Source organism: Nelumbo lutea, chromosome 3 (assembly GCF_056320005.1).
Source record: "Nelumbo lutea isolate HS-2025 chromosome 3, American lotus-T2T, whole genome shotgun sequence".
In the NCBI taxonomy this organism is placed as follows: domain Eukaryota; kingdom Viridiplantae; phylum Streptophyta; class Magnoliopsida; order Proteales; family Nelumbonaceae; genus Nelumbo; species Nelumbo lutea.
In genome coordinates, this window is record NC_142686.1 from 94641828 (window position 1) to 94713916 (window position 72089).

The 72089-nt window shown below is 36.8% G+C and overlaps 2 protein-coding genes across 4 annotated transcripts in view; both read right to left on the reverse strand.

Annotated features, from left to right (window-relative positions):
• Positions 1-18996: 18996 nt before the first annotated feature.
• On the reverse strand, positions 18997-41440 carry LOC148866970 (protein REDUCED WALL ACETYLATION 1-like). Of its 3 annotated transcripts, none has more exons than XM_088979821.1 (17): positions 40910-41440; positions 40760-40798; positions 31412-31503; positions 29860-29997; positions 29715-29771; positions 29543-29615; positions 23481-23639; positions 21686-21835; positions 21334-21589; positions 21119-21240; positions 20905-20991; positions 20624-20712; positions 20457-20519; positions 20297-20353; positions 20012-20108; positions 19742-19900; positions 18997-19428 (listed from the first exon to the last, which is right to left on the reverse strand). In XM_088979821.1, exons 2-17 carry the CDS (start codon positions 40790-40792, stop codon positions 19423-19425), a joined length of 1638 nt encoding a protein of 545 aa, XP_088835947.1. In that variant the 5' UTR covers positions 40793-40798; positions 40910-41440; the 3' UTR covers positions 18997-19422. The 3 variants fall into 3 exon arrangements, with proteins under 3 accessions (XP_088835947.1, XP_088835946.1, XP_088835945.1); XM_088979820.1 differs by having other exon boundaries at positions 19703-19900; positions 40910-41181; XM_088979819.1 differs by lacking the exon at positions 18997-19428 and having other exon boundaries at positions 19534-19900; positions 40910-41181.
• Positions 41441-71744: 30304 nt separating this feature from the next.
• LOC148866971 (WRKY transcription factor 28-like) overlaps positions 71745-72089 on the reverse strand; it is a 2011-nt gene continuing 1666 nt past the window's right edge. The window contains exon 3 of the mRNA XM_088980071.1: positions 71745-72089. This exon is cut by the window's right edge and continues 207 nt beyond it. Coding sequence (XP_088836197.1) covers positions 71918-72089 — 172 coding nt within the window. The 3' untranslated portion in view covers positions 71745-71917.

The window sequence follows — 72089 nt, forward strand, 5'->3', positions numbered from 1 at the left end:
TTGGGTGTGCGAGTTCAAATTTTGAATTTCGCAGCCAAGTGTCGAGGTGGTTGAAGGGTGCACAAATCCAAAATTTGAATTTGTCACCTAGCGTTGAATAGGTGCATGAATTCAAATTTCACACTTGTCGCCTAATGTTGAATGGCATGCTCTCTTTCTGGGTCATCGGATGGGATGCATCTTTGCTGTAGATGTAAGGGCGCTTTCTCTATAAATAGGGGGCCCCCAACAGATCCCCATTGCACTGTTTGGAGTCTTCTAAAGAATTGCTTGATCGAGATCTCAAGTAGCTTGCAGAGGAGTATGGTTTTTTCATGAGGTCGGTCTTCTCTTAGTTTTCGATGAGTTATTACTTTTCGCATTATGTCTAGTGACGCGGAGAGGGAGTATCCCTAGGCCACTAGGGATGAGGTGGGGACCTCGGCTCAAGAGCGACGAGAATCCCATAGAAGGATCTTGACCCCTCAACAACCTAAGACCAAGTCAGAGTTTGAACCTACCAAACTGAATGGGGAGGAATTGATTGCATTGGCGGTGATCTTCCAGATCCCCGAGTCTTATGGTTTCATTTTTCCCAGAGAGAATCAACGTCCTTGGAACCATGGGCAAACTGCAATATGCGTTTTCAAAGAGGTGCTTATCGGCAGGCTTCGTTTCCCACTACATCCCTTCATCTACAAGGTGTGATCACACTACAACATCTATTTAGGGCAGCTCCACCCAAACTCAATTAAGACATTGGTAGGGACGATATCCATCTGTTTTCACCTTGGCTTCTAGCTCAACTTCGATATCTTCCACGAGCTCTACCAAATAAAGAAAATGCACAGGGAGTCTTACTGTTTTTATCTGAGCTATTAACCTAGCTACAAACTATTGAGTGGCTTCCCTTTAAAAGTGGCAAACTAGAAATCGAGGTACTTCTTCCTATCCCAGGAGGATGGCTGGCCCATGGATACCACTTGGAGGAGTGAGGTGAGGAGGATCCCTGACGTTTAGTTCGACAACAAGCTAGTGGACCAGGTTTTGTTCCTCGTAGCGTGGCACTCCTTAGCTGACAAGTTCTTGGCTGAACCGATGCTCATTGGGGCTGGACTGAGTCCTGAGGATAGGTCGCCCGTATGGTACTTTACTATGTTGATATCTTTAAATTTTCCGATCTGACTAGATTGCTTTCTTTTTTGGCAGGTATGTCGAACACTACATCCATTTTGGATGTAATGAGGAGGGCTCCTAGGAAGAAGAGGAGGGTGGTTGGGTCTACTCATGCTTTAGAAACGGAGCAAGAAGCTGTGGAGAGGCTGCTGGATAAGGAGCCCAACGTGGTGGACATCGACGACAATCAGATCGGTTTGACATCTGTCGACCCCGTGAGCATGCCTAACCAATTCGCTCCAAGCCCGACCTACACATTCCCTGATGTCGCTTATGAGGGGTCTAGTTCATGCAGCCAAGTTTACCTCCTGAACTGGGATGTCACCGCACTGATAGGATCCAAGAACCTCGCATCACCTTCAAGGTGAGCACCAACATACTTCTTCCTGAGGGCAAGAGGGACTTCAGCCAGTGGAGTGTTGCCGACCTTGGTAGCTCGATATTTAGGGATGCACTGTCGGTAAGTACTTTTCCTTCAATACATGGTCTTCACATATGCTCACCTCACTAATTATTTCTTCTTTTTTGGCGAGCTGTATGACTTGGTCTTTATACGATTGCACCATCACTACGGAGCGTAGCAATACATAGATGACGACCAAGATCGAGTCTCTTTATTCGCAATTGGAAAGTGCTCGACTGGAAGCTCAGGAAGATCGTCGATGGTTCCTTGATGCGTCATCCAACCTCACTCATCAACTAGAGGAGGCAAGAAGTGACATTGCTGAGAAGGCTCGGGAGCTCAAAGAAAGGTAGACTAAGCATGCTGAGAACATCTAGCGAGCGAAGTAGCTCGATGCCAAGGAGTTCTAGAGGTCGCCTGAGTTTGAGCGCTCAAAGACGGAGGCTGCACTGCCTTATCTTAAGAGGGGATATCACTTGTGTTGTTGCTATCTCTGACAACTGCATCCGAACTTTAATTCCGGGCACATCTTGGCTAGGTCAGTTCCAAACGATGTGAGCACCCGCATGAATGCCAAGTCAGACACTTTGAACAACATGGAGGATGGTGAGACAAGGACGAAGAGGGCATTGGAGACATTGATGACTAAACTGTCTCTTTTCTTGGATCCCCCCCCCCTTATGGATTGTACCCTGAGCCTTCGATCTCAGCTTTCTATTGAGTGAACTGCCCTTCTTTTTTCTCTTTCTCTTGTTTTTGTGGTGATGTACCTTTTCCCCCTTTTTAATGAAATCACTCTTTTGCATATTCTGTGTCACCCTTTGTACCTTTTATTTTTTGTTTTTAGAAAATAGGCAAAGTGTAGAAAATAAGTTGAGGTGACGAGGTGCACCAACTGCATAGATGCCAAAGTGAATAGACTTGCATTTTTGGCTAAGTCAAAACGCTGCCAAACTATGTATCTCATCGGCTAAGTCAAAACGCTGCTAGTCCTCCCTCTTCATCTCTCTTCCTTTCTTTATTTTCTATTCAGAACCTAAGAGATATTTGTAGTCTTGTACGACTACTTGGTATCAGAGCAAGATCTAGGGCTTCTCATGTGGTTTTGATCCAATCGACCACATAAGAATTGCCTAGGGATGGAAAAATAGAAAGATCAGTTCTTCGGAAAATTCTTGAAGGTTATCTACAACAACAGTCCGAAGATTGGATCGGTCCTTGATAACAAAGAAGAATCAGAGAAAGAAAGAGGATCAAGATCAGTTCTTGATCAAGACTGGAGGTGGCTATCAGAATTTTGGAGGAATTTTGGTTCAAGATCAACCTTTCAAGACTAGAAGAGACGATCAGAATTTCAGAAATTCTTTGATAAAAAAATAGAGTGTTTCAGAATTCCCTGGTGAGATTTCACTCTCTTAAGATCGATAGCAAGAATAACTTGATCTAAGAGGTACGATTAGAAAATTTTCTCCTTTCTATATTTTTTTTGGGGTTTAAGAGAAAAACCCTTGAGATTCAGAACTGTTATTATTTCAGGGAGGTAATCAGATTTATCTCCCTTGATTTAAAGTTATTCTTTTCTATCTGGAAGACCCAGTAGAGTTGTTTCAACATGACTATTACAGTTGAAGCAGTTTTTTTTTTTTTTTACTATTATCAGTCTCAAGACCTAGTTGGCTGACTGTCACAGTAATTAGAGAGGTTTCTTTTACTGAATCAAAATTCTCCATCTAGTCCCACTACTAGTTACAGACCCAGTAGGCCGACTGGTATAGTAATTAGGAAGTGCCCTTTAATTAACGTCTAAGAATGGAGTTTAAGAGCCAAGGAGAGGGTGTTTTTGGGACTGGTTCAGGTGGCATGATTGAAAACACCTTTTAGATTACACCTATAAAGTTTGATGGTTCAAACTACTTAGAATGGGCCCAATCAACCATGATGACCATTGGGGGAAGAGAAAAGCTAAACTATTTGTTGGGAGATGTGAAGGAACCAACTAAGGAGGATCCCACTTATGCTAAGTGGATTCAAGAAAGTTATTTGGTGATGACAAGGTTGTGCAATTCCATGCAGCTACATATCAACCATAATTACTTATGGGCAAAAATAGCTAAAGAAATATGGGATGTTGTGAAAGAAACCTACTCTCAGACTCTTAATGTTGCTAATGCTTATGAGCTGAAATGTGAGGTTAAAAATCTCAGACAAGGAGAGAAACAGGTCTCTGTTAATTTTTCAACCCTAAAATCTCAGTGGCATGAGATTGATCACCTTGAGACAATTAATGGGAGAATAAAAAAGATGCACAGACTTATAGAAGTCAAGTTGAAACTAACAGTATTTGAGTTCCTGGTTGGCCTAAATTTTGAGTATGATATTGTAAGATAGCAGCTATTGACAAGAGAAAGTGTGATTCTATCTCAAGCCTATTCCCTAGTATACAATGAAGAAATTAGGAGAAAGGTTATGTTACAACAACAACCTTTCAAATCTGCCCTGGTAGTAGTTAAACCTAGCCTGAGGGAGAAAAGGAAAGGGATATGAAGAAAAAGGCTAAAAAGTACCTAGTTTGTAAACATTGCAAGAAACTAAAATACATCAAAGACACTTGTTGGAAGCTGCATCCACATCTAGTTCCAGCAAAACTCAGAAACAAAAAAGGGGAATGTCAATATGGTTATCAACATTGATAGTGCAGCCTCAACGGCCTCAAGAGGCACTCCTCTAGACACCATAGCTGCTGTTTGAGTTGCTCTAACACAATTGGAAAGTGAAGTCAGTAGCTTAGTATCATCTCCTCGGCCATCATCAGTTCCTTCAACCTCATCCTTTGCTCAATCAAATAATTGGGCCTCAACTTATCATGCTTTAGCTCCAGGTAATATAGAACATTCTTGGATAATAGATTCAAGAGCATTTGACCATATGACTGGCTTGTCATCACTTTTCTCTACCTATCATTTATCTTTTGGTAGAGACAAAGTATCCATTGCTGATGGATCCCTTGTTCCTCTTTCTGTTAAAGGAGACATCAAGTTGTCTGATGCAATTTCCCTATCCTCCGTCCTACATGTTCCTAAGCTTAATATTGACTTGCTCTCAACTAGTAGCACTACAAAAAAAACAAAATTGTTCAGTAACTTTTTTGCCTGATCAATGTGTTTTTCAGAATCTGGAAACAAGGAAGGTGATTGGGATTGGCCGTGAGACAAATGGAATATACCAACTTGGAGGAAGTGCTCATCAAGAGGATAGTGAAACTAAGAAATCCTTTGTTTCTCAGTTTGTTGATCAGGTGATGTTTTGGCATAATAGGATAGGCCATTTATCTTTATAGGCTTTGAAAAGTTTGTTTCCTAGTATATTTGAATCTGTTTAGATGACAAGTTTGAAATGTAAAAGTTGTGAGATTGGAAAGCATTGCAGAACTACCTATTCTGTATGTAATAACAGAAGTAATATTTCTTTTGAAATTGTGCATACTGATGTTTGGGGACCCTATCATACCACTACCATGGGCGGGTACAGATATTTCCTATTATTTGTTGATGATTATACTTGGTTCTCTTGGGTTTACCTTATGTGTTCTCAAGATGAGGTTCCAACATTAACTTGGATCTTTCATCAAATGATTTTAACCCAATTTGGGATCAAAATTAAAATTTGTAGATCCAACAATGCAAAAAAATATTTTTCAAACCCATTAGCCTCTTACATGCTTGATCATGGGATTATCCATTAGAGTACTTGCTGAAGGGATGAGAGATCTATCATATGGATGGCCGAACCCTGTAGGAAGGATGGACAAAATTTCAAAAATTTATCTCTCCCATGTTGGAATCACATTCCCTATTTTAGAAAACTACATTTTCAATGATCAATCTTGAAACCAAACCTGACCAGATCTGAAATCAAAAGGAAAGAGAGGGATATACCTGATACAGAGTAATAGTAACCCCCAACAAAGGTGTTTACACTCATGGAGAAGACCAAAGACTGATTTCGCCGAAGATGACACGGTGTAAGGTGAAGCAGAGTTAGGAAGATGACTCTTCAGCAAGAACCGAATTCTTTTGCAAGAATATGATGGAGGGCTGGTGAGCACGACTTCAGATTGCCTCTTCTAGCAAAAGGCAATATCAAGAACCATTCTTGATTACAACCATCGATGGAAATCGAACTCGGTATGGGCAGAAAGAGTAGGAAAGAAAAGAGTAGAAGACAAGAGCAGTGAAATTGTAATGTCTTCCCTCTGTGATTTGTGAACTTTGAACTCTGTTATGTTGTTATGCCTTTGGAAGTTCACCCCGCTCTTCTATTTATAGCCTTAAAGAGAGGATCTCCTAATCTCATTAAGAGTTTTCTAATCCAAATCTTTTATTTGGATCTGGACTCTTTTTAAGAGATAAAGACAATTCCTTATCTTATCTGCAGATAAAGATCAACCTTCCTAATCAAATTAGGAGTTCCTTTGATCCAAATCTTTATTTTGATCTGGTCTCTTCAAGTGGATAAGGATGATCCCTTATCTTATCTGCTGATTCAAATATCAGATTCGCCCCTATTTAATTAATTTTATTAAGCCAGTTCGAATTGGGCTTTAGGCGCATTAAGTCTATGTGCTCACTTATCCTCTTAATCTGCTGCCCAGTTGGTTCTCCTTGTATGGCATGGGACCCAAACATTGATCTACACATCAGCCACATGGGTTCAGCCCAGCCCCTGTTACAAGGCTTGGCTGAATTCACTGTAGGAGACAATGAACCATTGAGTCCATCACCATGGGCTCTTAATGGGCCCTACATTTACACTAAATGGTCATTGGGTACAATCACCTTATGAAAACCCAAGGACTATGGGAAGATGCAAGATTATCCCATCAGGTATTACCCTCAATGGTTTTACACTTAACCTCTCAGCCCATAATGATCAAACACTGCCTGACAAGAGATAACCTCTCCCTTGGCTGCAAGGTACAGTGCTGCACTCTCTACTCACATGGATCCCGGGAATTAAAACCTTTTGCAAACATTTTGAAACCATAATATATATATATATATAAATATATTTTGCAAAACAAATTTCAACGGTTGAAATCGACTGCCAGCAATTTTAGGTTTCCATTAGAGAGAGTGCACCCCCAATATTTCACTTTGTCCGACAAATGGGCTGATCTTATCACTATGATCACCCACTCAGATGAATTCTCGGACTATCCCAACATACCCAGGTTTTGACCCCCTCTAAGGATTTCACTGATTGACATATCAAAGATAGCCCAATCCGGCACCTAGTGTAGTATCATGATCGAGTCTAGGGGTCAAGTGCAACATTCCAGTTTTGCCCATCTATCTCCAAGGTCTAAGGCAATACTGGAATTCTAGTCCGGTTCAGAGTTTCAAGAAACCCACACTACATGTACCTCAGGTCTCACCCTAGCAGCTGAGACAAGCCACCCCAACCAACTTGGTAGCACATCAATGTCAGCCTTGGCAAGATAAATCTCTTTAGATTTATCCAATGGTTATGAAGATTCTAAACTAACACGAGTTTCATATGTGTCCAATGTAAGGGTATTACACAGAAACACATCATAATAACATGAATCAAATATGTACTTTATTCATTTACATTAAATGCCATAATGTACACCATGTTGATTGGAGCTAAGGGCATACACTGTCTAACACCTACCCATATACACCACAACAGAATGGGGTTGCTGAAAGAAAGAATAGACACATATTGGAGGTAGCCAGAGGCATTATGTTTACCTCAAATGTGCTTGTACGTTTTTAGGGGATGCCATTCTTACAACAGTTTATCTTATCAATCGAATTCCCTCATGGGTTCTTGACATGAAAACTCCATTCACCCTTTTATACCCTAATAAATAATTGTTTATCATTCCCCTCAAAACCTTTGGGTGCACTTGCTTCATTCAAATCCTTGGCCTTCATCGTTCCAAATTTGATGCTAAGGCCTCCAAATGCATTTTCCTTGGATATGCCCAAACTGAAAAAGGGATATTGTTGTTATGAACCGACTTCTGGAAAAAGATTTATCTCAATGGATGTCACATTCTTTGAGGATAAACCCTATTATCCAAGGGTTTTTCCTAGGAGAAGAATAGTGAAGCCAGGAGTAGCTCATCGGAAGTTCCTTTTTCCAATTCCATTAAGTGAAGAAGGATGTAATGGGGAAGGATGTCAAAGGTGCAAGGATGTGAAAGTCTATCATAGACGATGGAGACATGTCGATTTTGGACATTAGCAGTGCAAGCCAATCTCAATTCCCTTTATAAATCTAGATCATAGTACCACAATATCCTTAGTTCCTTCTATAGGTCCAGATTCAGGTACCACAGTAGCCCCGATTCCTTCTACAGATCCAGAGCCAGGTACCATAGATACTACAGATGAGAGACATTCAACCATGGAGCCTTTTCCTTCATTCAATGACCTTGATTTCCCCATAGCTGTTTGTAAAGGCAAACGTCGTTGCACCACAACTGACTGCATTTCTCAGCTCCTATCCTATAATCATTTGTCTCCCTCCTACAAGTCTTTTCTCGCATCTATTGCTGATATTCCTATTCCTAAAACAATATAGGAAGCATTGGAAGTACCGAAATGGAAAGATGCAATAAAAGTAGAAATGGATGCCCTCATCAAAAACAATACCTGAGAGATAGTTGATCAACCTAAAGGAAAGAAACCAATTGGATTAGATGGGTATTCATTGTGAAACATAATCCTAATGGTTATGTTAAAAGGTATAAGGCTCAATTAGTTGCAAAAGGATTTACTCAGACATATGGTATTGACTACTTAGAAACTTTTGCACCAGTAGCAGAGATGACCACTATCAAAGTACTATATTATCTCTTGCAACTAGTTACTCTTGGCTATTGTATCAGATGAATGTTAAAAACATTTTTCTCAATGGAGACTTGCAAGAAGAATTTTACATGCAGTTGCCTCCAGGATTTTATGGTACGGAGATAGGAAATGCTTGTCGGTTGAACAAAGCTCTATATGGACTAAAACAGTCCCCCAGAGCATGGTTTGATAGATCCAAATGAGCCCTTGATAGGTTTGGATATGTGCAGGCTTAGTCAGACCACACTTTGTTTATTAAGAGAGTGGGTTCCTACGTAACCTTGCTTGTCGTGTATGTGAATGATATTGTGGTAACCGGGAATGATACGAGTGAGATTGAGTCTCTTTAGCAACTCCTTCATCAAGAGTTTGAGGTAGAAGATCTAGGGGAACTACGATACTTTTTGGGCATTGAGGTAGCTAGATCCAAGCATGGGATTTTTGTTTCTTAACGAAAGTATGTTCTTGATCTATTAGAAGAAACATGAAAGTTGAGAGTTAAGCCTACGGACACACTTATTGAACAAAACCACAGGATTAGTGCAGAGGGTGGAGAGCCTATTGAAGATAAAGCTATGTTTCAATGGTTAGTTGGAAAGCTTCTCTATCTTTGCCTCACACGACCTGCCATTAGTTATGCAGTCAGTGTAGTTAGTCAGTATATGCACTCTCCTAGAACTATTCACCTCCTTACGGTTGAAAGGATATTAACATATTTGAAGAGGTCCTTAGGCAGAGGCATTTTGTTCAAGAAAAATAACCACATGAAGATAGAAGTCTACACAGATGCTGATTGGGCTGAGTGTGTTGATGACCGAAGATCTACCTTTGGATATTGTGCCTTTGTAGGTGGTAATATGGTCTCCTAGAAGAGTAAGAAACAAAGTGTTGTTTCTCGTTCAAGTGCTGAAGCTGAATATAGGTCCATGGCAAATGGTGTGGCTGAGATTCTATGGTTGAGATCATTACTTGAGGAATTGGGTATTGTTTATGAGAAGCCCTTAATGTTGTACTGTGATAATCAGACTGCCATCAATATAGTCCATAATCTAGTACAACACAACAGAACTAAGCATATCGAAGTGGACTGACATTTTATCAGAGAAAGGGTTACATCTCAAGAAGTATGCCTTCCCTACATCACCTCCGACATGCAGTTTGCAGACCTACTCACCAAGGTTGTTCCAAGAAAGAAGTTAGAAGAAGATCTATGCATGTTGGGAATGACAAATACCTACTACCCAACTTGAGGGGGAGTGTAGGAAATTGTGGACCCCACATTAAGTGTATTAGTGTGACACTCTGAGATGTACTTAGATTTAAATTGATTAGGATTAGCTTTCCTAGTAGGATTAGTTTTATTCTATCTTATATAGGATTAGTTTTATTTTTAACTTATCTTTTATTGCCATATCAGCATTAAAGATCTTTTACAATTAGGAAACTATGTATATAAATTAAGGAGTGGGGTGGTTGTTTTAAACACTCCAACCACTCTCTTCTTTCTAAAACCTCTCCACCAATTCTCCCTCTTCATCTCTCTTCCTTTCTTTATTTTCTGTTCAAAACTTAAGAGATATTTGTAGTCTTGAATGACTACTAGATGCAAGCAACGCAAGTAGGGGAGCATGAATGATCTATGGTACAACTACTCGCCAATGATTACATAGCGAGCTGACTGCCGCTCTACCCAACAAGCGGATCTATCCAGCTCGGCTCTACCACCAATATGGGGGCTACCTCTTCTGCCGCCTTCTCGATGCTTGGGCATGGTAGGTCTTTGATGTAGATAAACCTGTTCATGGGCCGGCCCGGCCCCCGGACGGGCTTGAACATGTATATGGGCCCGCGGGCTTAACCTCAGGCGAAAAAGCCTAACTCACAATAAATTCAAATCGGGCTCGGGATTTGCCAAAATAGCCCGGTCTGGCCTGACCTATAATTAAACCTAAAAACCCTAGTCGAATACCCCTCTTTTTTTCACCTCTTTCCCTTATTTTTCCAGTCGAACTCTTCTTATCTACATCCTTTTTCCCTTCTTTATATTCTTTTTTTAATGTAAATAAATTTTGAATTTATATTCTTTTTTTAATATAAATAAATTCTAATTTATATTGATTATTGAATAGGGAAAAATTCTAATTTTTTTTATTAGGTCGGGCTTTGGGCTTTTTATTAGGGCCGGGCTCGGGCCTAAGTTGTAGGCCCGTTGGTCGGGCTGGGCTCGGGCTCCGACCTAACATATTTCCATTAATGAAGAGTAAAAGCTCGGCCTGAGCCTGGTTTGGCCCATGAACAGGTCTAGATGTAGATAGTCCTCTGAGTTGGATCCATCCCACCATCCAACTTGGAGAGTGTGTCGGCCTCGACGTTCTCGGACCTTGGGATCTGCTGGATGTACCAAGAGTTTGGACAAAAGCTCTCTAACCTTGGCCAAGTAGGCAAACATGGTAGGCTCCTAGGTCTCATTTTGTTCGTTCATTATTTCACCACTACTTGTGAATCACTGCACAAGATGATGTGCTTTGCGCCAACATCTTTTTCTAGGGAGAAGTCCACAATGAGCGTCTTGTACTCATCATCGTTGTTCGATGCTCAAAACGTGAATCGAAGATTGTATTGCAGATTCACTCTATTAGGTCTATAGAGGATCAGTCCAACTCCACTTTTGCACTAGTTGGATGAGCCATCCACATGGAGGATCTAGGGCTCCTCGTTCCACGTCGGGTCGGGTGCCACGCTGGTAGTAGCCTTCGAGGTGGTCACAAGCTCTACAACCTTAGGGGTCAGCATGTTGAACATGCATTTGGCAACAAATTTAGCCAATACCTATGCCTTGATTGCTAGGCGTGGCTCAAACAGAGTATCGTATTCGCTGAGCTTGATTGCCCATTTCTTCAATCCCCCTAAGACCTTGGGCTTCTGAAGAACTTGCCTCAGATGTTGATCGGTTAAGACAATAATGGTATGGGGTTTGAAGTAAGGGTGCAGCTTTCGAGCTGTCAACTTCAAGGCAAAAGCCAACTTTTCTACGTTAGGATGTCGGGTCTCAACGGTGCACAGGACCTTACTTATGTAATTAACCGATCGCAGCACTTTGTTCATCTCTCGTACTAAGACCGAGTTGACTACTTCGCCACTCACAGAGATGTAGAGTTTTAGCTCATCTCTAGTTCTTGCCTAGTTAACAAAGGCAGAGAGCTAAGGTATTTTTTTAGCTTGTCAAACGTGACTTGACACTCTTCGGTCCACTTGAAGTCTTTGTTTTTCTTTATGGCTTTGAAGAACGGAAGGCACCACCCAGCCGACTTAGACATAAACTAGTTCAGGCAGCTATCTGACCTGTCAGCCTTTGTACTTCTTTTATTGACTTAGGAGGTCACATGTCTAGGGCGGCTTGGATTTTTTTCAGGTTGGTTTCAATGCCTTGTCGGTTCACTATGTACCCAAGGAACTTGCCCAACGTGACACCGAAGACACACTTATTTAGATTGAGTTTTAGATTAAATTTTCTAAGTACGTTAAAGACATTGGTCAGGTCAGCAATTAGAGTTTTAGAAGATTTAATCTTTGCGACCACGTTTTCTACGTACACTTCAACTTTGTCGTTAATCAAAGGGGAGAAAATTTTGTTTATGAGGCGTTGGTAGGTTGTCCCAGTGTTCTTTATGCCAAAGGGCATGACCTTGTAATAGTAGAAAGCTATCTCGGTAACGAAGGCCATTTCTTTTTGGTCGGCAGGATCCATCTGGATCTAGTTATAACTAGAGTAGGAGTCCATGAGGCTCAACAATTTGAACCCCAAGGTTGTATCTACCTGGTGGTCTATCCTAGGAATTGAGGAATCTATACTTTAGGCATGCCCTATTGAGGTTGGTGAGGTCAATGCACATGTGCCACTTGCTGTTGGCCTTCTTCATGAGTTTTGGGTTCACACCCAAGTTGGATATTCGACCTCCCTCACGAAGTCTTCTACAAGGAGCTTTCCGACCTCCTCATCTACTATTCTCCACCTCTCTTGGGTGAAGTTCCCATTCCTCTATTTTACTAGTTTAACTAAGGGTTCTACATTCAACCTATGGGTTATCACAGAGGGGTCTATGCGGGGCATGCCGGTAGTCGACCATGCAAAAATCTAAATTATTAATTAAAAAAATATCAATTCAGAGCGTAGTGGTTCCTTGAGGAGTGCGCTGATCTGCAATATCTTTGAGGGGCCAATATCTGAGGCTGGCACCAAGACAGTGTCTTCCATTGGGTGAGCTCTTTTCTAGCTGTTCTTCGAAGGTGGTTTTAGGTCCATCTTTGTTTGCTTCCCTTTGTTTCTTAATGTTGCAACATATTGTGATTTGAGCCGGCCACCTCATACTACTCCTATTCCTTTGTTGGTGGGGAACTTCATCGTGAAGTGGTATGCTGTTACCACTACCCTAAGGGCGCGTAGGATTGGTCGGCCCAAAATGGCATTGTAAGGCGACACCATTTCCAACACCAGGAAGTCATACTAAAACCTCATCTTGTTTGGCATGGTCCCTACTATCACGGACAGGTTGATCCGCCCAAGATCTCCAATTGCTTCGCTACCAAAATGAACCATAGGTACATCAGCTCGGATCAGGTCTTTCCTTTGCAGTCCCATTTGCCCAAAGGAACAGAATGTTCATCGAGTTGCCAAAATCGACTAGTATCCTTTTTACCTCATAGTCGTAGATCATGAGCTTAACTACGGGGGTGTCATTATGAGGGTATCGGACCCTGCATGTGTCATCTTCTTTGAAGTAGATCACCTCTCCTACTCTTTGTCGCTTTGGCGGATTCTCCCCATGGTTCAAACTAGGAACTAAGGTTCAACTCGTTGGGATACTAGAGCCTGCTACTTTTGACCCTCCAATGATCATGTTAGTCACACTACAAGCCGGTGGGTTTCATGTTGCTTCGGGCAAGCTTGAGGCTGCACCCATACCATCATGGTGAGGCGTCCCTCTAGGTCGGTGCTATGAGTATACTACATCTGCCCTTGGAATCATTGGTCATCCACTCCTACGAGAACCACAAGAGGCTCAACCCGTGGGGGTGGCTCCACTATCTGCAGGTCGTCAACTCGCATGGGAACCCTGAAAGGCTCGACCTGTGACTCCACAGCCTGTTGGTTGTCGACTTCCACGGGATCTATGGGGAGCTCGACCTGTAGGGGCGGCCTCGCAACCAAGGCTGGGCGATTTTGACCGAGCAAGATTGCTAAAGCTTGTTCAGATTGGTTGTTCTGATTCTGCCCCCTATAGGGGTTCCTTTGATGCCATAATTTAAGGCTCAAAGAATGGGTGAGAACTTAGCTTTTATGTATTGTGTCCCCATAGATGGTATTGATGCTATGCGATCTGACACTCCCTGTTGGCGAATAGTTTGGATGTCAGACTGGATAGATTGTGTGGCCAAACTACAAGAAAGAAGTAATCAGAGTGTTCGGGTTGCTTGACCTGGGGTGGGCTCCCTGATGCTTAAGTCAGCAAATTGGAATATGATTGCAAAAAGCAAAAGAGCTAATGTGCTTGAGAGCTAAATCACACGTACCTTTTCTGAGAAATGGAGTGCCTTTATATGGGCACAGGTTGTCCTAGGCTTCATGCACCGCATCTGAGATTTCCGGGAGGACGTGGCTCACCAATCAGATGTTTCTGGAGGTAGTTTTGCACGTGGACTAAGCTTCCACGTGAAGTGATAAGGCTTTATCTGGTCGCCTCTGGAGCGGATGGTGCGAGAGATGACTTCTAGAGGACTCATGAGTGATAAGGTGGACACAAAGGAGGTCGGCAAACACATCACCCAGGTCACCACCTTGACCTCAATCAGGTCGGTAAGTCCTCGGGGGAGGTCGTTCCTCACACTGAGGTTCTTTGGACCAGTACTGATAAGATACAACAGGTTGGCCCTGGACAATGTGCTGCTAGCCGCTCTTCCAAGGTGCCCAAGGTACTTGAACTGGTTTCGGGGTGCACCTCCTTGACTTAGTGAAATTCATGACTGTGCACGTGGCACTATACGAGAAGGGAAAATGCTACGTGTCGCTAGGTCACTAGAGGGTCAAATCGCCTCTCATCAGGTGCCCTTGATCTTTTACGGCCTTTTAGTACTTGCACCAAGTCAATCCTCACTAGTGTAATTATTGGTTGTATATGAACATGAAATGGTAAAAATTACATCTCAAATTCAGTTATAAACGAAAGGTGTGTTGAGTCACCAACCTGAAGAAATGTCCAAGTTTTCTTCTTTTTTTCCATTTATCCATTGTTAAAACCTGCATGAGCTATATGGGACCCTAATCAATATATGGAAACCCTCCAGGAGCATCTGGCTCCCTGAAAGGTGCAACCCAGTCAGCAGTACTGATACTCCATGACATAGGATGCCATGTCCATGTTGCCAACTTGCCATGGAATGAAACGGTTGGATGAATAATGCCACAACCCACACTACCTTTTGTGAATTGAAGCAAAATGCTGTTTAATTTAGACACCCCAGATAAGAATATTATTAGGCAGTACTGTGTAATTAAGCTTTGGATATGACAAAGCAGTTACAGGTTTAAATTATACAGATTGAGGGAATCCATAACTGCTGGTGCAAGCAATTTAGTCAACTAGCTGAGGGCCGGTGTAATGCACTAGTGGCTCAAGGCTGATGATGAAATCATTGTTGTTTTTTCTTGCTCTATATTTCTGTATGCGACCCACCATTGTTAACTGGGTGTGTAGTGGGTATATGGAAATCCACAACTCTTGTGTCCTTTACAGAGAACACGAGGAATCAACTCACTGTGGGGTGGTGATCCATATTTTTCTGCTCCATGGATGGAAGTACAGCTGCATCTTTGTGAAGCTCTGACCTTTGGGCAGCAGTTGGTGATCCCAACAAATGCTTTAGCTTGTTGTTAGTTGGCATGGAGGAAGAAATCAAACGTACGTACGCGTATTTGCCCATTTGTTGGGTCCTACCCCACTGGGTGTTTTTGAAGGTAAGTTTGAGAGAGATTAGGAGGGTGGAATTTGGGGGTAGAATAATCCAAAAGCTCTGAGGCTTCTCAACTTTTGCAATGAATGTGAGTGGGAGTGATTGATCATCTTCGGATCGATCCAAGAATGGTTTGTGGAAGTACTTGTGAGATTAAACTCTAATGGGATCATATGTATTTCTTTTAAAAAGATTTTCTCATCATCATGTCAACTAGGGGGCTTGTCTATGCTACTTACCCTATTTCTGCCAGGTCTGTGGATGATGTGGTTAATTTAAACAGGCCACCCCACCAAAGGGGATCCCCTGGATTGATTAATTAGACGTACATATGTCTAATGCTTTAGGCTGTTTTGGTGGCTTTATTTCACTTATTCCCACTTAACAAATTTTTTATTATGTTGTATAGTCGAGAACAGTGATAGTGGGACAGTTGATGACAATACAAAGGTGTGGAATGGGGCAATTTCTCTTGATATTTACTTGTCCAAAGTTTGAATTTCTCTTAATATTTACTTGTCCGGCCAATACGCGATATCATGTGGGTAGACTCTTGTGGGCAGGAAATCTGATGTACATGTCTCACTACATGGCCTCTTCCTGAAAAGTGGAGGGATAATTTGGCCAATCCATATCATCCATCTAAATAAGCTATCATAACATCATTCATTATTCAGTCCTGTTGTTATTGACACCAGTTATGTATCAAATAGGGGTATATAATATACATGTAAAATTTTAGAACGGGTTCATTGGCCAACCTAAGCCCAGCCCAGGCCCAAGCCTAACTAAAATGCATCAACTTACAGTATAGGCTAGGCTCGGATGAGAAAACTGGGCTTGACCTCTGGTTCGGGCCTTAAACCCAAATTTTAGGGTCAGGCTTGGGTTGACCATAAACCTGTCCCAACCCACCTGACTTGCACTTAGGCAGACTGTTTCAGATTTAAGGCCAACCCTAGCGCAACGCTATGGTAAGGATCTCAGCCTCATGCCTCGCTCAACTTAACCAAGGTCAAGGCTGAAGTTTGCCAACCTAAGACCAGCTAGATCTAAAGTTCTAAACCCAAACACAACTTTGGTTAGCTTTATTGGGCTTGGGCAGGTTTGGACATGGTTTAAAAAACCAGACTGGTCCGGATGGTCAGACTGGTTGACCCAGGAACCGGTTAGGCTACCAGTTCCATTTCACCCTAAAACTGCTCCTAGGCCAAAAACCATTGATTTTGTCAGTGACCTCCTGACCCTGACAGTCGAACCTCCTGACCCAGACAATGGTTTTTGGTCGTTCTTATTTTTATTTTTTTTTATTTTTTAAATTCAGAATGGACCATCTGTTCAAACTAGATGGTCAGACCATTCAACTCGGGAACCAGTCCTCAAAATGTGTGTCCAGTCCAGTTTTTAAAACCGTAGGTTTGAATGCCATCTTATACTTATTTTTCTCTTCTACATTTATCACCTGGGTTTTATGATCCAATATACATGTAATCCAACCAAAAATTGACTTTGGGTTGGATTGGACCCTAGTTGGGCTCAGCCCCCTCCCATCTTTTTAAAGTAGAAATAAACCAATAAAAATTTCTGAGAGGAACAAACCATAAATTTCTCTAAAATAAACTCCCGTTATTTTGTTCAGTTACTAAAATAAGTATGGATAAATTTCATGGGAGGTAAGATGACTTACTTGACTGGCGAATGGTGGATTTGCAAAAGGCACAAACAGAACATCTTGTCTAATTGCCTTGCAACGACAAGACGGCAGCTAACAACATACGTATGAGATTCAGTGATATTATCAAATTTGATCTGACTTAAATATAATATTTTGATCAATTTTTAGTTTAACTTATTAATGTATTCAATGTTTTGTTTCAATCTGAATTTGATCTCAACCCAATATAATTGTGATGGATGGGATTCAATTGAAATTCCAGCATTATCCAATCAAATTTGAATCTAGGTATACCCAATCGGATCTGATCTATTTGCCTACTGTATTGCGGTTTCCTCAAAATACATTAATTACTTAGGATTTCAAAATTTCAATTTAAAATATACCCACATAAAAGAGCTTATTTTAACCATGTGGCTAGGTTTTCTCAGATATCTCCTATGCAAGTTTAAATACTGGGTAAAGAGACGAATTTAGTCCTTTTTTTAGGGCCTAAACTGCGTTTACCACATCTAAGGATCTTGGATGCAAGGTGGAGTTATTTATTTCTATTAATAATTTAGGGTTTGTTTGGTTCATGGGAATGGGAATAAGGGTCTGGAATTGGAATCAGAATGGATCATTCTGATTCCAACTATTCGGTTGGATCGAATCGGAATCCCATTCTCATTCCTGCTGGAATGGCAATGACATTCCCCCATTTGAGGGAATGGCCATTACCTCCCTCTCCTTTAGGAATTAAATTCTAAAATGGATTCTTAGGGTACCTTTGATTCACAGTTGGAATCAGAATCAAAATCCTTCGGAATCGGAATCGGAATGATTCATCCCATAATTGTTTGGTTCAGACAAGAATGAGAATATGAATTGAAATCAGCACGAATGAGACTTAATTCCCAAGGGAGGGGGAGGGAATGGCCATTCCTTCAAATGGGGGAATGTCATTCCAACAGGAATAGGAATGAGATTCTAATTTCACCCAACAAAACAGATAGAATAGGAATGGGCTATTCTAATTCAAATTCCAGGCCTTTATTCCTACAAACCAAACGGGGCCTTAGTTATTACGACTAGGGGTGTGAATTGGGTACCCAATTTGAAGACTTTTTCAATTTACACAGCATTAGGTCTAAATTTTTAGCTATTACCAAAAAAATGTCTGGATTTTTAGCAGGGCCCATTCAATTTTTAACAAAATCCCAAGTCGAATTCACCCAAGTTGCATCCTAGTTATTATCTAAAATTCTCCTCCGACCGATTACGATTAATCTACCTATTAACTAATTTTAATGTGATAAAATTACTCTTATTTTTATTTGTCATTCTATTTCATTGCTTGCTCATTCAACCAAGATTCAAAATATACTGTATCACATCTCATGGCCACTGATACGGGTAGTTTTAAAAATTAAAAGATTTTAAGTTTTTTACAAACTCTAACGAACCTATAACGTAACAGGTCTCCTGTCAAAAATCGCCAGACCAAAATATATAAACAAATAATAGTTTCGTTGAACCAAAACTCTCATTACACAAAATTTGCATATCAAGAATATCGGTACCTTGGAGTGAATGGATAGGCCTGCTTTTGTAACTTCAGTTCAAAGAATAGAGTTAAAAGAGGGGCCATCTTGCAAATGCCATTAGTTTTTAACAGCAAATGTTGACAAAAGGGTCCCTAGAGGTATCAAAAGGTGAAGGTAGGTTTAAGATAAAGTCAGCAAAGTTGAGGGGCGTTTTAGATGATGATAACCCTAAATAAGTTTTGGCAGCAACTAGTCAAACGTTTTGCTAATTGAGCCCTAATGGAAATTTTCATTACCATTGCTGTCTTCACTACATAGTTTTAACAGATTTAGACAGTGGAAAGAAAATGGGAAACAGAACCCAAAGGAAATTTTCATTAACCATGAATCTTGAATTCGTTTGATACAGCACATCTATGCAACATAAGCCCATGTTGGCTTTTGGCTGGATGGAAAAAAATGGGTATACGCACTATTTACCAAGATTACAAAAAATATCTTGCCCTACCCTGTGGACGCCAGCACTTGCCTTTAAAAGTTTACAAGGCAAAATTCGAGCTCCTTTTTAGTTGAATAAACCCATTCCACTCATTATGCACCACTGAAACTCAAATGAGAACAGGGTAGACAAATAAGTAAGAATTTCTTCAAAAATTTGGGGGAGTGAGTGTCCAAAGCCAGATCCTCAAGAAACAAGTTCCACTTATTTTACTTGATTTGAGTTTTTCGGTCTCCAACAAGAAATCTGTTCGGCTGCATTTGGGTCTCAATCTATTAAGCCTGTGAGAAAAAAAATATATACATATATATATATATATATATATATATATATATATATATATATATATATATAAGAAGTTGGATGAGAAAGATCAAAGAACAAGCTTGAGAATTCTTCTGGACAATGATGTCATGGTGCAAAAATTAATGATGTGAAATGACATGGAAAATCAGTCAATTGGTTACTACATTTGTCATCAATGATGTCAAAATGGATTCAATGTGCAAGCTTGTTAGCATTCTTAATTTCATTATATAAAAAGTTGCTCCTCACTTTTCACTTAATCTGCTAAATGTTTGTCATATGGCGTACCACTGTTTGAGAAATCTGGAGAAGAACCAAGGAGATGCTATACAAGCATATTGAAATAGCAATTCCAGCAATAAAAATGTATAGCAGCCGCCGATTGTCCTTTGCAGGTACAAAAACTGCCTTCAATGTATTTGTTAGCTCGAAAAACCGGTATGATATCTTCAGAGCAAGTTGAGACAGCATCCAGTCAGCACAAATATTGACGTTAGTTCATCCTTCTATTTTTTCTTTTCTCAAACTTTATTAGAGATCAGGGCAAGGATTTCTTACCAAGATATAAATTGCAGTTGTAAGCATAAAGTTCAACAAGGGATAATCAGGAATAAGAGCAAGCAGCCACTTGGGCTGTCCATTGGGCACACTTGATCTGCAGATTTATGTTGAAAAGACATCAAAGCGTTTCTCTTTAAAATTGTTGACAGAAATGACATTAACATTAAATAAAAGGAAAATACCTGGTTTATTGAACTACAGATACAGTAACTAGATATATTCCTATGGAAGATCCTACTTGAAAAAAAAAAAAAAAGAAAAAACAAAATGAAGTCTGCACACCTCAACCAAATGTGGAACTGGGAAATATAGGTCTCCAATGTTATCTTGCCAAGCCATCTAGTTCCAAGGAAATAGAAATATCGTAACTCAGAATGTGGAAGTATAAAAATAAAAGAAAGAAAAATCAGGTAGAAACAAGTCCATAAAATGTAAAACTTACGCAAACAGAGTCAAAGAGAAACTACGCAGTTGCTGAGTGACATTCCGCAAGCAAAGGTAGACACTGAAACAAAAACAAGGATAGCTGTAAGAGACTGAAAATCCTATGTTTTTACAATAAAAGTCAGAATCTTAACTGCTCCTACTGTAAAACTCATCAATACGCACGTTATGGGGATCCATGATGTGTAAGGATGGAACTTGTTGTATGTAACCTTGTCCAGCTTGTAAACATATTCATACCATAAATAACCAGCCTAAAATAATGACAAAAGCTAAGTCAGGAAATCATTTAAAATTTAAAGAAGTTGAAAAAGGGGATCTGTTAGCAAACAAGAGAAATGGGAAAAATAAAAAAAAAATAAAAAGGTCACTATTGATCATATTAGCACATTCAACAGCCATGTGATTATGTAAGTTTCTCCATCAAAGATGATTATGTAACTTACTAGTAAAGCAATTGCAATAATGGTTGTTTTGATTGAGACTCTTCGCTTGGTCTCAGATTCCTCTAGTTTCTCCATCAACTTCTCAATCTATGCATTATTAAATGGAAAGGAAAACAGATAAGAAAAAGAATGAAGATTTCAAGGACTTAATAAATGGGAAACCCAGAATGAAGGTAATATAAATTGGGTATAAAAACAGTGTTCAAGAGGTTACTGTGGGATGATAATATGCATATATCATTCCAATGATCCATATATAACGGTCAAGGCCTGATCGAAAATGCCATTCATGTAAAAGTGCAAGGTTTGATTTTGATGGGTCTGCATCTCTGTATCCTGCCATAGAAGAGAACCATCATGCTCCGTAGATAAGACAGTTGATGTGATAAAAGGTGCAGGTGAAAAAACAAAGCAAAATAGGTAACTAACCCAAAAGAAATGTCAACGGACTCCAGAAGAGATAAAAAACTCCAGGAACTTCCCATATCAAGATAACTACCAAAAAACATGCGATGATCTTCACAGCCATAACTGATCCTATCTCATTGTACTTGCTAAAAATACCAAGTGCTCCATACACCATAAGAGTGAAAAGTGTGTGCATTGGGCAGATGTAGTACAACATATAGTCATTATTAAGAACAATGCAACAAAATGTCACAAAAAAATTTAGTCGCCACATCATCTGCATCAGAACAAGAGGATTTGTCAATCGAAAATAAATTAATATAAAATTAAAGAAAAATCTCATGGAGAAAATGATAAATAATCAGAAAATCACCTGAGCAAATCGTGCGAGACTGAAATCTTTCCGTACATAGTAATAAGAAAAATTCCCAAACCCAGTCATCCAGACATATGCGGCAATGAAGACACGTATTGCGTTATATATCTCCGTTGCAGCAAAATAGTGGTACATCAAGAACAAGACCTATTGGAAACAGAAAAGTATATTACTCAACTATGGACACATGCTTGAAGCAGAAGCCTCTACTATATTGTTAATACAGATACAGTCCGGGTGAAATGTGGAAAACTGGTACATGTATACAAAGCAAATTTTAGAACCCAGCCTGGAGGCTGAACTGCTTTCCCTCCAGGCCAATGGGTCAGTGGTTCAACTATCTAGATAAAGGAGTCAACTATCTAGTAACCCATTAAATGGGTCAGATGGGTCAATGGTTCCACTGTCCAGGTCAATGGGTCAATGACCAAGTCAACGATTTTTTGTATTATCAGGTTTAAGGTGACTGAACTGGAATTGCGACAGGGTCAAGAGTCCAATCGGCCAGGTCAACAAAAGGGTTGAAAACATTGGTCCAAAGTGATTTAGTCTATTTAGAGGAACCAACTGAAAAGTAGAAATCACGAGTATGCAAAACCCCTCTATTCAAACATCTAGCACAATGAAGTGAAAAGGGGACATGAAAGGAACTTCCATGCATACTTGGAAAACATGAATAAATAAAGCACCAAAGGATAATTAAACAATTGATGCACAATGCAAATAAATGGTGGTGCATAATTAGAAATGAAAAGAACACTGGAGAGAAGGATAGTTGGAAGTCAGTTAACCATAACAGAGTATATTATCCATTTGGAATTGCTCGGGAAGATTTTGTTTCTCCAGATAGGCTCTTTGATTTCTGCCTTTCAGTGATGGAGAGTTGATTGGGCAAAGCTCTATTAGTCTATTTTCTGAAAACCAGCCATTTGGAAATTGTACGGTATCCATATTTGGGCACATGCTGACATCTTAGAGTCAAATATATTTCAGGTTTTTCTAAAGTTATGCAGCACAGCTAGTATCTGTATTGCACACCAGCATTGTCCTTGTTACGAAGAGCAAGGGACCTCTTCAAGAAAGTAGGTTTTATCCTTTACATACTTAAGGAAAAAGAAAAGGTTGTATGCATATTTTTAAACGAAGTTCCTGGAGACCCATGCACAATCAAAACAATTAAGGTGAAGATCTCTCTTCAAAACATTCGGTCCAAGTGAATAAGGAATTAGGGAGTTAGCCATTCCCCCTCATCTCATTTAGCTTCACACATTGTTGGAGATGCCAGTGAAATGCTAGCTTGATGTGGATCCTTGCTTATTAGGCAACTTAGTCCCTCAAGGAACTGGACATTTTAAGAAGATTGAATTCAAATCTCTTAGAGGGTGTACTGCAACAATGCCCAAAAAAATGATCTATGAGGGTGGAAATATCCAGGAGAATTGAATCTTGAGAACACTGTTATTAAAGGTTACAAATTATACCCAAGCACTTATTCTTCTTGGGTATAAATGCCTTATTTTTACATTATACTGAAGCTGACCACTGAGATTGTGACTTGCTGTCTCAAGCAGGCTTTTTCAATAGGAATTCATCCAAACAAGGAAAAAGAAAAAGAAAAAAAAGGAGGAAAATGATGGTGCCTATAAGGTGGGCTTGCTTAGGTGTGCAAGTGCCACTGAAAACCTCGTATTCTCTTTTTCCCCCTCTTATTCTGTTTCTTTTTCAAAAATGATTTTATAAGGATTTTCTCATACTAGCAGAAAACAAAATGGAAAGCAGAACAAATACCTACCTGCATCCATCCCTTCCACTCCTCAGTTTGATGCCGATTAAGGTAAAGTATTGATTTTCCAGAGAATGCTGACTTGTCATGGTGCTTCTTGAGAGAAGTCATGGATGAAACTATGATGAGAAGAATGTAGAGGAATAAGAAGAGATCACGACTGTATTTCTGCAATGGCAGGTTAGAATGTATTAAAAAAATGTTGCATCACAATGATAAAATATAAATTGATAGTATATACATTATAGTCTAATTGGCTTTCATCTTACATGTACATCTAAATCAGGAATCTCTACTTCTACAACTTTGATTCCATTCTAACAAGCAAAGAAAAAGGATCTGAAATGCAAGATAATGGTCAATTGACAGACAAAAATTAACATTTGGCTACCTTAAGCAGCAGGGATGCATTGAGTAAATGCTTTGTTTCTTGTATGTATGTACTGTGTAAAGTTTGAAGTACCAATGTTTTTCATGAGAAAATCAACACTTGTGACATGCTTCAGGAAAGAATACCAAATTACTGCTCATCTCCTAGCTAGTGTGTACTGTGTAAAGCTAATGGCGAGTTGTCCTATCACTTACTAATCTCCTGTCCCTTTGTTTCTTGTATTTGGGTTGGATTCTGCTCTTTATTTGGACGCAGGTGGAATCCTCCCCCCAATATGAAGAGTTCTTTTACTCTACTTTCTCGGACAAGGAGAGAAGCAAGGAAGCTTTGACAAAGATTATCTGTAATAAGGTGGCACATTGGGTAAAATCCTCTGAATATTCTTCACAAATAATATAATTAGGAATTGGAGAGAAGTGGCTTACTCATCCTCAGTTAAGAATAAAATGAGCATTAGGTTGACCCAACCAGAGGAAGGATTTGTGAAGCTGAACTTTCAAGGAAGCAGTAGAGATAAACCAGGCCACATAGGAAGTCAGGAGTGGGTGGAGTCTTCAAAAATGACAGAGGTCATGTGATTGCTTTGTTCTCTGGACCAATTGGTATAGGGGATTCTTTAAGGGTGGAGACGATGGCAGTTATGGAAGGATAAGTGTTTAATGTTCTGTAAAGGGGAGGGATTTTGTATCTCCCTTTATAATCTGGCTTCTTAATAAAATTTCAGTTATCCTATAAAGCTGCAATAAGCCTCAAAATAACTGAAATAATTACAACCGCACTGCTAGATGATAGTTATGGTGGCTCACACAGGATTTTTCTTTGATTGATAACAATGTCAATATGGTTTGATAATGTTGTAATTCTCTTAGTGCTGCAGGGGACACTATTGTAATTTTACCATTTTTTAATTATGCCACACTATTATAAATATAAGGGGCCAGGCACTGCCAGCCCAGATTCTTGACTCTCCAATTTAATTTCTATCTTCTTCTATCGACTCTTTTCTTCTCTGCTTTTTTTCCCTTTCCCTTTGACTCCTTTGTAGAATAATATCGTAGCAGAGCATACAATTGGGCATAAGAAAACACTGGATTGAGGTCTTCAGCAACAGCACTAATCCTTTTTTAATAGAAAACTGAACAAACCTCAATTGTACTAGTCTGATCTCCCTTCCCTTCATTTCTCTTCATTCTTTCTTGGTCATAACACTAAGAAGAGTGTTCTTTGGTGGTGAACACATGCTGTGAGGGAGTGTGTGGCTCTCTTTCTTGAAGTTGTGGACCATGTATCCTTCCTAAGCAGGTACATGTGCTGTCATCAATGTTGAAAGGGTGTTGTGAACATCAGCTATGTGATCAGTTTCAGTTAAGTTTTAGTGTTCTCTTGTCTTCGACTAGGACTGGTGACCCTTTCTTATGGTCTCAAGTGTGTGTGCTGAAGACTATTGCTTGTTTTCAGAGACTTTGGTGGATTTCTGAAGTTGGAAATGGAGTACACTTTTCCTGGACAGTTACTGCTTTAGTCTCTGCCTCCAGCCTTTTGTGAATGCTGGTTGTTAAAGTTTTGAATCTTTTTTTCACTTGAAAGAAGTGTATGAGATTGATCAAGGTACAAAGCTAGGTTGGTGACAAAGGGGTATGCACAGGTGTATGAAATTGACCAAGTATGCTTGCCTAGAGAGAAAGGGGGTCTAGGAATTAGGAAGCTGAAGGTGATAAATACTGTTTTGCTCAGCAAGTGGTGCTGGAGATTTGCTGCTGAAAGAACCTCCTGGTGGAGAGACTTAATTGCCTCCAAGTATGGGGTGGACTGGGGTAATTGGAAATCTGAAAATCCTCTCTCTAGTTAGGGCTTCTCAGTTTGGAAAGGTATCCTAAAAAGTCAACCTGTTTCCTGGAAGGTGTGGAGTTTAAAGTGGGCATAGGTTACAGAGTTAAATTTTGGAGGGACCCCTGGTGTCTGGCCCTTGGCCGAAGCCTTTCCCCAGTTCTTTCAGGGTGCTGCAAACCAAGAAGATTCAGTGGTTGATTCCTATATCTTCTCCAACGGCTCAGTGACTTGGTTTCCCCGGTTTAGAAGAGATCTGTTTATAGGGAGCTAAATGAGGTGGGATCTGTTTGATAGGGAGCTAAATGAGGTGGTGGATCTGCTGAATTTATTACATGGCCAAAATATTGATATGCTTAGTGAAGACAAGTGGATATAAAAATGGAGTAAGGATGGCAACTTTTCAGTCAAGCCCTTATCCTCTAAACTTGGCAGCACAGGGCCTGTTAACTTTCCCTGTAAACAAATCTGGAATGCAATTTCTCCCTCTAAATCCAATTTCCAGGTGCAGACTATAGTGAAGATAAGTGCCTATCCAAAGTCAGCTTGGAGAGGAGGGATCTGCAGCTCTCAAACCTTACTTGTGGGCTGTGTGGACTGATGCCTGAATCTAGAGATCATCTAAGTATCCACAGTTCAATCTCTTCTAGAGTGCGGGAGCATTTTATAAAGTCTGCTAGAGTCCGTTGGGTCATGCCGGGATCAGTCAAAGGCCTCCTGTTTAGCTGGAATCTGGCAGGCTTGAAGAAAAAAGGAAAACTAGTCTGGAAAACAATTCCTGCAGCTATACTTTGGTCCTTGTGGTCAGAAAGAAACAATAGAGTTTTTTCTAACCAATGTTTGTTTTAAAATGCGGAGGCGTGACGCGAGGCGTTCCACATGTTTTAAAATGTGGAGGCATGATGCGAGGCATTCCACTACCTAAAGGCGTGAGGCGTAGTTCAGAACGCAAGAGGCGTAAGCCTCCTTAAGAGGAGGGGGGTTAGGAGGAGGAAGGGGGGATCTCATTTATTCTTTATTTTTAATAAAAATCTTTTATATTAAGAAGAATAAAGATGCATAACATTAGTTGAAAGGGGGGGGGGGGGGGAGGGGTCTTGTCAAAGCGGAGGCTAAAGACCCACCCTTTCAACTAATGCTATGCATCTTTATTCTTATCAATATAAAAGATTTTTATTAAAAATAAAGAATAAATGAGATCACCTCCTTCCTCCTCCTAATCTCCCTCCTCTTAAGGAGGCTTATGCCTCCTTGTGTTCAGGAGGCTTACGCCTCACGCCTATAGGTAATGGAACGCCTCACGTCACGCCTCCGTGTTTTAAAACAAATGATTAGGACTGCAAAAAATGCGGATCAGCTGTTGAGAGGATGGCATGTTGTGACAGGGTATCAGTCTAGAAACATATAGAGACATGTGGATTGGACAGCTCCTCCCAAGAATGCCAGGCTAAAACTCAACTTTGATAGATGCAGACTTGGCAACCTAGGGGCTTCTGGCATTGAAGGGGTAGTGAGAGATAGCAACAGCAACATATACCTTATTTATTCAAGCCCAATTGAGCAGGACATAGATCTCAAAGTAGAAATGCTTGCACTTATTCAAGGGCTAAAGCTTATCTCTATGCATGGATGGAGTGACTTCGTGGTGGAAGGGGACTGTCAAACTGTGATAGGATGGATGCAATCTGATGAGGACATTGCTTGGAGCTACAGGTCTTTAGTTTGACAGGCTCAAGCTTTGAGCTTTCAGTTGAACAGCTCATTCAAGTGGATTCCAAGGTCTGTAAATGACTTGGCTGATTCCTTGGCCAAATCAGGGGTTGTGAGTGATATTGGGGTACTCCTGGCCGGGGATGAACATGCAATTGCTTTTTTTCTTGTTTTTGTTCCATTGCTTTGGTTAGCCTTGTACTACTTCCTTCTATTCTGAGGTAGGAATGTTTTTTTCTCCTAATGAATCAATTTTGCTGTTATTATTGATAAAAAATAAAAAATAAAAAGTCTGCATATGAAATATATGGTTTAGCCATCTGTATATATAACAACTGATAAACTAACTTTCATATCTACTTATGCTTTCTAGTATATTCCCATCACAAACACTAAACTTGTTTGGATCAAGAGGTGTATCAATAAGTTGGGCTCCTAACTTTATAGTATCCTTTAATAGATCAAGGATATAACTTCTTCAAGAAACAAATTTACCATGCTTATATTGAACAACTTTCTGAAGATAAATAAGTTTTATTAAAAAAAGAAATTACAAGAAAGATGACAAGTAATCACCGAGAGTAGGACAAAATAACAATAAAAAAGAAAATAAGCCCCTCCAACCAAAACACCAATCCAGCAAAACCAATGCTCACCTAAACCTCTAAAGCACCAGCAACAAAAGACAGATTGAAAAATAAAAAAGAAACACTAGACAAAGCACCCTTCGAGACAATTAAAAATTACTCTGCTGCTTTATTAGTAACTTTCTTGGATTTTTTTCACCATTTTGTTAAGCCTACCCCAAATAAACCTCCCTTCAGCCTAGCGAAGACTTTCAAAACCTGAAGCATCTAACCGTATTGGAATACTTCTCAACATCCTTCAATTCCGAAAGGCAAACATTCATTTTCTCTAGTTCCCAATAAGTATTTCAACTCATCTAGGTCCTTGATTTACTTCTCAACATCCTTCAATTCCAAAAGGCAAACATTCATTTTCTCTAGTTCCCAATAAGTATTTCAACTCATCTAGGTCCTTGATCTCAAATTGATCACCCAAGAACTTCTCTACCTTGGAAATATCTTAAGGATTGTTTCGCTGATATATATATATATATATATATATATATATATATATATATATATATATATATATATATATATAAACTGCCTAACATGCCAACTAGTGTAGCTGAGAATTCTATTACCTCATCCAGGTGCCTCCATTGGATCTATATGACAGATGATAATTCATGTCTCATCTAATCAGGTTCTTATCTAAGATGCTAAAACTACCAATGGATATCTATTCTTGAAAGAGATTTTTATGGGCATCAGCTAGCAGATGTTCAATTCCATAATATTGGATTGGCTTCTTAGACCAACTTTAAGGGGAAAAAACTTTAAGGGGAGTGCTGAGAAGCATCAAATAATATTTTATATGCTTCTATGATGCCTGCAATAATTCCATCTCTTAATTTTAGGATTTACATGGAAATTGTCATTTGCAAATTTATTATTTTCACTCCATTTAGATTATAAGGTCTATTTAGTTATAACTGTTCCACAGATTATCAATAATTACCAAATGGAAGGGGGTATTAGATTCATTTCCAGCAAACCCTAACCTTCCATCTAGTTTAGCTCTTCTCCTTTCTTCTTCCTTTGTATCCTTCATCCTCCTATGATAATCAAGATGATGGTAAAAGAACAAGAATATGTCATGGACGTCTTAAGCCAACAACCTTCATTCTAAAGACATAAACCTTCACATTACACAATACCTATCAAAAGAAAAGGGAAAAACAAACAAACAAACCACCTTAAGTTAAAAGAACTAGTTTAATCTCATTTCTTACTGAATGTGTTCATCTACCAAAACAGAGGCTCATTTTACTATCCAAATGGGGTCTCATTGAAATTTTCCCAATGTATTTCTCTCTCTTAGTTTCATATATGTTATTATCTGTTTCTTAATTGAAACAGAAAAACAATTGTAGATTCCAAGTGGGTGTTGACTTCCATTGTTCTGTAAGCATGCCAACATGTTCCCTAGTGTCAATACTTTTCCTTCAATGAACCTCAAACATGATTAAACCATGAAGAATCAATACAAGAATCTAATGAGAGCATATCAGCACCTTAGTAGACTGCAAAAAGAAATCTGTACGATCACAGACGTAGAAATAAAGCAGAATTGCCCCAAATTCCGATCTACATGACACATAAGATTTCATATGAGCAGGATTACATGTTAGAAGGAATCAAATCTAATTACATAATGCCACAAAATTTGCAAGAATAACAACTTACATGGATCTCAAAGTTGCTCGATTTTCAAGCAAGAATGAATCATCCATTGTTATGAACCTAAAAACTCCGAAGCCATAGAAGTTAAGCAAGACTTGGAAGTATAACAAAATTCTACCACGGAAAGGTGTAAGCAATGTTTATTGACCTTATTAGATTTGTTCTGATTGATGAATTATGAAATCTTGCAGACCCTGATTTTGTGAGGCCTCCTTCAAGCAAAACAGCTCGATCATCTTCCCTAATCGTCTCATTTCCCATTTCAACCAGATTGGCATCTGAGTGACTGTTAGCAAATGAGTCAAAGAAATATGAATCAAATGATTTTGACAGGAGATAGAGAGTGTATTTCTGCATAAGTTAAGCATGAAATGTAGAGATCGATTTTCAAGGTGGAAGTGCAAAGCAACTCAAGCAATGCCATTATTTTGGTTAATGGACTTAACAATGATTATCTCCAATATCAAATATTTTGTTTTTATGTGTCAAGATTGACGAGCAATTCTCTAGGTTTTCTTTTCAAACTTATGATCTTTAGGGTGCCAAATTCCTTTTCTGCCATTTCTCCCTCCCTCCCTCCCTCTGCGTAGCAGGTTTGAATCATTGTGATGTCCATATTTTAAAGTGGGCTCAAGAAATCAAATGCAAGCAAAATTTCACCATATTTGGATATTGCCACACATCAAGTTCCTTTAGGATCTGATTTGAATATGCAAATGAATTGGACATGAATCCAATGACAACATTTTATGTTCAAATTCAGACCCAGATCTAAGAATTTCCCCATTTGAGTTTAGAATGGATCTTGTTGGGTTTGGTTTAGATCCAACTCATTCATGCCCTAATACAATAGTTTACCACCACATGATGCAAAACCAACACCCAAAGTGGTAAGTTCTTAAATCTCAATGGAATGTAATTGCTAAATGTTAATTCCAAACCCACCAATCAAGTGTTTTTTCATATAGGGATGTGAAATTGTGAATATACCTTTCATGATTGTCTTTTTTCTTGTGAGTGTGTTGTTTTCATTCTCTTTCTACCCAATAAATTTACTTTCTTAAGCATAATTTAAGAAATAAACATTACTAGCCCTGAGACCACATGAGACACCATAATTTAAGAAATGAGACGGCTTTTTGGCACAGATAAAACCTCCCAAATTCTCTAGCCAGTGAAAATTTGAGACAACAATCCTTGATTAATAATCCTTCAAATTTAATACATTGCATTCACATATCCAAAATAAACAATTCAATTGAAAATTATGTGAAAGTTCAAAACAAAATCATGGGATGAAAAGAAAGATCAAAATTATACTAGTTATTTCCAGTTTCTTATATAGGCTGTTTGGTTGCAATGCAAATAAATTTGCACTGATGCAAAACCATGGCAATGCAAATGATTTGAGTGTAAATTCTGACCTATTTTTGTTTCAAAATTCAGCTTATTTTGTTTGATTGCAGTACAAATGAAGTAAATTAAGACATGAAGCAGAATAAAGTAAAATCCAAAACAAAATTAAACAAGAATTTGCATTTTTTACATTTGCACTCCCATGCATTTGTACTAGTGCAAATAAATTTGCACTGAAACCAAACACAGCCATAAGGATTGCTGATTTGATCATTTCACATCACATGTAACAAGTTCTTGCAAACAAGATCATAAACACCCCATGTTGTAAAGAGCGAACTTACACTTTCAAAGGAGATGAGGACTTTCTATATTCCAGTATCTCTGAATATATCCAAGCAATAAGAACTGGGACAAATCCAAGCAAAAAAGAAGCCTGACACAATAAAACCAAAGTTTAACTGAAGATATATATCAAAAAAAAAAAAAAACACAAAGAAAGCATCAAAAGGAAAAGATGAAAACAGAATATTAGACAAATCCCATTATGTATTCAAAAACTAAAGTGGAAGAATACAGTCTCATATATTTCATGGTTAATTCTCACAATTTCTTTAAAGATGAATTTGTAATAGTCATATAAATAAAAAGTTGTTAATAGTTTTTTTTTCCAAATTATAAGGCATTCAAAGTCAAGCTTTAAAATGAACCCCTAGTGCCTAGTTGTCCTTGGTTCCCAAGGACATCAGGCAAAAACAGAACAAACAAGTGTTCTTGCTTTTTTTATGCATAACCCCATTTGCTTTTGAACCAGGGTGGATTTAGTAGAAATACTACATTCCCCTTTCTGTGGGGAAATGACTGGTGCAACAGTAAAATGTCGGGCTGTAGTGTGAGAATGCAGGTTTGAATCTGAGAGCAGCCACTTCGTGGGAAAAAATGCTCAAGATTGGGTCCATATCCACTCCTCCCAAGATAATAATGGATATCTAGGACCAGCATTGGGTATTGGCCATTTAACAATACATGTTACCATTTTACAATGATTCCCTTCCAAGTTGTAAGGAATACCCCAAATGTAAAAAAGAAAATATCTTTAGGCATTAAAATCTTGATGCACAACCCTCATTTTGATGTTATTAATGTGCTGACTGGTAGTTAAACTCTGATGAAGATTGTTTTATTTTTCCCTCCAAGATGTATCAAAGAATAGCAAGGGGAACAAGAATTGAAAAGACATGACCTGAAATGCCAAAATTTCTGCCACTGCATTGACTAAACAAGTCCTAAAAGTCAACATGGAATTCTCGAAAAATATCACCCAACATTTCAAAATATATGGTAAGAAAAGACCTTGGCATTCCTTGAACACATTATGCAAACACAATGGATTTTGTATTTCTACTCTTTTAAGACTCTTCAACCCTGAAACATGTTAACATTCTTGAAATTGTGGACCACACAACTGCTTTAACATTTCGAAAGGCAAAAAGCCTCCGGGTGTTGTTAGCTGGTAGAGAATATTTGGTTGGCAACATATGCTTGACTCTAATGAAAGTTGGTAGAGAATTTTCAGGAAACCCCAATTTGCTCCAAGCTAGACAGATTTCTATTTTATGAAAGTTGGGAAAACCACTGGAAAGATTTGCTAGCCAAAGCAATGCCCAGGGTTACTTCAGACCATTGTCCAATTGCACTTGGACAGGAACCGTTTAGGTGTGGACCTTGACCTTTTAGATTTGAAAACATGTGGCTGACACACCCGGACTTTTTAAAGAGTGGAAGAATGATGGACTGAAGAGATGAGGGGGTGGGGGTGAAGGGGAAAATTCCTTAAAAAGTTGAAGAACCTAAGAGAAAAGTTAAAAGAATGGAATAGGGACCAATTTGGGAGAATAGAGGAGTTGAAATCCGCTTTGTTGTCCCAAATAGAGGAACTAGATGCGAAGGAATCCCTTAGAACAATGAGTGGACAAGAAAGAAAACTAAGATGTAGGCTTAAAAAGGAGTTAGAAGAGATCCTCTTACATGAAGAAATCTCTTAGAGACAAAAATCTAGACACAAGTGGATCAGGAAAGGTGATGGAAATACCAAATTCTTCCATGAAATAGCCAATGAGAGGAGGGAAAATATGGTGACCGAACTTGAAGTGGATGGATTGGGAATTGGATTCCCAAGTGGAGATAGCCATCTGCTTTGTTAACAATTTCAAATCTATTCTAAGGAAGCCACTAGGAAGTAGATTGGAGTTGGCTGATTTGGAGTGGCCGAACCTTTCTGAAGAAGACAAGGATTGGTTGGAAAGGAATTTTGAAGAGGAAATCTGACAAGTAGTTTTTACCATGGATAGATCTAAGGCATTAGGATCGGATGGGTTTACTATGGCTTTCTTTCAAGATTGTTGGAATATAATTAAAGATGATTTGCTTGAGGTCTTTAGAGAGTTTGAAGATAGATTTGTCATTAGTCGTGGAATCAATGCAACGTTTTTAGCTTTGGTCCCAAAGAAGAAAGAGGCCATACATCCCAAAGATTTTAGACTAATTAGCCTAGTGACCAATATTTACAAAATCTTGGCTAAGGTCTTGTCCTTGTGGATTAAAAAGGTGATTCCCTCTCTCATTAGTCAAGCTCAAGGTGCCTTTGTCCAAGGAAGACAAATAGTTGATCAGATATTAATAGCAAATGAGTGTGTAGAGTTGAGAAGATCGGAATCTTGAGGTTTTGTATGCAAGTTGGGTCTTGAATAGGTCTATGACTTGGTGGATTGGAGATTTTTACAAGAGGTGCTTTGGAAGTGTGTGTATGGAGACAGATGGTGCAAATGTGTAAAATGGATACCTTACTTCTTGCCATTATTCAGTCTTAGTCAATGGGGGAGGAAATGACTTCTTCCCAGCCTGTAGGGTTTAAGACAAGGAGATCCGCTCCCCCCCTTATTCACATTGATTGCCAATGTATTTAATAGGTTGTTATCGGCAACGGATAGGGATGGATCAATAAGAGGTTGGAGAATAGGAAGAAACCAAGTACCTGCAACTCACCTTCAGTTTGCAAATGAAATTATAATTTTTTGTGAAGGATCTAAAGTGATGAGAGTGCAGAATTTTTTTGTGAAGGATCTGAAGTGATGGGAGTGCAGAATCTGAAGAATCTAATTTCAATCTTTGAGAATGCTTCCAACTTGAAGATCAATCTTGAGAAGAGCTGTGTGATATGGCTAAACTTAGATCAAAGGGAGTTAGAGTCTATTGTCACCTGCTTAGAGTGCACCATTTCTGAGTGGCCCTTGAACTACTTAGGACTTCCCCTAGGTGCTAACCCAAAGGAAAATCGACTCTGGGACCCTGTGGTGGAAAAGTTTGAAAAAAAGGTTACTGGCTTGGAAAAAGAATTACATCTCATTGGGTTTCGGGGGGTCACCTTAATCAGAACTACTCTTTCCAATCTCCCTATTTACTTTCTATCCGTTTTTAGGATACTCTCCAAGGTAGCTAAGAGGTTATAAAAACTGATGAGGGACTTCTTATGGGAGCGAGGAGAAGAGAAAAATGATCACCTGATTAGTTGGGAGACTGTTAGCCATTGTAAGGAAGAAGGGGATTAGGAATAGGGAACTTAGTTAACAGAAATGAAGTTCTTTTAGACAAATGGCTCTAGAGGTGGCCTGTGGAAAGAGAGATTTTGGCATGAAGTGGTGGCTAGTATCAATGGCTGTAATGAAACTAGATGGGATACTGGGGTGTATTCATGGGCTCAACTCACTACTCCTTGGAAGGCAATATCCAACATTCTCCTTAAATTCCACAAGTTTGTAAGGTATGATGTTTGCTTGGGTAACTCTGTTCTTTTTTGGGAAGATGTTTGGGTGGAAAGAACAGAATACCAAGATATTCAAAGGAAAAGAAAGGACTCCTGAGGAAGTTAAGGAGAGTATATTAAAAATGGCCATCCTTTGACTAAAGACTTATGACTTGTTTGTGGATTATTCTCATGATGATATTTGGAGGGGTTGGCCAACGGTGGTTTCCGTAGTCTCTAAAAAGAATAGGACACAAATGAGGTGGACACCTCCTCCATAAGGGGTTGTAAAGCTGAACTTGATGGTAGCAGCCAAGGCAACCCAGGGCCCTCAGGCATTGGAGGGGTCTTGAGGGACAAGGACAGCAATATTATCTCTTTCTTCATAAAATATCCCTTCTATAATTCTAATGGTAAGGTGGCCCCATTTATAATCATTTCGTCACTTATCTTGCTTCTTGGGATGCATTCAAAACCCTTCTATCAGCCCATCAGCTTCCTTATGTTAATGTCTTGATGCACCCTCTTCATTACACAGCCCAAAAATATGCTATCCCACTGCCATCACCACTTCCCAGCTGCTTCTCTACCACCCACAGATCAATCATAGCTTTGATAAAAGTCTTTTGTGCCCCCTATTCATGGACACGTCATCATCTTCAATCTCCGTACATACCCCTTCAATTTCCATAAGAATATAAGAGGTCATGGAACTATGCATTGATATATCTTTAATCAGGTCTAATTGGTTGTTATACCATCTTCTTTTGGTAATTGGTTGTTATCCCATCTTTTGAGGATTATAGTATTTGAACCCATTCTTCTCTTGACTGTAATTTTGGAGTGGAGTTACCATAAAGTCCCAACTCTACAATTCAAAAACCATGACTTTACATAGTTGTAATCTCCTTTTTTAAAATCACTTATAATATGATGTCTTTATGAATTGACTGTTTAGTTGAGGGAGCGAAGGGATGAGGTTGTGCTCTTTGTTCTGGGACATTTACTCTTGCTTATCTCTTTTAATGCAAGATCTGAAACTAAAGAAAAATCATTGAGGTAGTCCTATGGTTTTTTTTCCTGATCAGTTCTTATGGCTAATTTTCAATCTTCTAGCAATTTACTATTCTTGGTAAAAAAGAAACGCAAGAGATAGGGGTGGTAGAAGGGGAAAATATTAGTGTTGAAAAGGTAGGTCTCATTTTGTTTGTGTCACTTTGTGATTTTGTTTTATATGTGAGTGGAAGTAGCAGTTAGGGAGGTTTGTTTAGTCTTTCTCTTGGGATTGGACAATAGTAGGATTGGGGATGTAAAGTGTTGATTTTCTGGATGGCAAGTGTTTTGTGTTTTTAGGGTTGTTAGTATAGATTGTATATTGCCTCTTGGTTGGTCGGTTTTCACTTTGGGATGCAAAGATCGAATTATACTTATTCTGCTTTTTTTTTCTTTAGTATTAATTGATTTTTTCCCTTTCCATACAAAAATAATTCTTGGTAAAAATTGAAAGTATCATTTACAGTATTTATTATTTTAGTAATTTCTTATTTCTTTAGATTATGTTATGGAGTTTCTTTCTTGCTTTAAAGAAATTGTGTTGAACTTGAGGTTCTTAGGTTAACTAATATTTTTCTTGGTCATTAAATTTTTTTAGTTTGTTAAGAACAGTTTAAGCTTGGCATACCCTAGAGCTTTATAGATCTATTATAAGACTTAAAATAAGTGAAAGAATACATATGACTTATTTTGCAGTTCTATCCTATTGTACCTTGTGAGATACAATATCCCAAATCCCTCTCTCTTTTATCACTTCTCAGCTTGTTTGCCTTGAGCACAAGTACCACATGTCTCTATGCTGTGTGCCTCTACCTTATATAGCTTATAGAGCTATTAGCAGTTGACTGTGTGTTTCTAATGTATGCAACTACCTTTTTTTTTCCATCTTAAATCCATTAATATCTTCACCAAACATATTATAACCTTCTGAAATCAATCAACAAGCATTCATTAGCCTATTTTCCTCTAGGATTTACAAATTTCAGTGCTTTTTTTCCATTCTGCTCATCACAATTTGTAGGGCTTTCTCTTCCCTATCCTGCATCACTTCTCTCAGCTCAAATTCCTCAAATTTAAGTCCTAGTTGTTATACTCTAATGCACTCTGAATTAAAATCCTCTCCTTCCAACATCTTAGGTTTGAACCCTAGAGTCAAGTGTAGTTTATTTTATTTTATTTTTTATGAATAAGTAATTTTATTAAAGAGAATAAGGAAGAGTACAAACAGCCTTGGAGGTGGCACGAGATGCTACCTCCCCTTTGGGATGAGTACAGACCCAAATCTTATCAATAAACATAACAGAACTATAGATTAGCCCAATACATAGAAGCCCAAGAAGCACCTTGTTTAGCCAAAGAGTCTGCCAAGGCATTTGCCGATCTGCTAATCCACTGGAAGCTAACTAACATATTCCTTGTGATCCATTTTACTTTTTTCAAGAGACCTTTGTAGCCCCAAACAGCACTGTTTTGGATTCAGCATCCAACAGTCTCCTTCTACTATTAGGTTCTGCACCCCAAGACAGCTAGCAATCTGTAGGCCTTGTACAGCTGCTAGTGTTTCAGCCCTTGTTGAGTCTCCAACTCCCACCGGACCTGAGAAGAAAGAGATAATGTTGATGTCCTTGTCCCTCAAGACCCCTCCAATGCCTGAGGGCCCTGGGTTGCCTTGGCTGCTACCATCAAAGTTCAGCTTTACAACCCCTTCTGTAGGAGGTGTCCACCTCACTTGTGTCCTATTCTTCTTAGAGACTACAGAAACCACCGTTGCCCAACCCCTCCGAGTATCATCATAAAAATAATCCACAAACAAGTCAGAAGTCTTTAGGTGGTCCTTGTTAATATACTCTCCTTAACTTCCTCAGGGGTTGTAAAGTTAGTTCATAATTACTTATTTCTGTTGTCCTCCTCCTAAAGATAGCATATTTTTGGGCTGTGTAATGAAGAGGGTGCATCAAGACATTAACATAAGGAAGCTGATAGGATGATAGAAGGGTTTTAATTGCATCCCAAGAAGCAAGATAAGTGACGAAATGATTATAAATGGGCCCGCTTTATCATTAGAGCTATAGAAGGGATATTTTATGAAGATGCAGGTTTAGGATGAGATGAAGGTGTGATGTGAAGGGGTGAGTATGAGGAGTTGCATGTTGAATAGAAGAAAAAGATTGTTGTTCAGGGCTTCTTTCTGAAGTTGTTTTTTTTAGGTTTTTGTTTTTTGTTTTCTTTAGTTTAAGAGTATGTGTCTATTTATGGGTAGGTCAAGAAATCTGGTAGGGGTTTTGCAGTGAAGGGTTTTTGTTAGGTTCACTCTTTGGATTCCTTGGTTCCATTGGATAGAGTTATGTTTCTAATAGGAATAAGGAATGAGCTTTGTTTGTTTTTGTGTTGCTTGGAAATGTCGTATCAACTTGGGTTGTATCAGTTTCCTCTTTTCCTACTTAAATAAACTTTCTATTTATTATTTTAAAAAGGGACTTTTATGGAAATGGAAGTACCATTAAAACTGGAGAGGGAAGAGTGTCTAAATGTATATGAAAACAGACTTTCACCATTCCAAAATGATTTTGTATACTGCAATATTTTGTAGATGTCCTGCTTTTATCAAACTAGCCTTGTGGCGGCTCTTTTCCTCCCCCTTGGCCCCTTTCCCCCAGGCCCTCCTGGGGGTATGGAACCTTTTATATGATAAAAAAAATTCAATAAAGTAAAAAAAGAAAAGTTATCTCAGCACAACAGGACGGTTGTAATCAAAGGGTGAAAAGGTGTGCCAAGTACTAAAGTTAGTTCATAATTACTGATCAAACAGAAAAAAGTTAGTTCATAATTACCATGGTATGCATCATTTCAACCTTTTCCCATGCTCACTGCTTCATAGTGAGCACTGAAAGAATAGAAATTCAAACAGAATCAAAGGTAAAGATTCCTTCAAAATCAGTATAACCCAGGATATATTAGGTAGGATATGAAGTTCGTAAAAATTTCTGCACCGAAAGCCATTTCATAAGTTTATTCAAGATCCCATCTATTAAGTACCCAATGTATTTATATAGAAAAGGTGTTAAAACCAGTCTTCGAATAAGCATCTCAGCTTCCTATTGTATACTATAAGTAAAAGGACCATTACCCCATTATGGTTCAGGCTATCCAGGGTTTGGGAGGGGGTAGACTGGACATGGACCTATCCTCTGGTTTTTTGTTTTTTCACAAAGTGGCTGCCCAAAGACTCAAACTGTCATTCTCTTGCTTGTTGGGTTGAGATTCTTCTGCTTTACCAAGCAATGGCTCCTAAAAGAAGATTTTCAGAAATGGATCAACAAGGTATACAATGTTGGTTAGTGATTGCCTTCGATCTGAAAACCATCTAATTGCTGAAAGTTATTAAAGAATTCACAACTCACAAGGCCTTTTTTGTTCTTTTATCATGGTAAATAAAGGATATTCATTAAGCTGAAATAATAAGGGTGCATAGAGGTTGAGGCCTCAACATCATCAAAACAGATGGTCTCAAACCCCAGAGCATAGTTGTCCAAGGTGTCTCCTAGGTGACTAGGCACCCTTGGCTGGGTGCCTTGACTTATAGCAACAAGGCGCCTGCCTAGGCAATAAAAATAACAAGGTGGGCGCCTTATTATAATATCATTAATATTGCTACATTTTACCAATATGTGTGTTAATGCATTATATATATATATATATATATATATATATATATATATATATATATATATATATATATATAAAATTTAAAAGATCAAAGGGTTTTTAATTTTTGTCATGTAAATTATAGCCCTCTTTTTTCATTGATGGATATGGAATTTCTCTATTAAATATTTGATCAATAATTTCTCTATTAAATACTTATTATATCAGTATTACTTTTTAAGATATTGAAATCAATATTATTTAAAATACTTTTATCTTTTAGATATAATGATTTGCCTTGTTTTGAGAGGAAGTTTAATGTTCTTAATTAAGAAATTTGATATTCATCCAATTAATAATTTAATATGCATGCCGAACAGCTTAGTTCTTTAAATTATAATATTCTTATCACCTAGGTGACTAGGTGACTAGGCACCATACTTTACCCAAAGTCACCTAAATGTCTTGACAACTATGCACCAGAGGAGGTAATATTGTGTCCTCAAAGAAATCATGAAGTCCTTTACAGTTGTTCTTACAGTTTTGATAATTGTCCAATCTAATTCAGCATATCCTCCAGTACCAAATAGCATGTCAATAACCAAAACCAGTTCACCAAATGTTCACATGCCAGAGAAAATTAATAACAAACTAAGACACTCACAAACACATCCATCATTCATATTTTGTGTTTTCCTTTCCATTTCTACAATTCAAATAAGTTCATCATGTAGATATACACAACAAATGCCTGGAAACCTACCAGGCTTTCAGCCACATGTAACAACCCCTCTACAACTCTACATGCATTTCTGGTCCTACCCTCTAGAAATCAACCTTGCTAGAGCTATATAGACCGATTTTACTGGAGCATAGTTGCATATGGTATTCTTATGGAGTAGTTCACTCCACAAAAACCAGAAATTCAAAATTTAAGGGCGGATTTCTGGAGAGTAGACAATGCTAGATAATATCAACAACAATAACAATAGGAAAAAGGAGGGGAACATATACAGAGATAATTCGCAGAGAAACAACATCTCAATGCATTATCATGGATCCGAATAAAAATTGCGGCAAAAACTCTCAAATTAACGAGGCAATGTGAGAGTAAAAATCCTTCAGCATTTGGACATTGTCATAATCAACGTAAATCGCCAAAAAGGAAAATAACAAGAACAAAAAAGTTTACCTGGCCAGGCGTCACAGACCCGGACACCACCATTTTGCTCTGCAAATCGGTCAAGAACAGAAACAAGAGACAGAAATGAATCAAACCATCGATACATAATCACCATTAGAGAACAGCGAAAAGAAATCGAGGAGTAGAGAGAGCGAGTACCAGTAGAGGGTTGGGTCTATGCTGGTCACAGTGATGTAATGGAGATCGTCATAAATACGAGAAGAAAGCCTAATAAAAAAACCGACGAGAAGGAGATCTGAAGCAACGACCAGCCTTTGCCTTTGCTTTGAATATCGAGAAAACGTTGGAAGGGACGTCGCTCTCTCAGCAGGTAAACCAACCGTTGATGGTTGTTGCTCCTCTAACCATCATCTGTCTCAGAATCTTCTCCAGTTCCCCCCCCCCCCCCCCCACGGAGAGAGAGAGAGCGCAAAGGTAGAACGGGCCCCAGCTTATTACATTGCAACGGACACCACGCCTGATCATCGATCTCACCCATCGGTAATAGGGCAAGTGATCAATGCCAGATCTACGGTCGTATATTGAAGTGGGTCTACCCAAGCTATACATGATCATTTCATATGTGAAGATTTTTTTCGGTAGGCCATGTGATTGGAATCTTTTTGGTGGGTGGTTTGGTTGTTCTGCAGCAATTAAAAAGTATTCCAATCCAGTGGTTTAGGCGAAACTATAGCTTCATGTAAGCCCGAACGGCGGACAAATAATAAAAAAGTCCACTCAGGCACCCACTCCACAAGGCCCGCCGGGATTTCGTGACTCGGAAGAAAAAGGTTGTTATATTGTGTATATAAGGTGTATCACTTTCGGTCTACCGCAGAACTGAATATCTGATCTTTGATTTGATCTTGTATCCATCTAGTGCAAACTGGAAAGCTGGTTTACACGGTCTGTTTGGCAAGTTTTTCTAGAAGATCTTTTGAGCTTTTTTAAAAGACCACTAGACCAAAAAATAGTTTTTATTTATTTATTATTATTTTTTTTTTTTATGTTTGCCTGTTTGTAACAAAAAAATGAAAAGCCAGAAAGACCGAAGTCTCACAAGAATCCAGATTCCGGATATGCTCCTCACAACACATCCTAGCCGCACATAAGAAACATTTCTTATTGTGTTGTTATTCATAGGAAGATATTTCCAAATAGGGATGTGTTATGACCTTCGTGTGAGGTGTGTGAGCAAATCCTTATTTGTCTTACAAAGCTTTCAAAATCTCAAAATGATAAAAAAAAATTGGTAAGTCTTTTTTAAAAGATCTTTTAGAAGATTTGACAATCAAAAGATGTAGTGGATTTTTACAAAAGGTTTAAAATATCGATATGGGTACTTAGATACACATAGAAATATATTTTTTTAGTTTTTTTTAAAATTCGGTTTTGGATAATTAAATATAGGTATTTTTTATTAAAAAAGAGGGGGGGTCTCAAAACACTTGTAAACAGGCGTATCAAAACCCAAAAGATAGTATTATATTGAAATTTTAAACATTGTTTTTACTTAAAGATCTTGACAGCCCACAGATCATTTGGTTAGAGATGCATCTTTCCATGCAAAGTGAAGACAAAAAATGTAAGAAACTCAATTTCTAACTTTCTAAATTAAGTTCGAATTGAATTTTTTGAATCTTTTTAAAACACAATATTTTGTTGAATAGATCTTCCCTCAACTAAATGGGAAATACGAAAATATGGGTTGTAAGACTTTTAAACAGCCAACAGCTCATGATAAAAAACGTACCAAACTAGGCCTAGAAAGCTTCATTTCAATAAACTACGAAAAGTCTTTTATCTTTAAAGACAAGGCCCCGAAAGCTTAGTACATGATTTAGCCATCTTGACTAAATGGCCCTCAATTGAAAGGCTTTAGACGAGGTGTATGATCCAAATGGATTTATATATGATGCTAAACTGGTGTGTACTTGATGCATGGAATAATTTACCCCTTGTCCCTTTTGCTTCAAAGTTGAAGTTCAAACGAAGAGTTGCTTTCCTGATTTCTTTGTTTGGTGAACTGTCTTTTGCTCTTCTTCCGTCCTTTGTAACTCACGCCACTAAAAATGGATATCTAATTAATGGCTGTGAATAATTCCTTTTGTTTGGGAAGAAAAGTAGGGTCCTTATTTTTAAGGCAAGGCAGTCTACAACCACAGACCTCTTATAAATTTTTTGTTTGAAATTGAAAAATACACTAAGAAAATAATACAAAAACAAACTAACAAATAAGGTATCAATGGACTGGTTTTGAATTGAATCATGTCTAAACCAAAATCAATTTGGACGGATTAGATGAACCGGCAGGATACTAAATTGAATCGCTCTAAATTTACTGATCAAAAATATTTATTGGATTGGATTGGACCTGATCCATCTATAATAAATTTATATTGGATTGGGTATTTGAGTCAATATTTGATCAATGGATCAGATTTGGTTTGGAATTAATCTAAATTAAGATAAATTTAAACAAATTGTATGATCCATACATTGAATTAAACCGGTCTAAGATGGCCCTAAATATTCATTGAATTGGATTAAACACTCACTTTGGAGTACTGGATCAGATTGGACTAAATCCAGTCCATTTAACACCCCTATTAACAAACTTCAGTTCAGAGACACCAGAAGATGCTAAACAACGGAAAGCCGCGAGCGAACCATTTGCTCCACTAGCTAGCCGACCGACCAGGGGGCTGTACTGGGATTTCACAAAGTAGCAACAGCATTCGCTGTTCGGGTCCAGCCCGATAATAAATGTCTGGGCCTATTATTCGGGTTTGTCAATGTAATTCAATATTAGGGATGTAATTTGACATAGATCGGATCAATTCTTGGCCCAGGCCTAATCAATTAGTTAGTCCGAGCCTAATCTGATTCCATACATAAATGCAAGCATATGTAGATACATAATTGTATATTGGTATATACAAATACATATATTTATGTCAAATTTTAGGGGAGATTGGATGAACAACCCAAGCTCGAACCTAATCCAAATACATCAAACTTTAGTGTAGATCAAGTATGAGTTGAAAAAATCGGACTTGCCCTTGGTTTTTAATCTGGTCTTGGGTCTTACGCCCAATTCTTGGAATTGAAATCAGCCCCCCACAAGATAATTTCTCATGTCTCACAGTTTATCCCCGCTGTGTATTGTAAACAACTTCCGATAATATTTCATCGTTTTTGATACTATCATCAGGAAATATTTCTAAGACACGGCGGAAATGTGCTGTGGGATGTTGTGGGCGGCTGATTTGAACTCCAATTCTTATAATTGGACCAGGCTTTTCAAGGCGAAAATTTTAATTATCGAAGCTGGGCTAGACCAAGTTTGGAAGAAAAACTTCTACTTAGTTACAACCCTAGTGATCATCTAGTTGAGCCACGTGGGAACTGGCAATCAAAGTTGAGAGTTCCCCTCCAAACTGTCTTTTTTTTTTTAGGGAAAATTACTTAAACCTCCCTTATGCTTTGATATATTCCCACTTTTGCCCATGATTAATATTATTAAAGTAAAGAATAGGAGTATAACTCAGGTTGGCCCGAATTAACATTTTATACCACTTCAAGTTCAGTCATTTAAGTCAGGCTCATTCAAATATTGACAAAAGTCCAACCCAAACCTGCCCAAGTTGCACCCCGTAACAAGGATTTTTCTAATGATTCAGTGATTGATAGATTGTTTTATAGTGTTTAAGTAATTGTGAGAAATAAAAAATAATAATAAAAAAGTGAAAGAATAAGGATGGTAATGAAAAATTGGAAACCAAAAAATAAATTGAAACCGGTAATCCGAATAAAAAAAAATCTGGTTAATTGAACAAAAAAAACTATGATCATATAACCAAATTAGTAGCCAACTAGTTGATTCAGTTTGGTTTTGGATTGAATTAAAAAAAAAAAAAAAACAATAGGGTCTGTTCGGTTTCAAATATGTGCTAACGAACCAGTCAAACCCTTAGAGTTGAAGATAATTTCTATTTTGCCCTTATTTTGTAAGGATTCGTTTTGAGTAATAATAATAATAATAATAATAATAATAATAATAATAATAATAATAATAATAATAATAATAATAATAATAATTATTGACCTTTTATTTTTTTCTCTGTTTTTATTTTCTTAAATCACAAGGGAAAATTCCATTCAACATTTGAAATGAACACATATCAATTCGAACAAAATAATCTCAAGGAGATAGATAAGGACCGAGAAACTGGATTTAAGACAGTAAACTGGATTTAAGGCAGATCCAAACCCTATCTTTATAAAATTGTTAGCACCAGTTTACTATAAAACTTATCCTATGATAAATTGATTAGGGCACATTTCTTTTTCATTTATCTTCCTAAATTATATAAAGCATATATTTGCCTTGGATTTTGTGTAAGTCATAAAAGTGAAATCCCAATACCATATATCATATATGGTTATTACTTACCTTGGATTTGGTGCAGGTCATAAAAGTTAAACCCCAATATCAATATGATATATGATTAATACTTGTTTACTTGTATATGTGCATAGCATGTGCTCTTACACTAGTTAAAAAATGAATTCATAGAGACACTTTTTTTTTTGAAGGCATGTACTTCTTCAAAAAGTAGAGTGTATCCCTTTTAACAATTAGGGTGTCTTGTAGGTAGTGTGAGTAGCCTTCTTGTGGGTATATAGCAAATCTGGAACAATTTAGGGGATGATACATACAGGCGAACACTAGACCTATTTATGGGCCGGGCTTTAGACCTAACTTTACACTGTTTTGGATTCGGGCTTTGCGCTGGGCCCATTCAAATTTTGGCAGAAGCCAAGCCCGAGCCCGGCCCATGAACAACAAGTCTAACAAACACCCCCTTAATTTAGAGTCTTGACATATAGGTCTTTTATTCTAACTCTAGCTTTATGCAACACTACTCAATTAAAAAGTAATAACTCATATAGGATTAGCTCTAGGCAATTGACCAAGTCCTCTAGCTAGATGGCCATCATTTTTTATTGAACCATGTTTATTTGGGGAAACAAATTACTTGTTGAACTTTTTTCTTTTAAGTTCTGTTTTTGAAGCATATTACATAGATCAATTAAATGATTTTAATTACTATCTATATCTGTATTATATAGAGGGAAGTGAGAGACTAGAATCCTCTCACCTCAATGCTCACATGAAACTTCTCCATTCCTTTCTCACACTCTAGCAAGTAAAACCTTGAGATAATGCACAAGGTCAATTAAAAATTAAATTTAGTTAGGATTCAAGCTTAACAGTAGTCATTATCCATAAGCCCCTCAAGCCAAGGCTTGTACTACTACCCGAAATAGAGGATGGTTTGTCTATATATTTTCATATATTGTAATTGGTAATGAAAACACATTTTTACTTAATTTTGGAGATTGTGGATAAAAGTGCCTAAGGGTGAAATTTTCAAAAAAAAAAACAGTTTTTTGTTAAGATTGAAAAGAGTAAGTAAATTTATGTTTTAAAAGGGATTAACTAAAAATTTGGTTGGTTTGGATTGGCAAATTTGGGTTTTGACATCAGTTCGGGTCCAAGTGAAGAACTATGTTTAGGGTGAGTCTTCGCTTGGCCCTTACCCATCCCAATCCATCTAATTTATTCCCTTGCTTTATCAGCAGAGCTAGAGAGAGATGTAAGAATGAACTTATCAAAAAAAGTAATGATGGGCTTTGTAAGAGAAATTAAGACTTAATCTAATACTTCGGAGCTCCTATCTTGAGTGAAACACTTTGTTATCCATTGTATTGCAGCCAAGATTAGCAAGAGAGTTAGCCACCATTTTCTCAAAGTATGTGTAAAGGTGATTTCCAACGTAAGGACTCTAACGGTTAAGTTAGCCAAGGATTCGGTCGAGGTGAGAGGAGTGCAAGAGCAATTATATGTGTTGGAGTGCGTAATAGAATTACTTGAAGTCCATAGTCCATGCTTATAGTCAAAGTCTCACTTAGATTCTTTTAAACAGTCGTCAACTTTTTTGTATAGAAGAGGCTAGGATTTGAGACTATTCAGTTTTTTATCGACGTTTGGATGGCTGATAAAGAGAATTATATGGCATTCGAATGGCATTTTTGAGTTTTCAAATGTCACTTAACAGTTGATTAATTGATTGGTTAATGACAGGTACTGGATTGCCACATTTTGAAAGTTCGGGTACTGGATTGTCACATTTTGAAAGTTTGGGTACTAGATTGTTGCATTTTAAAATTCAGAGACCAAATTGTCACTCGAGCCAAAGTACAAGGTACTGATCGTGAATTTTCCTTTAAAATAAGAGGCCTTAGAAAACCCAAAAGCCTCTCTCTCTAATAGCATGTAGTTTTATTAATCTAATTAAAATAGGTAATGATTACTTTTTTTATATTTTAAAAACAAAAGAAAATAGAAAAGTGCAAAAAAATTGAGAAAATAGATAAATAGCTTATCTCAAAGGAGAAACATGTTGACATAGACCATCCAATTTTATTTTATATATATACCAACGGGCCTCGTGTGATGCACGGAATGGGGCACTCCTCTCTGTCCCTCTCCCTCATAGTCAAGACACTCCACACTATCCCCGCCCCACCCTTGGTGGTGGGTTGGGTTTGAGGTGAGGCACGCATTCCCTGTCGAGGATGGGGAATTCTCAAAATTTCCTCACCTGGAGGTACCCACCTAAAAATAATGAAATTGTGGATATTTTACAAATAGGATCATGGGAATTTAGGGGTATTTTAGGAATTGGATTATGACAATTTGAGGGTATTTTATTAATGGAATTGTGTGATCCTAGGATTATAAGAATATGAAGAAAACTTAGAGATATTTTAAAAATCAATATTAAATATATTGATATTTTAATAATTCACCATCGGGTTTGGGGAATTATATGCAGTCCCCGTCCTTGATTTGGAGCAATATTTTCCCCGTCAGCCTTCCCCACCCTATCTCTTCTCCATCCCTATTTAAAATTTGAGAAAATTTACCCCATTCGTGGTGGGGCAAGGTAGGTTCCTAGTTTTACAAGGAAAATTTCCACCCCTACAATTCTAATAATTTTCTACAACTAATTAACTAACAATAAATTACAATATTCTATAATTTCCAAAAATTATTGAAAGTGTTGTTGATTATCAAAAATGTATAATAAACTAGTAATTTTACAATAACAAGAAATTAATGTGAATTAATATAAATTATTTACTTTTTAAGCCTAAATCATTTTCTATTAATCAATGTGATGTAATTATAGTAAATTAATGTAATTATGGTAAATTACATTAATTTTAATTAAAAGTAAATCATTTGTTGTTAATTAATGTAAAACCAAGTATGGTTGAAGTCAACCAAGTGGTCTAGACTAGTGTGGATAGATTTAATAATTTTCATAAATTATTTCATAATTATTTATTAAAATAATAATAATAAGATTATTATTTTAATAAATATGAAACAATTTATAATAAATTAATTTCCTGATTTAATTTTCCAAAAATTTAGTAATTATTTAGTTGAATAATAATAATAATAATAATGGACTATTATTTAAATAGCTTTGGAGAATATTTTTTTCATAGATTAATTTCCTAATTTTTAATTATTATTTATTTAAAAAAGTATGCATTACTAGTTAAAGAATTTCTCAAGACTGATTGATAATTGTTAACTATCACTATGGATTTTATAGAAATTAGTAAATTACACCAATTAGTAATGTCTTTTATGAATAAATAATTGTTGTCAAAATTTAATGAAAATTTATTAAATTACAACGGTTGATGTGAATTATGCTAAACATTAAAATTTTAAACATTTATTAATTAACCAATGGTTAGTTTTCACTAATGGTTGGCTAGGTTTGAGTGACCAACTCCGTAACCTAACCAAATTAGTTTGGCTAGCCAAACAATCTCCAACCGAACTGAATTTCCTAGTGAATACTCCTAATTTCAGCTAAACTAGTAGTCTAATATTTAACAAATAACAATAGTTTAATCTCCAATAATTATTGAAAATTTATAGCAAAAATACATAATTGCTGAAAATATATTTATAACTGATGTAGGGATACTTGGTGTGCCTTAGATTGTGCCATGTGGCATTGGCCAAATCAAATCCTGGTCGCACATCGCCAACTACTTCTAAACACTCCTAAGGTAAAGTTCATTATAAAAGGGGGTACTCACCTCAAGGCAAGGATCCATAATCAATAGAGAACCATTTTTGGCTATTAAGGACTAAGCTCTGAGCTCTCGTCTCTTGCCTGGTCCGACCCCTCTTTAAGCACTTGGCTGACTTGACCTTCAGAATATTTGCCCCTACGATAACACTTGGGGGCTCTGACGTGTGCTCTTCTCTTGTTTATAGATCGGACCAATTAGCCTCGAACACTAACGAAATCACCTTGTTGTCTCCAGCCTCATATTTGACAGCAACAATATCGAAAATACAATAAATAACTAACAAAAAGTTTTAATACCTCTAAGTTAATTAATCTACGTCCACTATTTCAATAATATTTATTTTTCATTTATTTATATTTTATATTCCTATTAAAGTTACTATAGAACTTTGTTATTTAATCTATTTTTTTGTTTTTAATCATGTTTAAAATATGATTTATTATTCAAATTTTTATATTGAGAACATTTAAATTTATTTAAAAATAATGTATAAAACATATATAATTAATAAAAATTTTTATATAAAACATAAATAATAACCTTGCCCCACATGAATGAGGCAAGTTTTCTCAAACCTTAAATAGAGATGGGGAAGAGACAGGGTGGAGACGAGAAAAATATTTTTGCTCCCCGAACCCGATGGTAAATTAGTAAAATATCAATAGATTTAATACCGACTTTTAAAATATCTCTAAGTTTTCCTCATATTCTTATAATCCTAGGATCCCACAATTCCATTTATAAAATGCCCCCAAATTGTCATAATCCAATTCTTAAAATACCTTCAACCATGATCCTATTTGTAAAATATCCACAAATTATATTATTTTTAGGTGGTTGCCTCTGGGTAGGGAAAATTTGAGGATTCCTCATCCTTGATAGGGAATGCGTGCCTCACCTCGAACCCACCCCACCACTAAGGATGGGGCAGGGATAGCATGGAGTATCTTGACTATAGGAGTGAGAAACAGGGAAGAGTGACCCATCCCTTTCATTGCACGGGACCTACTAGTTATAATTACTTGTGCTATTGATATTTTTTTAAGTTAAAACATAAATTTTTATTTAATATATTTTTTATTTATGAAATAGTATATAAAATATGATTTAGTTATTAATATTTTGATATTTAAAGTATTTAAAAATTAGTTATTTATAATATTATTTAAATAAATACCATTATTTAAAATTTTAAAATATTAATTATTTATTAAATTTAATAATCCATGAAAATATAATTTATACTATTATCACTTAATTTTGTAATATTTAAAATTATTATCAATTTAAAAATTATGAAATCTATTATAATTTTTATTCTACACTTAAGACAATTTTTTAAAATTTATATAAAATTTATTTATGTTAAATATTTAAATAATATGTTGAATATTTAATCTTTTTTGTTCTTTAAATTTTATTTCTTTAAAGTTATAGGTAGTTTGAAGTATTTTGTTACATAACTTTTTAGCTATTTTTAATATTTTGTTATTTCAATAATTTTTAATTTATCTTTTTAAAATATTATGTAGATATATCAATGCATATCATGTGCAATTTCAATGTTAAAATAATTATTTTGTTATTAATATTTTTATTTGTATAAATTTATTGATATTAAAAATAATATTTTTATATAAATATGGACTTGATCGATTATTTGTTATACTAATTTATAAAATACTATTTTTGAATATTATTGTTTGGAATAGTTAGAATTGTTAAATGTAAACACATGCTTTTTGTTTAAATTGTATGTCGACACAAGAAAGTAATAAAATATATTTTATTCTATTTAATTTTAAATCTGGTTTGATGGTTTAGACACTACTCGAAAAATCACCTATAGAGGCAACAAAAAATGCCTCTAAAAGTAGAAAAAAAAATGCTTCTAAAAAGAATAAGAGGCATTTAAGTGATTGCCTCTAAATGTTATAGAGGCACTTGACTGATAATTAGAGGCACATCTAATAAATGCCTCCAATAATAAAATATTGAGGCACATAATCATGCCTCTAAAGTATCATCGCTAAAATCATTATATAGAGGCATGCATGAATACCACCAAATGTACATTTTTAGAGGCATTTTAATTAAATTTGAGGCAAATTTATTTGCTTGTAAAAATAATTTTAAGAATCTTAGTTATGGTTTATAGTAGCACTTGTAATTGCCACTAAAAGTATTCATTACTCTTACTTAGAGACACTTGCAACTGCCTCTAAAAATCATTTATTTGTGTTTTATAAAACAATTTTATTATATGTAAAGTTTTAAACCTATATAAAAACATTTAATTTGTAATTTCAAACAATTCATTGATATATCTATTAAAAGATATTGATTGTTTCTTAATATTGTTTCATATTAATTGATACAAATTCAAAGAAAAAGAATAATTAATTTACAAAAACACATGGAATAAATATCTTTTTCTTCTACATTCTTTTTCTTCTACAACCTGCAAGAAAAAAAAAATACAACAAAAAGCAAAAAAAAAAAATAGTCAAATTAGCAACTATAATTTTTCAAAAACAAAAGATCTTTAACTATCTAATTACATGTTGTAGGATTCTTACCTTGGAAATAGAATTTAGTTTTGGATGGTTGATCTTCAAGGTCAAGAAACAGAATACCAATTGTAAAGGGCACTAAATGCATGACTGCTCAAAGCATGTTTGAACCATGATGTGTTCCTTACTGCATTCTATCAGCCAAGTTGATTTAAAGAGGCATGAGAGATTCCTGGTAATTGATAAACAATGGAACTCTAGTATCAACAACCTTAATAAACCGATTATTTGAATCACCCCGACTAGTTGTTTGTTGTAAAAACTCAATAAGAAAGAGAAATATATCCATTTTGGTTAAATCCATGTTTGCCTATAAGAAAACTACTATTAGTTTCCTAATTGATTAGAGAATTTTGCAAAGAGAACAGTATGGTCTCTTTTTAATGAAATTTTGTCCTATTATGCATTATTTTTATTTTTATTTGTTAATTAAGTTTTACTTCAACAACAAATCGTGCCCATACTTTGCCCTCCTAAACTTCCATTACTCCATTTTGGCCAAACAAATTTTCTGCATGATCCACAAATTTTGAACTTCCCTGAACCTACAAAAGGCTTCTAAGATATTTGTGCAAGAAACATACTATAATAAATTATAGTACCTTCAATATGATTCCTTATAAGATATTTGTGCAAATTTTAAATCAAGCACAAGACATCTAAGCTCAATATTGAAGAGTTAGTGGGAGTGATTGGGCTTCCAGTTTCGTTATGAACATTTGAATTAGCTCGGAAGTTACCACCACCTGTAACTAACATCAACATTAAATCAATTCACAACATAAAATTGGTGGGAGGGGGAGTAAAAGAATGATCATGAGTTGCATTTTGTTACTCACCAGACATGGTGGTGGCCTCACAAGTATCACTAAGAGTTCCCAAGGAATATCACTTGAGAGAATATTAACCAAAAGCAGCAAAGGAAAAAAGTAAATACATGATAAGTAGAGCATATACAACACTTTGTTTCCAAACAAAGAAGTAACACCAAGTGTAAGTGTTTGTCAACTTTTTACTTGATTGGAATAAACACCTCACTTGGGAAAGTTGAAATCCTCAATTTCCAAACAAAAGGACCATAACCCTACCAAGAGCACTTACCATTTTCCTTAATGTACAAATGATTGTAATTTCTTCACCATTTACTTGCACAACCTCCCCATCTATCCAAGCTACCTTAGGATCCACCACCCAAACAGGGGACCCAACCACAAAAGCAGCCTGCAAAGAAAACAATGTTAGCCAATTAGCAATCAAGTTACAATCTTTATATAAGATGAGAGAGAAAGAAACATATGCAACTAGATTAAAACATACCATGCCCAAATAGCAATGTAACCAATATCTTGGAAACAAATTCAACATTATAAGCCATATGATGTAACAATATATTGCTTCCTCCACTACAATAATCCATATATGTGGTAAATGTAGAGTAGTCCCATATATGTGGTAAACGTAGAGTAGTCCCTCAAACAAGTTCCTAGTATCACCACCTAAGTTCACTTTTTATTGTTCACGAGTCCTTTGATAATAGATGAAGTAGCTCAACTGTATGGCTTCTTGCCTTGTATCTTAGTGGATAAGTCATTAAAGAATTTTATTACATGACCATCTACTAAAAAGGCAAAGCAATAACTCATTAAGTTTGGATAAATTTAACTATTATCAAAAGGCCCCAAAGTTGAGGACATGCTCACCTTTTGACCATTGACAAAGACCTAACAAAATTTGTTACTGCATTAGGTTAGCTTGGTAGTTAGTACATCCAATGCAAAATATTAGTTAATACATCCAGTGCATTAGTTAATACATCCAGTGCATTTAAGGTACAGTAATAACAAAAATTATGTTCAAACGAGAGCGTGAGGCGTTAGCAAAAAAGAAAGTGATGGTGCGCAATCCGGCCGGTCCTAGCTGTCAACGATCTTGTCTCTGGCTAGAGCAGAAGGTGCCTGAAATGGGGAAGAAAGTGAGTATCTCCGGGAAGGAACCCAGTGAGAGTGCTCCAAAGCTCAAGTTAGTATTCTCAAAGGCAAGATAATAAACCAGATGGCGCAAAGTTCACATACTTTCTTCTTGGGGGGAAGGGGGCCTTTTATAACCACTTCGCACACTCATTCCTAGGCTTCTGTCAAGTCGGGTATGATTACCCCTGCGCTTCTGCCAGTTCGGGTGTCATCACTTCTACTGGGGCAGAACCGTCATTGCTCTCTTTGTCGGAGCCGTTTCTGTAACTAAAGATGGCGGTGGCAGGTGGCGGTGGTAGGTGGCCGTTGAAGTGCGGCTGTCAAGCGTTAGATCCCAAGTCAGTCAGGTGTGCCACCTCAGGATACGGATTCCTTCGGTGTCAGGTACGGTTGTTCAGTTCGATGTCCTGGAGGCGAAGTGTAGGAGTGGTGTGCGAGGTGAAGTCTTGAGCTCGGATGGAGGTGTGGCCCGAACTGCCATGGGGCGGGCCAGTTCGGGTTGTTTCGTAAGGCTCGGGGTCTAAGGGAGAGCTCGGGTCCCTTGCGGGGAGTTCGGGCTCCTTGTAGGGAGTTCGGGCTCCTTATAGGAAGTTCAGGCTCCTTGTAGGGAGTTTTGACCACTGGTTCCTCCTTTCGGAGCTCGCACCTTGGGCTTGCTGTTATGCCAAGCTGTTGCCTTTGCCACGTGTTGAGTGGTTACGAGGTCGGGTCAAATCTTCCTTCATCAATTGCCCCCACTCCTCGCGCAAAGGGGCTTGCCCTGGCGCGGGGAGTTCGCAAGGTGGCAGGTGGATTTGACCCGTACTTCAGACTGGTTTGACCGACGGCGTGAAGTGCGCGTTCATTAGGATTTTCTCGAGCGCCAAAAAGTTGGAAAAACACGCCAATCTGTTTATAAATGTTGACAGATGTGACAACGCGTGCTTATTTCAAAATTTGAAAAAATGTGTCACTACCGTTTTTAATACGATGAGACGTGTGCCGACGCTCTTTCAGCTTCAAAAGACGTGCGACCAGTCACGTCTCGGTCTCAAGAGACATGCGGTCAGCGTGACTACGGGCCGTTGGATTTGCTTTGATCAGAACCATTGGTTTTTTGTTACTATGGGTATAAATAGTGGGGGACACCAATCGCTTTGTCATTCTCCTGCGTTTTGCTTCTTGAGCTCACGTCCAAGCTTCAGCTCGCGTCCAAGTCTTTAGCTCACGTTCAAGCCTTTAACATTTGGAAAGGCATTAGGCCTTTGGGTGTTGTTAGATGGTAGAGAATAGCCATATACTGTTAATATTTGGTTAGAAACATACAATTGACTCTAATGAAAGTTAGTAGAGAATTTTCAGGAAATTCCAATTTGCTCCAAGCTAGATAGATTTCTATTTTATGAAAGTTGGGAAAACAACTGGAAAGACTTGCTAGCCAAAGCATTGCCCAGGGTTATTTTTGACCATTGTCTAATTGCATTTGAATAGGAACCGTTTAGGTGTGAACCTCAACCTTTTAGTTTCAAAAACATGTAGCTGACACACCCAAATTTTTTAAAGAGTGGAAGAGTGGAAGAGTGGTAGAGTGAAGCGATGAGGGCGGTGAAAGGGAAAATGGGTCAAATTACTTAAAAAGTTGAAGTGACTAAGAGAAAAGTTAAAAGAATAGAATAGGAACCAATATAGGAGAATAGAGGAGTTGAAATCAACTTTGTTGTCCCAAATAAAGGAATTATATGCGAAGGAATCACTTAGAACAATGAGTGGACAAGAAATAAAACTAAGATGTAGGCTCAAAAAAGAGTTAGAAGAAATCATTTTGTGTGAAGAAATCTCTTAGAGACAAAAATCTAGACACAAGTGGACTAGGGAAAGTGATGAAAATACCAAATTCTTCCATGAAATAGACAATGAGAGAAAGAGGAAAAATCTAGTAACTATTGGCAAGGGTCTACTTTTCATAGCTATTACCCAGTTGATCTCTTATATTAACCCTTAAATTAATAGGTTTTGATTCAAGTAGTAATCTTCATGTAAAATGGTGTGGTAGTAAAATCTTTGTATCATATTCCAACTTTGATATGATTGTGTAACTAAAACTGGTTATGAGCAAATAATCTTGGCAAGAATATGAATATAGAAGGACACATATATAGACACACATGAGAAAAACTTAGACACACTTTGGGGCATAAATAGGCAGCATGTTGTAGCACACTGCACACTTTGTAGGCAACTTAACTTACTATATATTATCGAGACATGCATTCAAACATGTTAGCACATTTCATCCCAAAACCAAACAATTTGCTGAGTAAAAATAGATTTCAATCAAGGAAGTGATGGGACATAAATGCATATTTTAGTGTTCATTTTAACAAAGAATTCTTCCTTTTGCAAGACCCAAGACATTGAGTAAGACCCTCTTTTATTTTGAGCACATATTGATGAGATGAGGACTTAAAAGTCTTGAATAAATAATTATTTCCAATAAATAATGCAAAGAAATAAGGTTATTTATTTGAAGTATTTTGATTTCTCACTAATAAATTATATTAACTAAATTAACATCTAATAATATTAATAATACAAAACCTATGTGTGTAAAGTTGATAAGAAAATGAAACTATCATTCAATTCAGATGGCAAGTAAGTAGAAAATCATTAGATTAAATGGGTCAATACATGGTGTCATATTTATCATATTAAAAAATAAGTATGATAAATAAGAAGAATTATTTATTAATGATAAAAATGAAATATAAAATTTAAAAACTACCCAAAAACAAAACCATTTTCCTATTCAAGTGGTGTATTAATGGGTCAACCTTTAAGGTCAAATGGGGTAAAATAAAAAATTTTAAAAAGATAAAATCATTGAATTATTAAAAAATTATAGGATTTTTTTTAATAAAAATATGTATCTATCATGTCAAAAAAACTATGATAAATAAAATTATTTTTCTTAATGATGGAAATAGAATATAAAGTTTTTGAGGTAAAAGAAATTAGGCAGACTATAATGCACCACGTGCCATCTGATTGGAGGTAGCCAAGAATGGGGAAACGAATCAAGGAACCAACCACTTTTGATAGACCATGGTGTACAACTGTACAAGGAACCTCCAAGGAAGATGGACCGAACATGGTGTACAACTGAAGATAGCAACAAGAGGTCAAAGCTTGAAGTTCCATGGTGACAAGGCCAAGGGTCCCACCTGTCAACACAAAAAGATGTCAAAGGCCCAAGAAGTGATCCCATAGGCAATGACTCTTTTTTTTTTTAACCCCAAACTTCACTCTTGGTGGAGGGGGGTATAATAAATTTTATTAAATTGAAAAATAAACCTATGAGGGGGGACATAAAAACCTTACATCTTTGAAAATCTGCACAAATCATCATATAGGTAGCTTACAATTATATCTACCTAATGCCAAGATCATAAAACCATGTTAACCTATTCTAAGTCGAGGGAGACAAAGCGAGTCATCAAAGAGTGCAAGTCTAATACTTGTAGGGAGCTCCTATCTTGAGTGAAACACTTGGTTATCCTTTGTAATGCAACCGAGATTAGCAAGAAAGTCGGCCACTATGTTTCTAACTATCAAAGTATGTGTGAAGCCGGTTTCGAACTCAAGGACTCCGATGGTTAAGATAGCTAAGGACTCAAGGAAGTTGAGGTGAGAGTAGTGCAAGAGAAATTATCTGTGTTGGAATGCATAAGAGAGTTACCTGATGTCTAGAGTCCATGCTGCTTATAGTTGAAGTAGAGAGTTTTCAGGCAGGCTTCTGAGGGCAAAAAGAAGAGGAAACAACCAATGCCGAGACTAAAGTGTTTGAGCTAGAGTGTGTTTTTAGTACTTCCAATGTAGAGAGGTTGTGTAGAAAGTATCACATTCCCAATCACTTCACCGCTAAAGATCTCTAGGTTGGCATGAGGCCCTGGTTGACCAATAAAGGTGAGATTTGTGTCCATGGGAATTATTTACATGCTAGGCTTCATTTCCCTCTGCATCCTTTTGTATCGGAAATCTTGAACCATTATAACATCACCCTTAGATAATTCATTTTCAATGCCATTAGGACTATCATTAGTTCTCTCTCCGAGGTGTTCATCTTTGTGTAAACTTGTTCAGGAACTTGTTCATCTCGAGATGCCATCCTTCCAGCGAAGGGTGGTGGTACTTGCAAAGTCAAGGAAGAGGGAGGGTCCTCGATGGGTCCCCATCATCTATGAACTTCTAGAAGGGTAAGTACTTGCCTTGTCCCAAGGATTAGTACTTCAACACGAAGTGGGAAAACCCAAACTCCACTATTGAGAAGGCTAAGCCGTCTTGTTCTAAGGAGGGAATGCTGTTGAATTGCATTTTGGCAGGCCTACCAAGGTTGATGATCTTTTGAAGGAGGAAGCTCTAGTGTAGACTAGTCTTAGCTCAACCAACCTTGGTAGAGACATATCCTTAGTTGATTTTTTGTTGGTTGTTGGGTATAGCTTACTGACTCTTGTGTCTTTTCTTTGTGTAGATATGGATTCAGGTAAGAGGAAGAGGGTCACTTTCACTACCAAGAAGAAAGTCAAGGAGGAGGTAGTGATGAAGGCCAATAAGACAATCTCCACCAGTTGTTGGTTTGGTGCCCTTCGCAGTTAGGGTTCAATGTTCATCAACACTGGACTGTGATCAGAACCTGAAGCAACTTCCACAGTTAGGGTTCAATGTTAATCAATTTGATCCTTGATTAACTCCCTTCCATCCCTATCATTCGACCATGTAAATGCAGTCCCTTTACAGTCTAGATTGATTAAGTCAAACTCATCGATCATATCGGCAAAACCCCTACAAATTACTCCTAGGGGTGCAAGTTGGGTTGGCCCGAGTTAACAGTTTACACTGTTTCATGCTTAGGCTTCGGATTGGGCCCATTGAAATTTTGACAAAATCCTAACCCCAATCCACAAAAGTTGCATCCCTAACTCCTCCCTCCTTTTGATCCTTCCAGCTTATCATGCTTTGTTAGCAACTCTCAAAATATCAAAGCATATCGTATCTTATTGTATGAACCTAGCAATAGGGCTCATCTTTGGAATTAGATTCTTTTGTCATGTTAAATAATAGTAGTAGCACGTTAATAACAAATGATAGAATATGGTTATTAACTGAAAGTTATTAATTTTAGAGTGAACAAATTCCTTCTTTCATTATAACTTTTTATTTCTTATAACTAGATATTTTTTAGTGTTTAAATTTTATTGGTTTGTTATTGTTCTTGTACAATATTTAAATGGAATTTAATTTTAATAAATTTGCATTAATTATTAATTAATTTATATTATTTTATACTATTTAAAATAGAAGATAAATTTATTGTATTTTATCAATCATTACTAAATTTAATTAATAAAAATTAGTACTCGTGTATTAATTTTTATAATTTTATGCATTTCAAATTATAAATTTTATTTATACTAATTAATAATTGTTATAAGAGTTGATAATCGATAATAACTATTATAGGACTATATAATTATGTATTAATTTTTGTACTAATTTATATTAAAATTTTATTAATAGATACTATTTTTAAATAGAATATTAATTATTATTGCAAGATGATTTTTGCATCATTTTTTATTAAATATTTATTATTTATTATCAGTTGATGTTATTTTAAGTTAAATTTACATGGAATATATTTTTAATTAATTAGCATTTATTCGCAATTTTTATTACTTTAAGTGTGTTTTATTAATTTTATACTGATTTATGTTTAATAATAATAATAATAATAATTTATTTATATGAATTTTAAATTTGCTAAAAATATTGTTATAATTATTATTATTGATTTAAATATATAGATTATTACCTAATTGTTTTTGTATTATTAATAAACATTTATAATTTTAAAGTAAAAAAAATATGGCGAGGGCTTGTGTAATGGCTTGATGAGACCTCACTATGTAAGAAGTACAAACATGCAAAATGAGTTTGTCTGGGTCTAACCGCCCACCTAAGGGTGTCAATGGACCGGTTTTGGATCCGTCCAGTCCAAAATCAATTTGGATGGATTGGACAGACCAACAAGAGATATTGGATTGGACGAATTCATTCCAAAATATTTATTAGATTGGATTGGACCTGATCTGTCTGACTGTTTGTAATAAATTTATATTGGATTGGGTTGGATTTAAGCCAATATCTGATCCATTGATATAAGATAAGAATAAAGGTGTCAATGAACCAGGTTTGGATTCAAACTTATCTAAATTAAAAAGAATTCGAACAGATTGGACAGTCCAAACATTAAATTGGACTGGTCCAAATGGTCCAAAATATTCATTGGATTGGATTGAATCTGGTCTATTTGTAATGGATTTACATTGGACTGGATCCGATTGGACCAAATCCGGTCCAATTGACACCCCTACACCCACCCAACTCCCGAACAGTCGGTAGAAACAGGTGTTCTAGCAAAAGAAATTGAAAACCACATACTTGATGGCTAACAAAGCAAAGCTAGAAACGTGTATATGGATGCTACTAATAAAGTGAGGATAGAAATGTAAAATCCAAGAGATAAAAAATTTAATTGTAAAAAAATAAGTAAATCTTGAAAAAACAATTAAATTGTAGAAAATAGAATAGAAAACTACGAACAACAAGATTAGAGAATTAAAAAAAAAAAAAGGAAAAAATTGGACTTATTGACTGATCAGGTGTGTTTAGGACACTGTTTCCTTTGAATCAAATCCGATTCAAGGTTTCTTGCTCTAGGATTCAATAGCCTTGGTGGCTCCCAGTAACCGTGCATTTAGAAATATTGGGTCATACAAACTGCAACAATCTTCCAACTTGATGGATGCAATTCAACTCGATTAATGCACTGTATGGGAATGGAAAATGCCAAAAATAAGTGTAGAAAAGTAGGAGAGAAGAATTTTCTTTCTTGTGTGTGTTGAGCCTCAAATGTCCTTCCTTGGGTATACATAGATGATAGATCCAATGACTCCTTGTGAGAAAAAGGCACTAAAGAAAAAAACAAAAGAGCACCTATGAAAGGTTATCAAGTTTAAAGTCATGTTAAAAAAACTTTAAATGAAAAAACACTTTGAATTGAAAAGTCATTTAGAGTAAGAAAAGCATTTAAATTAAAGAAAAAAAAAACTATATAAAAGAATTTTGGATAAATTACACGTGTTAGAATTTGTAAGCATGTGAAAAAACAGAAAAAGACAAAAATACCCCTATAGAAATTTTGAATCACATACACTAAAAATTAAAGAAATGCAATAGTGTGATCCCTGGGTTCCACGATAATAAAGCTGTTTCGAGTATATGAACCAATAAAAATCAAAACTAAAAGAGTATTGTTGTCCTCTCCTTTTCTAGTAGGAGTTCAAGGGTTGGCTCTGGTCCTCTTCTTCAATGAAAAAGGGAGCATGGTTAAAGGCTTAAAGCTGTCTATGAGTATAAGAACAGAAATCAATCAAAATAGAGAGAGTGCAGTTGAAGTATAAGAACAAAAAGGGCAAAAAGACTTGAACATACTTTGGTTTTCATAGAATGACTTAAAGATAGCTTGAGTTTTTCAAATAGACTTAAATATGCCTTCTATTATTAAAATACTAATAATTGTTAACATGTGATGCTAGGTTACCTATTTAATTTTTGAAAAATCTTGTTTTCTAAGCTTCCATCAAAGATGATAAAACGATGCAACATGCAAGTTTCTCATGAAACAAATTACTTGTTTCCGTCTTCATAAAACGAGTTTGGATGTTTGGGTGAAGTTAATGAAGCCATAAAGAGCTAATTGGCTTGTAGTTCTCAAACAAATGAGGAGGTTTAACATTCCCTGCTTTTTGAGGTGATCTCCCCCACGTTGCGGTATGAAGATCTTGATATCTATTCAACAAGGTATCTCACACGAGATAGTTAATCGGTTCTGTTTCACCCTAAAATCACTTTTTGGACAAAAATTATTGATTTGGTCAACGACTCACTGACCTGGGCGATCAAACCATCAACCCGAATAACAGTTTTTGGTCGCTTCTTATTTTTTAAGTCAGAACAGGTTGTTCGTTCAAACCAGACAGTCTGACCGTTCAACCCGGGAACTGGTCCCCAAACGGTTCCCTGTCTGGTCTGGTTTAAAAACCTTGATGATAGCATACACCATTTTCTTAATATATCACGATTTAGAATCGTAATTGATTTTAAGTATAATTAGTTGGGGTGGGAAAGGGAGGAAGGGACTTGCTGAGGAGTTCAAATCAGCCCCCCACAAGATTGCCCCCCACAACGTCCCACAGCACATCCCCGCCGTATATTGGGAACATCTCCCAATGACGATTGGTGTGCTGTGGGACGTTGTGGGGGGCAATCTTGTGGGGGGCTGATTTGGTCTCGTTGCTGAGATGACAAGTTGAGAGAGTTAGGAACAGTATAAGGCAAAGGCTAAGAACGCTGTGTTGGGGAAGGGGAGAAGAGAGAAATTTGGCTCCTATTAAATTGTAGGTACAATCACATCTTTATATGGATGTTAATGCTACCTCATCCAACATTCATGAAATTGGGATATGTTCCTCACATAGTGCACCTCACATTGACCTCACGGTCACATCCCACCCTATATTGGGAACATCTCCCTATGAATAATAAATTTAAGGATGGGAGATGTTTCCAATGTGCGGCCAGGACATGTTGTGAGGTCGATGTGAGGCATGCAGTGTGAAGAGCAGATCCAGGCCCTCATTCATGTATTTTCACAAAAACAAAGAGAAATGGCCTCATCATCCATAGTAAAAAGTGAATGTATTTGCAATTTAATAGGACTAGAAATTTTGTTGGGACGGTTGGGCTAGAGAATTTTAAGCTGGGCTGATCAGTCATTCTCCCCTATTTTGTTTTATTTTATATTCTCCCCTATAGGAGGCATTTAACAAGCCCCTGTTTGATGCATCTTTCCTTGCAGGCTATCGGTTGTTTAGAAGCCCGACAAGCCTATGTTTTTGTCTTTTCCTGTTCGGTTGGGGAAAGATCTAGCCACCAAAACATTGCACACTAAAAAGATACAAAAAGTTTGATTCGATCTTATTTCGAAAAGTTAGAAATGAAGTTTTTTGCCTTTTTTCATCTCGTCTTTGTGTGGAAAGATGCACTTTTAACCAAACATTTTGTGGGCTGCCAAAATCTTTATGTAAAAGCCCACAGTCTTTTGACTTTCAAATCTTCTAAATCATCTTTCAAAAAAGACTTGTCAAGTGACACCTACATCCATCTAAGCTATTGGAAGATCTTACTAAAAAGACTTACCAAATGGAACCATAGATCACTCTTACATTCAAATAAACTCAAAATTATAAGACAAACATTTACGTAATTTGCTAACTCTAGATATCTTTATGAAAGTTACTTATACACCCATGTCCCTTTCCCTAATAATTCTTCTCCCAAACGCTTATAGCTCAAGTGGGAATTTGATGCAAATAGACAAGATTTCATGAACCTGGCTACTTGACCAATCACGAGTGAAACACACAAGTGCTTTGTGCATGTGTGGGTCCTATGTAGGGGTGGCAAAAGGGTGGGTTGGGTTAGGTAAGGGTTGAATATCAATCCACCCATAGTGACCCACCAACCCACCATGACCCATCACCAATCATAGTTAAAGAGTCATAACCCACCCTAACCCTAACCCACCCATATTGACCCACTTGAACCATCCATGTTGACCTTTAACCACCCTCACCCATACTAATCCATCTACCCTCACTTATAAATACAAAAATGGGTCGGGATGGCCCGTATATGTAAAATTATAAATTTTGAGAGAATAATCTCTCTCAAGACTATCACGTGACAAAAACGAGTCAAGTCAACCCATATACCCGAAAATGCAAATATTGTAGATAAATGCAGAAAATTGAAGAAAATTATAGAAAATGCAAAAAAAAACCCAAAAATTTACCAAAAATTATGAAAAATACTAAAAAATTTTAGTAAATTCAAAACTTTTGCAGAAAAAATCAGAAAATAAAAACAGAAAATTGTAGAAAATGCAAAAAATTACAAAAAATGCAGAAAATAACAGAAAATGCAAAATAATGCATAACTTTTATAAAATTTCTTTCTCAAAAGTACTTTTATCTACAAAAGTACTTCTATAAAAGTGCTTTCATAAAAGTACTTTCATAAAAGCACTTTAATAAAATGCTTTATGCGTTCATAAAAATGCTTTCATAAAATATAAAGTACTTTTACAGAACTGCTTTTATGCTTTTATAAAAGTGTTTTTGTGTAAAAGTGCTTTCATAAAAGTGCTTTTATAAAGTGCTTTTATGTAAAAGTACTTACATAAAAGCACTTTTGTAAATGTACTTTTATGCTTTCATAAAAGTGTTTTCATAAAAGTACTTTCATAAAGTGCTTTTGTAAAAGTACTTTTGTGTAAAATTACTTTGTAGAATTGCTTTTGTATAAAATTGCATGTGAACATGAAAGCTACTTAAATCTATTTTATTTCACTTTTATTCTCAAAATGAAATATGGCATAGTGGTTTGGAAGTGTTATGGGATGTTAGCACTCTATGAGGCTTGGTTTTGAATCTCTACAACTTTTGTATTTTGAGATTTGACGAGTATAGATATAGTGACCCAACCCATCTTGATCCTAATGGGTACCCTCAACCCAATCCACCCTAATCCTTTTCTACTGCCCTTAATGGGTTGCTCGATCCATATTGACCCACTAATAGATTGGGTTGGGTGGGCCGGGTTTAGGTTGGGTTGTCAAATGCTAGACCCTAACCCTAAATGTTCAGGTTAGGGTTGACCCATGGGTCAATTCAAGTCATCCCCAAAAAAAATTGAAATTAAAAAAAATAAAGAAAAATTACATGAAAAGAATCAAAATTAAAAGAATTAACCTTAGAATTCCAAATGTAAAATAAAAAACTTGAACATTTAACAATTTAAAGAGTAAACAATAAAAAGTAAAGACTAAATAGAAAAAAATTAAAGAGTGGAAACTTCTAACAATGCATAAATAATCCCAATTAGACTTAACAATCGGGTCAGCAGATTGACCCATGACCCAACCCAATCCTATTTTTCGGATCGGGTTGGGTCATTTTCGCGTTCGAGTAACTAAATATGAGACCCTAACCCTGTTTTTTCGGGTTGGGTTGGTTCGGGTTCGCGGGTTGGATCAACCTTTTGCCAGTTTAAAGACTTATCTTCGCACCAGATCTCAAAGCACACATGCGACCCCCTGCAACATTAAACATTGCTCCAGACAAATTTCCATTTTGGACAAACTAAGGGGTGTTTGGTTCATGCAGATAAGTAGGTTCTTTACTAATATCGACCAACCATCAATAGAAAAGTGAAAAAGGTGTTTGTGTTTTCATGTACAAACAGAGCTAAAATTTGGGTGGACTTCCGTTGATTATTTGCCAAATTTTGAATTATATTGGTCAGTCCAAGGGGCCAGGCCCAATGCTATGTAAATTCTTCAAATCAAGTACCTAATGTACCTAATTTTCGATAAAAAAACACATAATAAGCCTAATGACAAACTAAACGCCACCTAAATTATCTCACTAAAAGTAAAATCCATTGGATTTAGACGCGCACCCAAACCCTACAAACATTCAAAAAGAAATTATAAAAAAGGGTTTGAATGGATTACTATATATTTATCTAAGATGGTCCAAATTTTGAATTATAGCCGTATAAAGAGAGACCTACATGGGGCCTTATGGCTATTGGCAATTGACTCCGGTTCGCGTGTAATGGGCTATTTGACCCAATCAAAGACTGAATTGGTCAGTGATCTGTGATCCTCCCCATCTCATTAGGCACTCTACCCTGCAGTTCCACGGTTTTAAACCACAGAATCATGGCATGACTATTGGAAAAACGGGTAATTAATGGCCCTTGTCACTGACTTGGATTAGGACAACGTCTGATTATGGCTAAATGTTTGGACAAGTGGGATCAATGTCTCTCCTTGATCAATTAGACATTTAAGGCTGTGTCTGGTTTGATAGAAAGAAAGAGAGAAACAGAATGTTTCAGGATAAGTTTTCAAGGAAATTCACAAAATTCGTTAAGAATTTTCTCTTAACTTCCCGTTTCTCTCTTCTTTTCTATCAAACCAAAAATATGTACAACTCCAATGCATATCCTCTTCTACCTGAAGATTCAGCCAATGGGGCCGTTCTAAGAGATCTCTTGCAACAAAAACACAGAGAACAAGAAGATAAGCTGCTTTCCAGAGAACATGGGCGGTCGAATCATCAATTTGGACAACGGTTTTTGACCATTTTTATTTTTTAAATTAGAACGGGCCCGTTCGATTTTAAAAACCTTGATCCATGGGACCCTCTAGAAGTCACTATAAGCCAATTATCTTTTGGTTAGGTAATCAAGGTCAGTTCTTCTCATTGAAATGAAGTTTGGCATGGTCGGTCTCTTGGACCCATAATAAATCGGATAGTTTGAATTGATGAAGAAGTTTGAGTCATTGTATGATATATGGGCGAAGGCTTGTAGTATTGAGATAATTAATGACACTACCTAATTTGTGCCCTTTGTAACAATCAGATAATGACACAAATTGATGTTTTAAGATACATTTAAACTAGGAGTAAAAATTCTGCACACATGGTATTTAATCGTACATTGAGAATATCTCTATACATGTATATTAAATTTATAGGAAGATGTTCCTAATGTGTAATTTAAATACCCATGCTTTATTGTATGTGTAGAGTTTTTGCTTGCAGGAGATCCCATGCCTAAATTAGGGATGCCAATGGATTAGGTTAATTGAAAAGTCCGCGATGACCTAATCCAACCCATCAACCCTTTTTGCTTGCAGCATTGAAATATTCAGGTTGGCTTCCATAGGTACTCTTCATTTAGCCAGTCGGTTTTTGATTTGAGTTGGGTGAGGTTTGAGTTGAGCCACTCTATTTATTGATTTTGGCTCAGTTTGGAAGGAGTAAGTATAAATATGTAGTGTATAAAACATTGTATTTTGTATATATATTTGTGCTATACATATTTGTATTTATATTCCTTCAAAGATTCAGTTTGGATGTATTTGTACATATTTGTATTTTGTATATATTTTTATTGTACTTGTATATGTACGAATACAAATATATATTTGTATTTGTACTTGTATTTGCACTTTATGTGACTTTTGGGCCTTCCCATAAAAAAGTTGTTTTCCATTTTAGGTTCAGTATGGAAAGAGTACAAATACAAATAGGTAGTGCAAATCTTGTATTTTATATTATTTTGTATATATTTATACTATACATATTTGTATTTATACTTTTTCTAAGCTCAATTTTGAAAGAGTACAAACACAAATATATAGAGTGCAAAACCTTGTATTTTATATTATTTTGTATGTATTTGTACTGTATATATTTATATTTGTACTCGTTCCAAATTGAGCCATTTTATATGAATTTCTATTCAAAATTTGTATTAGAAATATACAATTTATCCGTGTATATATATACATGAGATCGAATTTGTTGAAAAGTTGAGAATGACAATAAATCCATAAATTTCGTTTTATTAATTTTTTGCAATATTTTCTGGTGGCCTCTGAATTTAATAAAAAAAGGCCATTACGCATTTTGGAGTCTTGAGAGGGGTCGGCTGACATGTTCTTAACCTTTGACATTTTATTTCACAAAGTGGCTGCTTTCACACTCCAATCTGCATTTTCATGTTTCACAGTCTGAGATTTTATCATTACACCAATTAATGAACCTTTGGCCTCTGAATTTAATAAACAAAAAAATAAATAAATAAATGATATATAAATTGACTGGGGTACTTCTAGTTTTTGAAGTGGGAAAACAAAACCAGGGGCACAAAAATTGCTGACAGTCTACCTTAGCTGTCATGGGTGTTGAAAGAGAAATTTCCAAAAGATTCTGAACTAAAAAAGGGGAGAATGACGGTTCAGCCGAGGGTCAGAATTTTTAAGCCGAAAATACAATTGGGTGAGTATCAGTTTAGAATTGATGTTAATTTACGGACCGCCATTGATGTATAGAGTAGGGTTTTTAATATTTTAAATGTTTATGATTCTACAGTAGAATTCAGAAATTTGCATTGGGCCTGTCCATATTTTTCCAGAAAAAAGACTTATATCCAAGAATACTCATGGTACATGATAATTTTTTTAGGGATAAAATAATCACCTAAATGCCTGTACTTTTTAAATGGGTCTCGAATTATTGAAATGCTGAATGGTACATCTTTTAAATTTGGAATCTTTTCCACATTTCACTTTTGGCTCTTATTTTAGCAGTTGTTGTCAAATATATACATAGTTTTCATTTTATTTAATGACAACCGTCGGACTACTTGTCAAATGGATAAATTAATAAGCATTTTAAGCACCTATAATATGACATTGAATAAATCAGAATGACAAAATCCGAATTTATATAATTAGGACAAGGCTCAGATGAGATGAATGGCTGGTATTCCTTATTTTAACTGCAAAAAAGAGATAAATCCTTAAAATAAGGAGTGCCTAAATATGCTATATTTACGGCTTAAGTATATAATATAATAGTATTGAACTGCAACATTAACAGCACAAAGGTGCAAGGTTTACAACATTTGGTGCTTTAGCTGTACCAACACCTTGAAATGCGTTTTCTAGGGGTTAATTAGTTTTCATTTAATGACAACCTTCCAAACTACTTATCAAATACATAAATATTTGACATTGTAGAGAACAAAATGGGACAAGGCTTAAATGATAGTGATGATGAGTACATAGTATAGTAATACTGGAGGACAACAATAGTTTACAGGAGTTCACATCTCCGCCCCGTAATACATCCTTGCAGTATATTGAGAATATCTATATGATGATATCATTGATTCTGGTATTATCATCGGAAGATGTTTTAATACATGGCGGGGATGTGTTATGGGGCATTGTGGGGTGGAGATATGAACTCAGTTTACAGCATTTGGTGCTTTGTCTGTACCAGTGCAACGACACATGTTTTATGCGGGAATTTTGGAGTGTATTTGACGACATCGTTGGTTTTGTTTTTGAAAGCAACAACAATTGCCACATCAGCAAAAACATAATATATAATTTTTGCTGATGTGGCAATTATTCTTGTTTTCAGAAACAAAAACCATGTTATCGGACACCCCCCTTGGTCTGCAAATTCCAAGAGGTATGGCACCAGTTTAGAGGAGTACCCATTTCTGTCATGACCTTTGGCATTCCTAAACCGGTACTGTTTCTGAGATTCAACCATGGAACTGAGATTAATCCTGACATGGGCCATTTTTGGTGGCCCACTTTGAGGCCCAACTTGATATATTCTAACCTGAATTTCGGCAGATATGTTTGGGCCCAATGACCTGGGCTGCTTCCGCGCATGAGATCTGTTGGGGCCTACTAGGTGGCCCGGGCTGGACTACTTGTATAAAAGCGGTCAAAGTGAGGGAGGATGGCTTAGAAGATGATTAAAGTGTATAGACAGGATTATCTCTATATCACATTCTCTATTTCATTGATTTTAAATAATCAAGTAAGGCTTTACTTAGCTGCTTTATCTCTCCTATTAGAGAATTTCTTGAAAAAAAAAATACTTAGGTCTCATTTGATTCGCAGGAATATATAGGAGTTTGGAATTGAAATTGGAATAGGTTATTCCGATTCCAACTGTTTGGTTGGGAGGAATCGGAATTCTATTCCTATTCCTTTTGCAATGGTATTCTCCAATTTGAGGAAATGGTTATTCTCAGCCACCCTTCTCTTGGGAATGAAATCTCTTTCCTGCTGATTTTAATTTTCATTTTCATTTTTGCCCGAACCAAATAGACTACAGGAATAGAGTATTTTGATTCTAATTCTGAAGGATTTTGATTTTGATTTCGAATTCGATTTCAATTCCAATTCCACTTCTAAAAAGCTACACACGATAGTAAGGAGCACTAAGCCTTTTAAATTATTGAGTTCCACTCAAAGCATCTCCTATCCTTTTTGAAGTTAAATCAAGCAGACAACAATACTGGGAGGTTGCAGCTTTGACAGGGACGCTAGTCGTCCACATAAATGTAGGAGAACTGGAGAAGCTACCTACAAACAGCTCTCAATAAATCAAGCCTGTCTAGATTTGGGAGTTTAGTTATTGTATTAATGGGGAAAGGGTTTCTGTTTGTGGACATAACAACTTTTGTTTCTTATAATTTCCACAGTTTTTTTGCATCGTGAGGGTCGAGGTGGCCAATTTGAATGAGCGTTCAACTGGATGCCTGAATAGAGCAATACTGAAAATTCTCTGGTCCATGTCCTCCTCTACTTATTGCATTAATCTTTTCCCATTTGTGCAAAGCGAATTGAACATCTGTGGATGTCTTCACAAATAGAAGAGACAAGAAAGAGACTATTTATACCACATGGCAGAGTCTCTTAGGCTGAAAACCTGAGACTTTATGGGTAAAGAGGGGCTGATGAGATGGTGGAACGCATTCGGATCATTGGTCACGTCACCTCAGCTGCATGTTTTGTATTCATCTAAGCATGGTTTTAAAAAACGACTTGAAAATAAAACCGTTTTGGCCACTGATTTTTGGGTCAACAGTCCGATTATCCAGTTTGAACGGATGGCCTATTCTAACAAAAACAATAAAAAATGGACAAAAACCGTTGAACTGGTCGATGGTTCAACCACCCGGATCAATGAATTATTGACTTTTTCAATGATTTTTGGCCAAAGATCAAATTTGGGGTAAAACGGAACCAATTGTCTAAACAATTCCCAGGCGAAACGGTCTGACCATCCAAGTCAATGAAGATTCAGCCAAGCTGGTACAGCTGCTTTGAACTGCTCCGACTCTTCATATAACTGATTGAAAGCTGATTTGGGGGACTCATTTGGGAGGACTTTAGCTTTGATTGAACTGCTTTCACTTATCCGCTTTGAATAAACTATTAAAACTAGCTTCACTGGAAAGTCATTTTCTTGGCTGAATTAATGAAAGCATATTGGGGCTTCCTGGGTTTTTCACCAAACATATACAACTTAGTTTTTCCATATGAGACTTACCCCGCAAAGTTAGAAACCGCTGCATAAAAGCCTAAAAATCCTCCCAAATGGGCACTTGGGCTCTTCGGATTTTTCACCAAACATAACTTATAGACTGTCTGTGTAAAGCCCACCTTCGAAATCCACAAGCCTCTGCGCTTCAGCCATCCCAACGGGCACTTTAATAGTTAAGTGGAGGATTAAAAATGGCTTAGCTAGACACAACTCCTAATAGCATGGAAAATTCACATATAAAGTTTTTGATAGGAGAAGTAATACCAAATTTGTGTGGATTATAAATCTAAGTTTTGCATGTAAATTTGACATAAGAGATTGACACCACTTCAGATAATTAAGGCCCATCGTTATCTTTCTTCCTATCAATAACCCCCAACCTCCCCACTACCCCACCCCCTAACCGGCCAACCCACCCAATAAGCCCTACTTCAATATCTTAATATAACCCTAACCAAGTCAACTACCTTCCCAATTCAATCTTGATTGCAATCCCACCCCCTTCCATCAAGCAAGTAATTTCTCATTAGGCTCAGGAGTACAAATATAAATATATAGAGCATAAAACCTTGTATTTTGTATATATTTGTATAGTACATATTTGTATTTATACTCTTTTCAAAGAGAGCCTTAGGTTCTATTTTGGAAGGAGTACAAATATAAATATATAGAGCACAAAACCTTGTATTTTGTATTAATTTGTCAGTCTAGATGAGCTAGAGACAAAATCATACACATCTGGCTGAACTACCTATCATGGTTGAACACGCTAGTGTTCAGTACAGCTGGGTCCCAGAGTGAACGCTGGCGTGTTCAACCGTGACAAGTAGTTCAACCGGGTGTGTATGTTTTTGTCTCCAGTTAATCTATTCTCTTAATTTGTATGTATTTGTACTGCACATATTTGTATTTGTACTCTTTCCAAATAGAGCCTTAGTTGCAGTTGTAGCAAAAACATGCACCTTCTCATCAAAAACCCTATTTTTTTAAACCTCTCTCACAGCACAGACCCATCTTCTCCAATTTGAGTCCTCCTTTCCTACATGTACAGTCTGATCGGACTGCCTCTCTTTCATACACAAACAATGCCATTCACTTTTCTGACAGAAGAATAATTCAAGTGGTTTTGTAAAAATAAGTACATTAATTTAATTCTGTACTCCAATAAGTCAAGCAGATGAATCTGATTCTCCATGCATACCATACGGGCATTGTTTCATCTGTCCAATACTAACTCAGTGTACAAAATATGTGAAAAAAAAATAGAACACAATATATGAGAGATAGATAGATAGAGAGAGAGAGAGAGAGAGATGAACTGACAAAATGGAAGTTGTTTCATGGTTGCTGTCTATGGATGAATGAGGGAACTATGTCTTGTAAAAGGCCATAGTCGGGAAGTTGGAGCTGCTGAATATGAGGAATATGATGATGAGTTAGGTTTTGTTGGAAGATGGAGCCTGTGCCTCCCTGGTTATTTGTCGAAGGCAACTGAACCAGTAGCTGTTGT

Bases quoted from the DNA above. Each gene is read 5' to 3' on its own strand.
- LOC148866970 (XM_088979820.1), bottom strand. From the start codon at position 40,792: ATGGTGGTGTCCGGGTCTGTGACGCCTGGCCAG. The intron at 21,590-21,685 runs GTGATTTTCTGA...GTTCTGATGCAG, and splicing joins GTCTCGCACGATTTGCTCAG to ATGATGTGGCGACTAAATTT. The intron at 19,901-20,011 runs GTAAGAAATCCT...CTTGCTCTGAAG, and splicing joins CAACTGCAATTTATATCTTG to ATATCATACCGGTTTTTCGA.